This window comes from Papaver somniferum, unplaced genomic scaffold (assembly GCF_003573695.1).
Source record: "Papaver somniferum cultivar HN1 unplaced genomic scaffold, ASM357369v1 unplaced-scaffold_10, whole genome shotgun sequence".
NCBI lineage: Eukaryota > Viridiplantae > Streptophyta > Magnoliopsida > Ranunculales > Papaveraceae > Papaver > Papaver somniferum.
The window spans coordinates 8,431,117-8,503,205 of record NW_020618825.1 but is presented as its reverse complement, the minus strand read 5'-3'; the positions used below and the strand labels follow the sequence as shown (position 1 = coordinate 8,503,205).

The 72,089-nt window shown below is 37.0% G+C and overlaps 3 protein-coding genes and 2 pseudogenes across 3 annotated transcripts; 1 reads left to right on the top strand and 4 right to left on the bottom strand.

Moving 5' to 3' along the window:
* Positions 1 to 604: 604 nt before the first annotated feature.
* Positions 605 to 958, bottom strand: LOC113326276. Its single transcript, XM_026574034.1, has one exon. It carries the CDS (start codon positions 956 to 958, stop codon positions 605 to 607), a length of 354 nt encoding a protein of 117 aa, XP_026429819.1.
* A 5,339-nt stretch (positions 959 to 6,297) lies between these two features.
* LOC113326275 lies at positions 6,298 to 10,380 on the top strand. Its single transcript, XM_026574033.1, has 5 exons — positions 6,298 to 8,534; positions 9,175 to 9,239; positions 9,287 to 9,461; positions 9,637 to 9,700; positions 9,799 to 10,380. The coding sequence occupies exons 1-5, from the start codon at positions 6,298 to 6,300 to the stop codon at positions 10,378 to 10,380; spliced, it is 3,123 nt and encodes a 1,040-aa protein (XP_026429818.1).
* An 8,942-nt stretch (positions 10,381 to 19,322) lies between these two features.
* LOC113326274 lies at positions 19,323 to 47,148 on the bottom strand (annotated as a pseudogene).
* A 1,023-nt stretch (positions 47,149 to 48,171) lies between these two features.
* Positions 48,172 to 50,553, bottom strand: LOC113327030 (annotated as a pseudogene).
* A 3,549-nt stretch (positions 50,554 to 54,102) lies between these two features.
* LOC113326021 (UPF0481 protein At3g47200-like) lies at positions 54,103 to 55,729 on the bottom strand. Its single transcript, XM_026573834.1, has 2 exons — positions 55,115 to 55,729; positions 54,103 to 54,995 (listed from the first exon to the last, which is right to left on the bottom strand). Exons 1-2 carry the CDS (start codon positions 55,646 to 55,648, stop codon positions 54,144 to 54,146), a joined length of 1,386 nt encoding a protein of 461 aa, XP_026429619.1. The 5' UTR covers positions 55,649 to 55,729; the 3' UTR covers positions 54,103 to 54,143.
* Between the last annotated feature and the right edge of the window lie 16,360 nt (positions 55,730 to 72,089).

Here is a 72,089-nt window from a genome sequence, read left to right as displayed (position 1 = left end):
GTATCACTTCATTTAGTTGCGAATCGTAACAGATTTAAATAGTTGCGATTTTTGTAACATGGAATAAGTGTTGCAAATATTTTCCAACTGAAATTCGCAACTGAAAATTCGCAACAGTGGCAAAGCTGTTGCGAAATCTAGTTACTAATCAAGGAAAATGGTGTAGTGAGATATAATCGACCAACTCTACGGCCTATCCCGACTAGCTTCCATTTTTTGAGATCATGGATAGCACAACCAATAGGAGAGAAAAAACGATGTTAAAACCTTGATCGCACAATTGTCCAATGGAGATAAGATTTATTGTAATCTTAGGAATAAGTAAAACATCGGGCACACATATGTTATTTGATACTTTTATCACACCAATATGACTTGTCGTAACAACTGAACCATCAGCAGTATGTATCTAAGGATCTATAATAGGATGAAAATTATCGAAGACCTTTCAGTCATAAGTCATGTGATTTGATGCTACAGAGTCTAGATACCAACCAGTTGAGAAAATACTCGATGAAGATGAGAAAACAGATGCAACTGCAGAATTGTTACTGACCAAAAGAGCTTGTTTAATCATCTCCTATATATCAGTAAAACTAGGAGATTATTTATCAACTGAAGTTGTTGATTGAGGTGGTGCAGATGGTAACAATTCAACATATGAAGCTGGTGCAGCAGAAAATCTAGTTGGGCCATTAAATCTTGTTGCACCATTGGCATTCAATATCCGCATATTCTTGGAGGTTTGAGATGTGCAATTTCTAGTTGAGTGTCCAAGTTCTTTGCAGTAATGACACTGAGTGGTAGGAGTATCTTGTGGTATTGCAGCAGGTGGCATGGTACAATTCTTTGCTATGTGACCAGCTTTCTTGCAGTTATGACAAGTGGCTTGTGAAGAATCATGCTGTGTTGATAATCTATTCATCTGGTTGTTGAAGTTTGGAAGAGACACAGGCATATCAAACACTCCTGAGATCTCTGGCTTGATGTGTTTGCGTGTTTCTTCAGTAATCAACTCAGATAAGGCAGTTTCAACAGATGGAAGAGGTGATGGGGTTTCAAAGTTGTTGTAGTAAAAAGGTTCGTTGAGACTTGTGAAGGAAGATTTTTTTAGACTTAATTTTTGTAAATAAAAATAATATAACAAACTCGAATAAAAAGTGTTGTGAGAATTATGGAGAGACTGGGGATAGGATTCCGCTATTTACCAATTCCAAAGTGATACTAATTATAATCATGCAATTTCACACGTTCAAGTTGATTCTTAACTATTGCAAAAGTAGATTTTTAGAAAAGACAAATGTTAATCCAAAGCATGAGACATCAAAACCCTAGGCTAAGCATGTTCCATCAAAAGAAAATACAATTGTTTAACAAAAACCATAAAATCTATTTTCAACCTAGGAAAATAATCATAAATAAAAATTGCACAAATTAAATAATTAAGAATTACCACTTTTTCATTAGAAAGATAACATCCTCCGTCGCCCCAAGGATTGGGTTTAGCTCATCATTGTGGAAACGCGCTCAAAAGTTGATTTCATTGCTCAAAGTGTTTACAAATGACGAATTGGTAAAAAACTATTAAAAATCGGGTGTTTGCAATGTTTTTAATTGTTGCAAAACACTGTTACATAAAACGATAAAAGCGAACTGTCGCTGTTGAGATTCTACAACCCCCGCCTCTGTGTCGTTATCACTGTTGATGAACGACTGTCTTCGTGAGTCTGTTCTTCAGTTCTGCAGCAGCAGAAATGGTGTTCTCTGCAACTCGATTTTTCGGCTCTGTGATGCTCTGTAACTCTCCCAAACTCTCTATCTCCCTTCTACGCTACCCTAGAGTTGTATTTATAATCAACAGGGCCAAGGATAACTCCTCATTACTCCACGAAATCTCCCATTACTCGACAGTGAAGAAAAATATTCTCGGAATATTTTCTTCCCTGATTTTCCTTCTCACGCGTCTGCAGCTTCCTAACTCCATTCAATACGCTGAATAGTGAAAATAAAATGATCCATACACACTCCAGGCTCGTGCCAACCATAGAATAACTCGGGAAAGAGAATATCAACCCTCGTGAAAATAAGAATACCAAAGTTTTCCCTCACTCGTGTTTTGCTTCCACACGATTCTTCGGCCAAATCTAATCGATTCCAAGGACGTTACCAGCCCTGTTTAGTACCTAGCAACAAACCCATTTGATTTCAGCCATTGAATCTCCCTAAAACGCCTTCAAATCACGAACCTTAATTTTGGTGTTTTGATAATAGATTTTCCCGCAAATTCCAAATTCAAATGGAGAAGATGACCTGCCTCTAATCATGTACGGGTGTCCCTTTAGAACTTGCCTTATGGGGTGTGAATAGTAAGGAAGGAGCCCCTTATCCGTTGAGGTGCCCCTTAGTAATTGAGTGCCCCTTATCTAACAGTGCGAGTCCGAATAACATGTGTCCTCCGGGTGCTTTAGACAACTTTTCGAGCCGATTTTTGCAATAATGTTTATTTCCCAAAAATTCCTACAAACACATAAAATACCATAATAAGTACAAAAATCGAGTACCAAAAATACATGAAATTAAGGACAACGTAGACACAAAAATATGTCTATCAAATACCCTAAAACTTATTATTTGCTAGTCCTCGAGCAAATCTAATCTAGGAAAATAAAATGACTACACTTAGCACGTGCAACAAGTCGTTAAACCGCTAGGTGGCCCTAGCGGCGGAGTGTTGTCTACGGAGGGTTTACCAGAGGTGTACCCACAAAAACTTTACTCCAGACCCTAGCTATCTACGCAGAACCTTGAAGGAACTAAAGAATCTCCTTGGTTGGCATACTCTCATTGACTACAGGAGGAAGTACCCTGATGCGGAATTCCAATTGTTGTACACGAGTTTGCACTCAGCATACTAAAATTTATATATAAGTGACAGAGCTCTACTCAGATAGTTTCTGTACATCATAACCGGAGTCAACCAATCACATGTAAAGATTAAGAAGATGGATAAAGAGATGGTTAAAAGTGAACAGTGTTTCCCATATCTGTCTGAAGGCCTCTGCCAAGGTGAACCTATCCTAATGGACTAAGATACCGGTATGACTAATATCAACACAACTGGCGTATACAAGGGGACCAGTGGTCGATAAACCTAACTCTAGGTCAACACAACTGGCATATACAAGGACACCAGTGGTCGACTTTATTTAATTTATTCCGATTGGTCTAATGGTCTGGTTTCTTTTTTTTTTCTTTTTTTTTTTTCTTTTTTTTTTGGTATCTCAATCACTCTATTCCACCCTAGAAAAGGGAACAACTTGAATCGTGTTCCCCACCAAATCACTTAAAAAATAAAAACAAAAGGATTAGGATTCAACGAGATATGGCGAAACTACCATTTTTTTTTAATTCTAACACCTGAGCTCTATGCTTTTATGAATAGACTCTTTAAATGTTTCCATCTAATCAGATTGGTTCCTCAACTCCTACAACCAAGATATTCCCATCCACTTAGATTGGTTAGTGCCAACCTTAATAAGCATAAATTTCTAGGATCTGGAGTTTATCTGTTGCAGCTAAGAGCTAACAAAAAGTTTCTTCACCACCCCCAAACTTAAATCTAACATTGTCCTCAATGTTCTAAAGATGAAATGAACAATAAAAAACTATAACCACTTGATGGATGGAAAAATAAACAAGGAAGGATATTACCGTAAGCATGAGTACGTCCCAGGAAATGCTAAATTTAATGTCTTTAGCTAGACATCAAATACCTCAAAAAGAATTGTCACCTTCCAAAGTCATATATCAATAGTCGAAACAATTGTGGGTACATAAGACCAAATAGAGCTGACACCAGTATGAGACAACTGCAGTGATTCAGAAAAATGAAAAGAAAGAGCACGTCCTCATCTAAGGTTTCTGTCAAGACAACTGGGTTTATATGCGACGCGTAATTGAACTTCATATGTGTGTCTCAATAAATAGATTCATCCGAAAAACGGGTCTCTAATACCTGGGTTACCTCTTGGACAGTATCAGGATGATCGGGTTGCGGAGTCTGAAAAGACTCAAGTAATATCTCAAATGTACAAGGCTCGAGTCCCAAGTTAGGGACTTTAATTAGGGGATACGATACAATCACAAGAACCATCACCACCCTTGAACTTAGGGTTCACAGACAAACCTCTAACTATTTCTTGAATTTTTGGATCTTCAGAGTCCTTAAAATACTCAAGAGATTCTTCTAGTTCTCTACCCCCAAACTTAGGGTTATCATTATTCTCAGAAAAACCTAAAACTATTGCCTGAATTTCTGGGTCCATAGAATCTTTAAAATACTCAAGAGGTTCTTATAAAGATTTATCACATATCCGATCTAAGAGAATGGTTTCCTCAAAATCATCTAAAGAATCTACCAGTAAAGTGTCAAGCCAATTATCCTGAACCAAATCCTGAACTAAAGTGGTAATCATATTCACTTCTTCTAAATCATCATTCTCAGAAGGTTGTCTAGTAACATTAAAGACATTTAGTTCAGTGGTCATATTACCAAAGGATATGTTCATAAGCCCAGTCCTACAGTTGATGACAGCATTAGATGTGGCTAAAATGGGCGACCTAAAATCACTGGGATTTGACGACTTGGGTCCTGAACAGGCTGGGTGTCTAGAACAACGAAATCCACAGGATAAATAAACTTATCAACCTCAATCAGAACATCCTCTATGACACCACGAGGGACTTTGATAGATCTATCAACTAATTGTAGTGTCATTTTAGTTGGTTTCAACTTACCAAGACTTAGTTGGGTGTATACATGATACGGGAGTAAGTTAACACTAGATCCTAAGTCAAGTAAAGCTTTATCGACCATGTGATCACCAATCGCACAAGATATGGTGGGGCATCCAGGATCCTTATACTTAGGGGGTGTTTGGTTCAGATTAATGGAACTTACCTGACCAGCTAAAAAAGCTTTCTTATAGACATTAAGCTTACGCTTTCGTGTACAAAGATCTTTAAGGAACTTGGCATAAGCAGGCATCTGCCTAATTGCTTCTAATAGAGGAATGTTGATGTTCACCTGCTTAAATCACTACACCATTTTCCCCGAATTGCAACTAAATTTTGTAACGGCCCAGCAGCCGTTACAAACTTTTATGTTACAAATGGCCGTTACAGCCTAGACGTAACAGGGAGGAGCCGTTACGAAATTTTTTCCAGATTCGTAACAGGGGGAAACTGTTACGAATAGTAACATGCTAATTTTTTACGTGTGTCAGTCACACGCTTGGTGACACTAGAGCCGGTAACAGATACTATTGTGCGTGTGCCGTTCAGCCGTGTGCCCCCTTTTTCCACCCAAGTTCACTAAGCTAGCGTATTATTCCTCCCCTGAAGATATGAGCTCGTGAAGAGATAAGGGTTTCATCGAGTACACTCATTTCATTTTTTTCACTTTCTCTTTCTCTCTTCGTTTCTCATCTCGTTCCGCAGAAGATACCAGAAATTTATCAAAGACATTTTTCGATTTGTTATTTCAATCGTAAGTTTCAAATCAGTTAGTATTCAAATTTCTCGATCTGTTATTTCAATCGTAAGTTTTTTTTTTTTATTCATTCAATCATCGTCTGTTTTTTTCATTGGGGTTTTTAATTTTAGGGTTTTTCCATCTAATAAATCTATTGTGATTTCTATTTCTGATTTCGTTTTAGGTTTACTTTTATCTGATATAAATCTGATACGATTTCTTTCTCTTATTTCAGGGTTTTATCTGTGGAAGAGCTGAAGAACTTTGAAGGTATTTGCTTTATCATCTGTTAAATCAAGTTTTAGGATTTGAAGGATATATACTAACTGATATTCTGATTTCATGTCAGGGTTTGAAAGACTGAAGAACTTTGAAAAACTCCAAAGAGCTGAAGTTGAAGGTATAAGAATTGATTTGTTTAATTTCAATTAGTATGAATTGATTTTTTTTACTTTTATTTTTAGGTTTTCAATTAGTATGAATTGATTTGTTTAATTTCAGTTTTAGGGTTTCAATTAGTATGAATTAATTTTTTACTTTTAAAAAAATGTGATGTGAGTCAGTTAATTGAGACAATGTTACAAAACTTGCATACCATATGTATGAACTATGTTTTCTTTGTAATCTGTTTTCTATGAACTACTTGTAAATCATCCTCTCCTCGTTGAGAGGATGTTTCTGTCGTTTTCATGAGGGCTTCGGCAAACCCACCACTAGGACTAAGTACTTGGTTTGATCCTATAAAGTCTATTTTGAAGGGTAATATGTCATCTGATGAGAACAAGAAATGGATGAAGTGTGACCGTAAGTCTGGTGAATACATACAAGGTGTGAGGTCATTTATACAGTTTCCCAAGAATAATGGTGGTGGGAGGGTTTTATTTTCATGTCCTTGTCGAAATTGTATGAATGGTAAAGGTTCAGTTTCACTTAGTGAGATATCATTGCATTTGCTCAAATATGGTATTTGTTTGACGTATACAACATGGCGTCATCATGGTGAAAGTTCAGTAGAAGCATGGTCAAGACATAGGGATAAGACTACAGCAGGTATGGATGGGAATGTTACAATAGATGTGGATGTGGATGGGAATGTTACATCTGCTATGGATATGGATGTGAATGTCACAGAAGGAGTTGATGTGGATGAGAATGTTACAGCAGGTGTGGATGTGGATGAGAATGTTACAACAAATATGGATGTGGATGAGAATGTTGGGACCAAGGGGTGTTGTAAGAAAAAGTTATCAGCGGCCGAGCGAGCAAGAGTACCATTGTATCCTTCGTGTCCTAAAGGAAAGTCGACGTTCTATGTAGCGATAATGGTGAACAACATAAAGACTCAGTATGCGATTTCAGATAATGGTATGACTGCAATGTTAGAATTGATAAAAGAGTTGCTTCCCAAAGAAAACACCCTGCCAAGTAAGTTTCCATATGTCAAGAAGATAATTCAAGAGTTGGGGATGGATTATGTAACCTACGATGCTTGCGTGAATGATTGTATACTCTATTGGAAGGATAAAAGTTCATTGCTGAAGTGCCCTGTATGTCAAGAACCGCGGTATGTAAGAGTTTTCAATGATGAGAGAAAACTTACTCAAGTTGCGCAGAAGACGTTGAGACACTTTCCAATAATTGCAAGGCTGAAAAGATTTTATAGTATACCATGGATAGCAGAGGCGATGCTTTGGCATTTTAGAGCACAGAAAGATATCAATGTAATGCGTCATCCCGTTGATTCTTCAGCTTGGCATTGTGCGGATAGTTTTTGTCCAGAGTTTGCTAAGGAAGCACGGAATGTTACTCTTGGTATAGCAACTGACGGCTTCAACCCCAATGGATGCCTTGGACTCAATTACAGCTGTTGGCCAGTAATTCTCTGTCCGTATAATCTTCCTCCTTCTATGTGTATGAAGAGGGATTTTTCTATGTTATGTTTGTTGATATCAGGCCCGAGAGCACCAGGTAAAGATATCGATGTTTACTTACAACCATTGATTGAAGAGTTGAAAGAGTTATGGAATGATGGTGTTATGACTTTCGACAGCTTCACCGGTTCTGAATTTCTGATGAGAGCTAAGTTGTTATGGGCAATTCATGATTTTCCAGCATTAGGGACTCTTTATGGATGTGTAACTCATGGGTATTTTGCTTGTCCAAGTTGTGGAGAAGAAACAGATGCTGAGTGGCTGCCATATAGTAAGAAGTTGTGTTATATGGGACATCGAAGATGGCTGCCAACGAAACACAAGTTTAGAGATGATAAAACAAACTTCAGTGGAGGAGTTGAGCATGGTAAAGCTCCATGGCCACTAACAGGATTGCAAGTTCAAGAGATGGTAGCTAATTTGAAAAGCAAACAGGGTAAAGGAAAACCACCATCAAAGAAACGTAAAAGAGGGACTGAAGGGTATGCTGATGAAGAAATTTCCGATCACTATTTATTTTCTCGAAGGTCTATTCTTTATGATTTTCCGTATTGGGGAGAGAACAAAGTTCATCACTGTACATATGTGATGCATACCGAGAAGAATATAACTGAGCACATTGTTAATACTGTATTGGGAAATAGCAAGTCAAAAGATGGTCTTAATGCACGTCAAGATATGGAAGCTATGGGGATTAAAAAGCGGTTATGGTTGAAAGAGGATGACAACACGGGAAAGACAACAATGGAAGATGGGTCTTTTGCCTTAACAAAGGATGAAAAAGTTGCTTTCTGTACAGTTTTGAAGAATTTAAGGGTGCCTTCAAATTTCTGTTCCAATCTTCGCAACACCGTTGGTATAAATCCACCGGAGTTGAAGAATTTAAAGTCTCATGTTTACCATGTTATGATGCAGTCTTTGTTTCCACTGCTTGGTCATACTGCAACTTCATTTTCTAAAGATCTGCGAGTTGCTCTTCTCCGGATTAGTTTATTTTTCAATATCTTATGTGCGAAGGTTATTAACAGAGAGCATCTTTTACAAGCTAAATCTAGTTTGGTGGAGGCAATGTGTTTTCTAGAAAAATACTTTCCTCCATCCTTCTTTGTCATTAGTATCCACCTGATGATTCATCTAGAAGATGAAGCTTTAAGCTGCGGTCCGGTCAGATTTAGGTGGATGTACCCCTTTGAGAGGTCAATTTCCCACTTGACTATTTCCCCTGTTTAGCAATTTTGTTTATTGTGCTGTCATGATTAATTTCTTTTATGCTAGAGGATGACTTTATTTCGTGAATATACTATTTGCGAATCCGTAATGTCCTTATTAGAAATTGCTAGTGTTGTAATTATTTAGTGGAACTCAGTTGTTAAATGCATGATTGGACTAACACAGTAGTGTAAAAATCCAATGGTAACCATAAAAAGGAGTGGAACTGTTAGTTCTCATTATTGAAAGGTTGTGTCTTTTAACATCTTACTATGTGTGTTATGCTAGTGATGATATAGAGGGTACAAACCCTTGCTTTATAGATTAAATTGAATTTGAGAATGTTATATGGAATGTCAGGTGCTGAGTGTAAGATACTTTGATTAAGAAAGTTTATATTTGAAGTTTTTTTCTTCTGAAATTTTATGAAGTTGACAACTTAGTATAAGAATCATGCTTGATAAGGCCTTGACAGCTTCTACACTTTACTATTCTTTGTAGGTTAATGAAAGGCTTTAAAGGGTTGGTGCGCAATAAAAGGTACATGAGGGATGCATTGCGAGAGGGTATTCGTTGCGAGAAGCTAGCTTACTTTTTATGGATGGCATGTCAGATGATGGTGATGGTACTCATAAACATACTCGACGGGATTTTTTAGATGATGACTATGAGTTTGCAGATGAGATGCCTCTAAGTACTGGAAAGAGTATGACTTTAACTCAAGTACAATTTGAACAATGCCGCAGCTGGATCCTATCTAAGTATTTTGAGATAGATGACTGGCGAAGGTAAACATTATTGCTTCAATGTGAATTTTAAATTGTTGTGTAGTATGCTAGAGTTATGCTATTTGTTTGTTCTTTGAAGTATCAATGTCTATGTATTTGGTTTTATTTGAGATAGCAGTTTCATTGATGCATTAAGATGTTTTCATTATTTGATACTATTTTTATGTGGTTGCAGGAAGTATGATTCCTATGTTAGCGGCAACACGTCTAATGGTCAGCAGACCTCAAAGAGTTTTCATGTATGGTTGCGCGACTAGGTAACATGATATCTTAAATCTTTCATCCCAACTTGTTATGTTTTTGGTTGTGATACTAACTCCAACATGAACTTTTATAGTTGATAGAAGCCAAAGAGACTGATTCAATACTTTGGAGACTCGTGCAAGGACCCCTCTTCAAGGCAATATCCTACAGGAAATACCAAGTCAATGGCTTTACTTTTAGCACACTAGGTTGTGAGGCGAAGAATATATCGCAAAACAGTGGCGTATCAATGAAATATTTTACAAGACTGAAAGCGAAGTCGGCCGAGGAAGCAAAAATAACTTATTACAGAGTTATTAAGGAGATTATCGTCTTGAATTACATGGAGTTTGAAGAAACTGTTTTCTGTAGTGATTGGTTTAGTGTTGGAGATAAGAATGCGTGTAAGTTTGATGCAGTTTCAAAGGTTATAAAGGTCAACTTATCCAAGATGAAAAACAAAGTTAGAGTGTCCGATGAGCCGTTTATCCTTGCATCTGAAGCGACTCATGTGTTCTACTCGAAGGATATTACAGATGAGGGATGGTCCGTGGTGTTGCACTCACATCAGGGATTAACTTGTTCAGTAGATAAATTTGAAGTTCCTACAGCTTATCAATCAGTTCTTACTGACAATGAGAATTTCAAAAAGTTGCTTTCAATTGGTTCTATTTGAAATGAAACTGGTGCCACCTTTGCAATGTGTTGCGCTTCAAGAATATCTATAAAAAGAACGACTGCCTTTGTTTTGCTTTTGTTTTGTTTTATTTGATCGCTTATTATTTGAGAGGTGTTATTTGTTTTATTCGCTTGTTCTGTGATCTGGCAGCAGTAGTCGTTTTTTTTATAGATAATCGCTTGTTCGCTTGTTCTCTTGTGCAATATTTTCTTTCATGATGTTTTTTTTTTCAGGATATGGCAGCAGTAGTCGTCAATGAGTATGGACAACCAGTTTCCAGGAACTGCACGACAGCTGGTCACCGGAAGGGCTCATTGGTTCGTACACATGTGCCTGTTTCATACAAAAACTGGAAGCTTGTGCCTCAGAATCATAAGGATGATGTTTGGAATACCCTTAAGGTACAAAACTTACCTTAATGAGGGTTGTATCCTCAGTTGTTGTTCACTCCTTTAACTTCTTTTATAGTGGTTGTATCCTCAGTAAGCCATTAATGAGATCTGACTTTACAGGACGAATTTAATATCCCTGAAACATCGAATGATATTGTTCAGAAGTCCATGGCTGGTCCATGGAGGAGATTTAAAACTGAGTTACGTACCGATCATTATGATTTGTACCCTACTCATGAAGAAAGGATTCTACATGTTCCACCAACTGTAAGAGAAGAGGATTGGATAAAATTTTGTGAGAATGAAAAAGAAGAAAAGGCAGCGCAAAGTAGAATTGACCATAAGCGGAAAAGACAACAATATGGATACACACATTGTTCCGGTCGAAAACCTCATTGTTTGGTCAGAGCTGAATTGGTACGTAAGTTTTCTCGATCTCTTCTACATTCACAATTTTCCCCATCTCTGTTGTATTTCAATAATGCCTCAAACTCTGATATATTCACAACTTGTCTCGATCTCTGTAAATGTAGGAGGCCGAGAATCCTGATGTAGAGATCATTCCTGAGGATGTGTGGCTTAAAGCTCATACACAAGAGAATGGCTCAATCTTACCTAGCACCCAGCCATATGATGTGAGTCAGTTCACTTTTCAGTTATTTCAAGTCTTCTCATTGTTTTTAGTTAAACATATTATAATTTTCTCGATTGTTATGCTTGGCACAACAGAATAAGCTGAAGAAGGCGCAAGAAGAGATCAAAGAAAAACTGGATGTAGGTCTTCCAGTAGAGGAACTTTGTGCACTTGCTGCGGCTTTTGGAAAGGATACTAGAGGACGGGCTCGTTCTCTTGGTCTTGTATCTCGTACACAAGTCCAACTTTCTGCTCCTGCGCGTCACAAGGTCAATGAGTTGAAACAGAAGGAGGGTGGTGTTACTCAAATGGTGGAAGAACTAGGTGGAAAGGTGGGGGTTCTAATCGAAGGACTTGGCAAATTATGCCACATAGTTCAAGATATCCAATCTGCAATGCCAGCATCAGTTGGCTCAAACTTGGCCAGCACCTCAAAAGCTCCATCTCCACAGGGTGTTTCTACTTCACCTCTATCATCTCCACAGGGTGTTCTGCTTCACCTCTATCATCTCCACAAGCTGCGACGAGTTCACCAGCTGCATCAGGAGTACATGGCATGCCGTGTTGTTCATTACTGAACTTCGAGGGTGAAGTGGTTGCAACTGGTAACATCTATACTGGTGGTTTAGGAGAAATAATTCACGGAGATCCTGTACCCTTACATCTTGCCAAGGTGTGTATCGATACTATTTCCAAGCTAGATGCAATAACTGTGAGTGCCAACAAGTATGCAGCTACCTTCAGAGACGTTGTAATTGGAGGATATGTGCTTCATCAAAAGATGTGCCTCTCAAGTTACGACACACCATCTCTTTCTTTTTGATGTGTCAACCTTTTTGAGCATCGCGTAGTATCTGCCTCAACTCATATGGTTCTTTTTGGTTTTTTTATGCAGTTCAAACTTTTTTACGTATGCTCTTATGCAGTGGTGCATAACAAGTTTTTAGGCTTATTTTCCCCTTTTTTTCCAGTTCACACTTTTGTATGTATGCTGACTGATACGCATTCTCTTATGCAGTTGTGCATAAGAATAGATTTACTTGAAGAAACTTCTGCAGTGCTACATAACAAGTATTTAGGCTTATTTTCCTTTTTTTTTGCAGTTCACACTTTTGTATGTATGATGACTCATACGCATACTCTTATGCAGTTGTGTACAAGAATAGCTTTACTTGAAGCAACTTTTTTTGTTCGATGTAACTTTTTCCTGAATTATGTGAACACAAACCGGCTTATGAATGGATATGCACTTTCAGTTCATCATTTATTTGTATATGTGTGGGTGGCTTTTGTTCTGTTATATGTGAATGCACATGGGACTTCTCGCAAGGTCAGCTGAAGCAGCAGCAGCCAGCCGGGGAAATATCAATCCCTGGTAAGTACTTCACTTGGTTATATTTGTACTATAAAGTTTAAGAGGCGTGGTTTCTGACCTTCAATTTATACTTGCGAGGTATTATGCTGGTGGGAAGTGAACTACAGCTGGATTGGCATCAACTTTTGTACCTGCTAGAATACCGGGTAAGTACTTAACTTGTATATTTCTAGATTCCATGTTTCTTACGGTACTCTTGTTTTTTGCGCGTGCGAGAGATCTTATGGACTTTGGTTTGTTTCAGGACCAATTGCAATGATGGCCTGGATCAGTGGTTGCATTTTCAGTTGAAGCTCTTGATGACTAAATCATGGGCTTGTTCTTATTACAAAACCACAATAAGTATTTCTCATTGTTCTTCTCCCCAATTTATATTTTTTTGAAGTTTTTTATGCTTTTAACATAGGTTGGTATATATGCTTAGGAAGTTTAAACTTAGCAGATACTTTTCATCTATAACTTTATGCATGGATTTCGAACTTGAAGTCTCAGCTTCAAGTTGGTTTATCAGCTCTAGCTGTGAACATAGAAAATTTGCAGTAAGTTTCTATGTACAGTCTAAGTTATATAAATTTGTGAACATAGGAATTTCTATGAACTGATACTTATGGGAATTTGTATACATTCCCCTACTATTTGATACTTAGAATAATTTAAGTTCTATTTTGTATGAATCCTTTATATGAATCCATTTGAATGTGATTAGAATTGATTGAATGGACATGAATTTGATTGAAACAAAATAATGTTGATTGTGAAGGAGAAATGAACGATCCTGAACAGGTGGTTATTTTGAATTCCGGCGTATTCCGGCCGAGAATGAGCTGCCGGTCAACCTTGACCTGGTCAAAATTGGTCATTGCTGACTGATTTTGACCAGGTCAAGGTTGACCGACAATAATTTTTTTATTGTTGCAAAAAATTCGTAACGGCTTCAGCTTGTTACAACGTTCTGTTACTAAATAAATTCGTAACGGCTCTAGCATGTTACGACAGTGCCACGTAGTAACGGCTCTTCGTTGTTACAAGAGCAGTTACAAAAAAAATCGTAACGGCTGCTGGGCCGTTACAAAAAATTTGTAGCACCCCTTTTCGTAACGGTCCTGAACAGTTACAACCCCGATTCGTAACGCTCAATAACCGTTTCGAATCGAAAAAAATGGTGTAGTGAATGTTTCCATTATCTCGTTGAAAGTCGACTCCTTCTTTGTTGGGGCTAACAAGTGTGGATATGGGGATCTAGGCACAAAGGTAGACCTATCAGGAATTTCTTGGGAATCCTTAGAGATTGTTTCAGTTTCCTCGTCTACGGGCTCCTCTTGGGAAGTAGAAGGTGGAACTACAGTATGTCCACTAGGCATGGCTACCTTATTGTCTACTGTTTTACCACTCCTAAGGGTTGTTATCGAGTTCACATGGTTTGATGATTTCTCACCAGCTAAAGATATTTGATGGACTCCCCTAGATTTGGGTTGTGGTTGACTAGGAAACTTTCTTTTCTCTCTCAATGTCTCATTTATCTGACTAACCTGGATTTTCAACTCTGAAATATCCTGAGAGTTAGCTTGTACCATCTTTTTATTTTCATTTAATCCTTGTGCAACCGATTGATGAAATTATAAAGTGTTCCGAGTTAACAAGGTAAGAGACTCTTCTAAACTCATGATTTTCTTATCTGAAGGGATCTGAAACTGTGCCGGAGCTGAAGGATTCTTAGTATAGCCAAAACCTGGGGGAACCTGAGCATTACTAGACTGACCTTGATTCTGGCCCTTGGACCAATAAAGGTTTGGATGGTTTCTCCATCCAGGGTTATAGGTTTCTGAATATGGGTCAAACTTTTGTCGGTTATCATACCTAGTGTTGTTATAAAGAGCATTGGCTTGCTCTTCAACAACATGGCCTTCCCAAAAAGGCTCATTTCTTCCACTACTACCACTATAATGACATAATTCTAAGGATTCTAACCTTTTGGCTATAGCTGCTATTTTGGCATCTGACTCATAAGATCCTTCTACCCTATTAACATTTCCTCTACTTAGAAGAATTGTTTTCTGGGGTTCCCTACTATTTTCCCATTGTTGGGTCTTATCGGCGATTTCATTCAAAAATGTCATCGCTTTCATCAACAGTTTTATTCTCAAACCCACCTGTGCATAAGGACTCAACCATGGTTGTTGTTGAATAATCTAAACCCTCGTAGAGGATCTGAACTAACCTAACCTTCTCCAAACCATGATGAGGACATTGAGATATCAAGTCATTGAACCTTTCTAAGTACCTATATAAAGATTATCCCTCTTTTTGGGCAAAAGTACATAGTTGTGTCCTAATAGACGATGTTTTATGCCTTGGTAAAAACTTATGTATAAAGACAGAAGTAAGTTGGTCATAGGTTTCAATTGACTCAGAGTCCAAACTATACAACCAAGATTTGGCTTTATCTTTTAAGGAAAAGGGGAATAACCTAAGTTTCAACGCATCATCACTTAGGTTTTTAATTTTCAGAGTACTACAAACTTCCTAAAATTCCCTAACATGAAAATAGGGGTTCTCATTCTCCTTCTCTAAAAAATTAGGAGCATCTGTAAAGTCCCAGGTTTCAGTTCATAATTTTCCTCGGTTTCAGCTAACTTGATAAAAGACGGGCGATAGGTCCTAGTTGGGTTTAGCAATGCTTTCAAAGTTGCCATTTCTGGCACTACCAAAGGACTAGGAGTACTAGGGGTACTTTCCTCACGAAGAGACAGATTCTCAAAACTGAAGTTTCCAAAAACGGGGCTCTCAAAAGAAGAGTCTTCGAGCTCCCCGCCTTCACAAGAAGAACTACTAGGTTTGTCACTAATCAAACGACCTAGAGTGTTTCTTTTCCAAGCCCGTTTAAAAACTTCGGGCATACACTAGAAAAAACAAAATCAAAAAGAAAAGTCCTAAAAAGGAAGGGATGTTCTATGCAAACACAAACAAGGATGACTCCACCACAGCAAACCTACTGATTTCTAGCAAACAAAAAGCATGATGGCTCCACTTAGATTTTTTCTAGACCAGCTTCTAATCCTTCGAACAGGAATTCGTTACAATTTAAGAAAACCCCTCTGGAATCAATCCGAGTTAAAGTAAGTTGAATAGAAGCGAGGGAAGCTCGGTGGAGCTTTGATACCCAAGGCCTCACCGGTATTACAAGCTGGCGCAGTCACGCATTCAACTTACAGAAACCGTCAAGAACTTCGAAGTATGCTTAAAAGAGTAACCAATATTTTTCGAATGACTTTCCTGTTAATCTCGTTACCCTATCGGTCTCGTTCTAGTCAAAAGTTTAGGCTTAGGTTCGCGTTTGGTGTCGTTTTCCTAAGGCGGGCAAGAAGAGAACGGTGATGAAATCCGAACCCTTATCTTGTATGGACAGTCCTTGCCCTTTACTAGGAAGTTAAAGCATCCGTTTTCAAGTCCTCAACATATATGCATACGAAGGAAGACAGTAACTCGCTGACAGGGGATTCCCGAGTGTTTCGACAAAGTTACCTCCCGTACCAGACGGGGGATGAACCTTTTTAGTAGACTCGGGACACGACTCCTATGTCATGTACGAACCCGAGGGGCCGAGGTGATATCGTAATCACCGTCCTTCTCTGCAAACAATTTATAAACTACCCTTCCGTAGGGTTAAAAAAAAATAATGTCCCAAAATTTAAAGTCCAAAGTCCAAAAATATAAAGTGCAAAAGAAAAAGAAAGTCTAAAAAGAATAAAAATCTACAAGAATAAAAATGTCTCTCTTTTTTTTTTCTCTTTTTTTATATAAAAAAAAATCTTCTTCTTTCGCTCCTTTCGCTTTGCCTTTTACTCCGGTCTTTAAGTATTCACCAAAAGCTTTGGCAAAATTTTCTTTCACTCCAAATTCCAAAATCTGAAAGAAAAAGACAAAAACCCAAAAACGTAAAGAAGAACAAACAAAAATAAAAACCTAAAAAAAAATCTAAAAACTCTAGCCTAAAGACAAGTCCCCGTCGGCGGCGCCAAAAATTTGATGGGGTTTCAAAGTTATTGTAGTAAAAAGGTTCGTTGAGACTTGTGAATGAAGATTTTTTTAGACTTAATTTTTATAAATAAAAAAAATATAACAAACTCGAATAAAAAGTGTTGTGAGAATTATGGAGAGACTGGGGATAGGATTCCGCTATTTATCAATTCCAAAGTGATACTAATTATAATCATGCAATTTCACACGTTCAAATTGATTCTCAACTATTGCAACAGTAGATTTTTAGAAACAACAAATGTTAACCCAAAGCATGAGACATCAAAACCCTAGGCTAAGCATGTTCCATCAAAAGAAAATACAATTGTTTAACAAAAACCATAAAATCTATTTTCAATCGAGGCAAATAATCATAAATAAAAATTGCACAAATTAAATAATTAAGAATTACCACTTTTTCAATGGAAAGATAGCATCCTCCGTCGCCCCAAGGATTGGGTTTAGCTCATCATTGTGGAAACGCGCTCAAAAGTTGATTTCATTGCTCAAAGTGTTTACAAATAATGAATCGGAGAAAAACTATCAAAAATATGGTGTTTGCAACGTTTTTAATTGTTGCAAAACACTGTTACATAAAACGATAAAAGCCAACTGTCGCTGTTCAGCTTCTACGACCCCCGCCTCTGTGTCGTTATCACTGTGGATTGACGACTGTCTTCGTGAGTCTGTTCTTCATGTTCTTCAGTTCAGCAGCAGCAGAAATGGTGTTCTCTGCAACTCGATTTTTCGGCTCTGTGATGCTCTGTAACTCTCCCAAACTCTCTATCTCCCTTCTACGCTACCCCAGAGTTGTATTTATAATCAACAGGGCCAAGGATAACTCCTAATTACTCCACGAAATCTTCCATTACTCGACAGTGAAGAAAAGTATTCTTCTATGATTTTCTTTCTCACGCGTCTGCAGCTTCCTAACTCCATTCAACACGCTGAATATTGAAAATAAAATGATCCATACACACTCCAGGCTCGTGCCAACCATAGAATAACTACGGAAAGAGAATATCAACCCTCCTGAAAGTAAGAATACCAAAGTTTTCCCTCACTCGTGTTTTGCTTCCACACGATTCTTCGGCCAAATCTAATCGATTCCAAGGACCTTACCATCCCTGTTTAGTCCCTAGCAACAAACCCATTTGATTTCAGCCATTGAATCTCCCTAAAACGCCTTCAAATCACGAACCCTAATTTTGGTGTTTTGATAATAGCTTTTCCCGCCAAATTCCAAATTCAAATGGAGAAGATGACCTCCCCTTAATCCAGTACGGGTGTCCCTTTATCACTTGCCTTATGGGGTGTGAATAGTAAGGAAGGAGCCCCTTATCTGTTGAGGTGCCCCTTAGTAATTGAGTGCCCCTTATCTAACAATGCGAGTCCGAATAACATTTGTCCTCTGGGTGCTTGAGACAACTTTTCGAGCCGATTTTTCCAATAATGTTTATTTCCCAAAAATGCCTACAAACACATAAAATACCATAATAAGTACAAAAATCGAGTACCAACAATACATGAAATTAAGGACAACGTAGACAAAAAAATGTGTCTATCAAGAGGTGAGCCATGCAGAATAACACCTTTGACTGATTCAAACTCTTCTCGTAGATCCATCAAGAGTTGTACTAGTCTTGTCTCTTCTCTATACTTTTCCCATAGTGCCAAGTCAGTTGTCCATTTAGGCTCTATAAGTGCACGTTGATTCCAAATCACAGACATCTCAGAATGAAAGTCAGAAATCTATTGATCTAGTAGTTTTTTCATAGAACGAATATCTTGTTCAAGTTTATATCTTTGAGCAAATTTTATCTGTGTGTACCTTTTTGCAAGAAAATCCCAAGCATCTTTAGCTATTTCAAAGCTGGTAAGCTGCATGCTGATTGAAGTGATCACTGTGTTGCCGATCCATGTTAGAATCTTGTGATTATTTATCTCCCAAGTCTCAACATCACTTACTTATGTGTCCTTGTCATTCTCTTTGATGGTAGATGTAGATGCTTTAGGTTGTTTTTCTGTCCCACCTATGTATTTCTACATGCTTTTTCCTTTGAGAAAACTTTTCATAAGAAAAGACCAGTGAGTATAATTAGTTCCATCTAGTTTTGCAGTAATGGGTTGAAAATCTTCGCGTGACATGATTGACAGGAGGCTAAAAGATGAAAAACTGGATTAGGGCTTAGAGACTAAGGATGAAAGACTAAGACACAATGGCGAAAGATTCTTGAGATTGTTTTGACTGCTTGTTTGCAGCGGAAGTTTGGACTTTCAGATCTTACCTATCTCTGATTCCATGATAAACATGAGCATCATAGGAGAAAGCTAAGGGTTGTGAGAAAACTCAATTCTCATTGAAAGACGATGGGAAAAAACACCCAACTTATAAGGATTACAACAGATAAAATAGGAAGGAAATATACAAGGATATATGATCATAACTGATCGTACAACACCTAAATAACAAGAATATATACTCTATAACTGCATACATACACACAAGGCTGTCAAGATATTATAGTATCTTAACAAGTGTATCTGTGGCTGTGAGACCAACCAACGACGGAGTGTCAGGCACACATGGTGCTGTTGGAGGAGATGCTGGAATAGCCGGTAATTCATGTGGATGTTTAGGCAATGGAGACTCAAATTTGAGAACATTAAAAACTTGAGTGGCTGAAGGCCTTAGTTTATAATCAGGATGAGCACAACATAATCTTAAAACCATCAAGAGTTCCATTTCCAACTCATTGAATTCCATTTTTAACCTTTCATCCGCAGCTTCAGTGATCTTTGCTCTCCCGTAAAGGTCCCAAACCCACTCTACTAAGACTTCCCAATTGCTTGGTCAGGTTTTCTCCCACAATCAATTTCAAGTAAATCTAATCCAAAACTGTAAATATCGGATTATTTACTCGATTTACCAGTCTTAAAACATTCAGGTGCTAAGTAACCCCTCGTTACAGCGAGGACAGTCGTTTTAGAACCTCGGTCATCATCCACAAGCGTTGACAAACCAAAATCACCGAGTTTAGCATTAAAACTTGAATCTAACATTATATTATTTAATTTGGTATCTTTGTGAAGTACACATTCTTCCCACGCTTCATGCAGATACTGTAGATACAGAATACCGCACACTAATAACGCATGCGAAATACTGATTATCAAGACCAAGCAAAGACAACCGCGTACAACTCATCCAGAATGACGCATTTAGTGACGTCAGCCTAATCACGAGTAAAGTGTGAAGATCATGCGATGTTATAGAACATGTGCGAGAAGACTTGGTGTAAGCGTACGTTAATGACGCATGCCAGATCCGAAAATAAGGGCTTTGTTAACTGTCATCCACTATGTAAATCCCTATATAAGAGACCGAGCGACCATGTATTGGGAGAGATCTTTTTGAGAGCTTAGACAAGTAATTTAGGAGAGAGAAAGATTGTTTGTTCTCCAAGTTAGAGCTCTCTTATAATTTTGTATCCAAATTAAAGATCTAATGAATGTTCTTATGAGTTTTATGATGATTACTTGAGTTGTTCTATAGATTTCAATAAGGATGTGGTTGTAGGATTTCCTGCAACTACATTTTGGCGCTAGAAAACAGCTCGGAGTGATATACCCTGTTGGTGGAGTTTCTTGAAAACAAGTTAGAAGATCTTCGTAATCTTGGAAAAGTTTGAAAGTTTAGATCTAAAAGATTTCGTGAACAATCTTTGTTGTTTCAGAAGAAAAAAAAATCATCGTTAGTAAATTGTTACAGACAACAAAGATGGTGAGACAAGCAATTGCAGCAGAACTAGCAGTAGCAATTAGAAGGAGTAGAAGAATCGCTGGTAGAAGAAGGAGCGAAATCGCAGAATCGTCAAGGATGGAAGAAAGAAACAACATAAGAAATCAATTCCAAACTCATATTCAAAACTGACCAATGCAGAATAGAATTATCGATTACGATAGAGTAAGCGTTCATACTTCACAAATAGATTCAACAGAAGAAGAAGAAGAAGAAGAACAACAAAGGACTGCGGAGGAAGGACTTATAGAAGGAAATGAAGAGAACATGACAATCGAAGAACTTCGACAGAGACTGGTTGCAGAAAGGAGGAGAAAAGATGAAGAGCGTGCGAATCTAACGCGCCAGAATAATGAGTTAAGAGAAGAGAACCTAAGATTACAAGAGCAAAGATCAAGAAGCACCACACACTCAAGGTCAAGGTCAAGTAGGAGTACATCAAGACATAGAAGATCTAGTACGAGAGGTATTACACAAGAACCACCTTTGGATAACATTTCCGAGAACTTTCAAATAAATGATTATTTATACGATCCACGCGGTGAATATCACCTAGAACAACAACAGATTGATGATCAGTACGAACAACATGGCGATGAGAACTGCAAGCAAGAGAGTAATAGAGGTAATAGACATGAACAACAAGGCAAGCGGTATCGCGTACGTCATAATCAAGATGATGTGAGTGACTCAGAATAAGGGAGAATGATACTGCACAGAAGGGAAATGATAAGACATCAACGTGATCGCGCAGATGTAGATGAAAGACATAACACCACACATATTTATGCAAGAGACGAAAGAGAAAGGCGTAGGAGACGAAGAGAAGAAGCCGAAGAACAAGAACCACAAGAGGCGGTACGTCAGAACAGACGTGAAAATAGAGAAAGGAAAGCAAGGTTGAAAAGGCCAATGCAACAAGACCAAGTGGTGAATGAAAAGATCTTAAAAGAGTTAGCATAGGTAAGAGAAATGATGACAACAAGAAGAGAGGGAGGAAGACGACAATTGGATGAGGCAGATACAAATGACGGGAATACCACCTAAGTGCAATTTACCCGTGTTCACTAATATTTTCGATGGAACCATCTATGCTATACAGCACATAAAAGCTTATGTGATATCTTTATTACAGTGGGAAGATCATGATGCGGTTTTATGCAAATATTTTCCATCCGGCTTATCAGGAGAAGCTATGAAGTGGTTCGAGGGCTTAGCCACGGGAACAATAAGGTCATTTAACTATCTACAGTAAATATTCCTAGGAGCATATATCAGTAATAATGTATTACGCCCATGCATAGAGGAGGTGTTTGGTCTTCGAAGAAGGAAAAATGAGGGCCTGCGAAGCTTAACCATGCAGTGGAGAACTATGTGTAGTAACATGGCAGGTAGATTAGATGAGAGAAACCTCATACTAGCATTCATTAATGCACTCTTCGCAACAAACTTGCTATACACGTTGTTAGAGCATTGCTCGGTCGAACTCGCATGCGTTTCTATCTCAAGCATTTTTGTCAATGTTAGTGGTCATAACTATAAGTCTTGATTTCTAGTCTATTATAGCTAAGTCTCAGACTAGGATAGAAAGTGCAGTTGAGTGATGAACACGCAAGTGTGACGCATTTTCACCCATAACTATATTCTCTATGACTAATTTAATCACTAATAATCTTGTTTTAAGTATTTTCAATGAAATAAGTTATTTTGGAAAAATAGCTCGAAAAAGTGTTAAAGGCAACCAGAGGAACTGATAAAGGCACCCATCATTTCAGATACGGGCACCTAACAAATGGATACAGGCACCCTCTTCTTCTTCATTTGAAACAGATTCACATAATTTATGGGAGATCTTAAAGATTTAAAGAAAAGATATCTTCTTTCCTATTATACAGGAAGTTTTCATATCTTGAAGTTAAAGATGAGTTTGTTTTTATTGAAAAGGAGAAACAAAATCTGTGGTTTTATTTATAAATAAAAAAAGATAATATCCCCAGAATTTTATTATAGCAAATAGAGGAAGATTTGCGATAAATGGAGAAAGAAATTATTCCTGAGATATATTTCATTAAAGAGAAGATCTGGTGGAGTTCTGGAAGAATATTTTAAAATATGGTTGAGTAATGGGTTGTTGTGTATAAATAGGGTGCTAATAGGACCAAACAGGTATCCGGAGAGGGGGGAGTTTTGGAAGAGAAAAATAGTTGCGTTTAATTTTTCTTCATTTTTCACCATTGTAAACACTTTTCGAGCAATAAAATAATCTTTTAAGAGAATCTACAACATGATGAGCTAGACCTCTACACTGGGTCGACGGAGGAATCCGAATTTCATACATGGGTAAATTTATTTTATTTTCTATATGACTTTGGCACTAATTAAAATAGAATTATGATTTGAATTAATTAGTTATTATTTTATTTGATGGGTCATGCTTGCTTAAATGTTTGATGTCCCATGCTTATGATTTATAACTAATATTTTGAGAATCTACTTTGGAAAAATAAGAGTCAATGTTATTTTTATTAAGCGATAATTGTTGAGAATGAATAATTGAGCCTTATGATATGAATTCGGTGGAATCCTAGTCCCAGTAGCTCTCTTTTATTATTTTCGTTAAACCTTTAAATTTAGTCTTCACAAATCTTAGAGTTCGAACCTTTACAACAAAAATTAAAAATCTGATCATTTTGGCGGCGCCGATGCGGATTTGTTTTTAGATTAATTTTTAGGTTTATTTTTTTTTTATTTTGTAAAGTATTTTCAATTTTATTTATATTTTTTTTTCTTTTTTATGTGTTTCTTTTTGTATTTCTTTTTAGGGAAATTGTGAGGATGATGATTTCTTCTGGGGATACGTCATCTAAGATGACGCTGGCGGAATATAAGCGTAGAAAGTCAAATATCAGGAAACCTCGTCTGAGATGACGCTTGCTGAATATAAGCGTAGGCAACGGTATGGAGTTTTTGATCCACATGTGGTAAGTGAAGAATCTCCTCGAGAGATATATGAGAAGTATTATAAACACACACCACTTAGTTTGGACTTAAGATTGAGAATTCTGGAATGTAAAAAATTATATGGTGATAATGATCAGTCTTGTAGTAACTCTCTGGTCGAGACAGAATTTGTAGATGACCCTGTGAATGATTGTGTACATGATTTGTCTAATTTATTAGGGGAATCTATCTCGCAAGATCTTTCATCCGACTTAGAGGTTGTTTCTAGTCCCCTAGACTTCCAAAAGTTACCTAATTTAGGGTTAGAATTATGTGCTTCAAAAATTTTGTTGGAATACTTTGCATCCAAATACCCAGAGGACGTCCCTGTTTCTGATACCGTGCATGAGCCTATTGACAATTTCCCTGTCCCAATAGTATCCCCATATTATGTGCGATACTCACTTCCATGTGAAGTAAAAATTAGGTTTGAGGGTAATCCTCTATTTCACACAGTTTCAATGTCACCATATTTTTATAGCATAATTGTGAAGCTGTCGTTTGTAAATACTATATTTTGGGTTGATCCCCAAATTTTCAGGATGTTAATCTTTGAGAATCCATTTTTGTACATTCCAGTAGGTATATTTATTTTATTTTTATTTTGGTTTACTTTTTGCATTTCCCATCTTAATATTTGCGTTGAATGACTCAATTACATTGAGGAAAATGTAATGTTTAAGTGTGGGGGAGATGTTAACTTTTTACTTTATTTTTTCAGGAAATTCTTTGCAAATTATGACCAGCTGTGTAGCGGGTCTAAAAAAAAAATTATTAGGATTCTTAGGGTTATGACCAGCTGTGTAGCGGGTCTTTTTCTTTTTTCTTGCATGTTATGACCAGCTGTTTAGTGGGTCTAAAAAAAAGTTGATATAACCAGCTGTGTAGCGGGTCTCTTTCTCTCTATCTTGTTATATGACCAGCTGTGTAGAGGGTCAATTTTCTGTTTTAATCGAGGACTAGCAAAATGTAAGTGTAGGGGAATTTGATGAGCACGCAAGTGTGACACATTTTCACTCAGAACTACATTCGCTATAACTAATTTAATCACTAATAATCTTGTTTTAAGTCTTTTCAAGGAAATAAGCTATTTTGGAAAAATAGCTCGAAAAAGTGTTAAAGGAAACCAGAGGAACTGATAAAGGCACCCATCGTTTCAGATACGGGCACCCAACAAATGGATAGAGGCACCCTCTTCTTCTTCGTTTGAAACAGATTCACATAATTTATCCGAGATCTCAAAGATTTAAGAAAAAGATATCTTCTTGCCTATTATACAGGAAGTTTTCATATCTTGAAGTTAAAAGAGATAATATATTGATGAGTTTGTTTTTATTGAAAAGTAGAAAGAAAGTCTGTGGTTTTATTTATAAATAAAAAAAGATAATATCCCCAGAATTTTATTCTAGAAAATAGAGGAAGATGTGTGATAAATGGAGAAAGAAATTATTCCTGAGATATCTTTCATTAAAGAGAAGATCTGATGGAGTTATGGAAGAATATTTTAAAATATGTTTGAGTAATGGGTTGTTGTGTATAAATAGGGTGCTAATATGACCAAACAGGTATCCGGAGAGGGGGGAGTTTTGGAAGAGAAAAATAGTTGCGTTTAATTTTTCTTCATTTTTCACCATTGTAAACACTTTTCGATCAATAAAATAATATTTTAAGAGAATCTACAACATGATGAGCTAGACCTCTACACTGGGTCTACGGAGGAATCCGAATTTCATACATGGGTAAATTTATTTTATTTTCCATATGACTTTTGCACTAATTAAAATAGAATTATGATTTGAATTAATTAGTTATTATTTTATTTGATGGGTCATGCTTGCTTAAATGTTTGATGTCCCATGCTTACGATTAATAACTAATATTTTGAGAATCTACTTTGGAAAAATAAGAGTCAATGTTATTTTTATTAAGCGATAATTGTTGAGAATGAATAATTGAGCCTTATGATATGAATTCGGTGGAATCCTAGTCCCATTAGCTCTTTTTTATTATTTTTGTTAAACCTTTAAATTTAGTCTTCACAAATATTAAAGTTCGAACCTTATATTACAACAAAAATTAAAAATCTGATCATTTTGGCGGCGCCGACGCGGATTTTTTATTAGATTAATTTTTAGGTTTTTTTATTTTTTTATTTTGTAAAGTATTTTCAATTTTTTTATATTTTTTTTCTTTTTTATGCGTTTCTTTTTGTATTTCTTTTCAGGGACATTCTGAGGATGATGACTTCTTCTGGGGATACGTCATCTAAGATGACGCTGGCGGAATATATGCGTAGAAAGTCAAATATCAGGAAACCTCGTCTGAGATGACGCTTGCTGAATATAAGCATAGGCAACGGTATGGTGTTTTTGATCCACATGTGGTAAGTGAAGAATCTCCTCGAGATATATATGAGAAGTATTATAAACACACACCACTTAGTTTGGACTTAAGATTGAGAATTCTAGAATGTAAAAAATTATATGGTGATAATGATCAGTCTTGTAGTAACTCTCTGGTCGAGACAGAATTTGTAGATGACCCTGTGAATGATTGTGTACATGATTTGTCTAATTTATTAGGGGAATCTATCTCGCAAGATCTTTCACCCGACTTAGAGGTTGTTTCTAGTCCCCTAGACTTCCAAAAGTTACCTAATATAGGGTTAGAATTATGTGCTTCAAAAAATTTGTTGGAATACTTTGCATCCAAATATCCAGATGACGTTCCTGTTTCTGATACCGTGCATGAGCCTATTGACAATTTCCCTGTCCCAATAGTATCCTCATATTATGTGTTATACTCACTTCCATGTGAAGTAAAAATTAGGTTTGAGGGTAATCCTCTATTTCACACAGTTTCAATGTCACCATATTTTCATAGCATAATTGTGAAGTTGTCGTTTGTAAATACTATATTTTGGGTTGATCCCCAAATTTTCAGGCTGTTAATCTTTGAGGATCCATTTCTGTACATTCCAGTAGGTATATTTATTTTATTTTTATTTTGGTTTACTTTTTGCATTTCCCATCTTAATATTTGCGTTGGATGACTCAATTACATTGAGGACAATGTAATGTTTAAGTGTGGGGGAGAGGTTAACTTTTTACTTTATTTTTTCAGGAAATTCTTTGCAAATTATGAACAGCTATGTAGCGGGTCTAAAAAAAAAAATTATTGTTATGATTCTTAGGGTTATGACCAGCTGTGTAGCGGGTCTTTTTTTTTTTTTCTTGCATGTTATGACCAGCTATGTAGCGGGTCTCTTTCTCTCTGTCTTACTATATGACCAGCTGTGTAGCGGATCAATTTTCTGTTTTGCTCGAGGACTAGTAAAATGTGAGTGTAGGGGAATTTGATGAGCATGCAAGTGTGACGCATTTTCACCCATAACTACATTCGCTATGACTAATTTAATCACTAATAATCTTGTTTTAAGTCTTTTCAAGGAAATAAGCTATTTTGGAAAAATAGCTCGAAAAAGTGTTAAAGGCAACCAGGGGAACTGATAAAGGCACCCATAATTTCAGATATGGGCACCCAACAAATGGATAGTGGCACCCTCTTCTTCTTCATTTGAAACAGATTCACATAATTTATGGGAGATCTCAAAGATTTAAGGAAAAGATATCTTCTTGCCTATTATACATGAAGTTTTCATATCTTGAAGTTAAAAGAGATAATATATTGATGAGTTTGTTTTTATTGAAAAGGAGAAAGAAAATCTGTGGTTTTATTTATAAATAAAAAAAAAAGATAATATCCCCAGGATTTTATTCTAGCAAATAGAGGAAGATGTGTGATAAATGGAGAAAGAAATTATTCCTGAGACATCTTTCATTAAAGAGAAGATCTGGTGAAGTTATGGAAGAATATTTTGAAAAGATGTTTGAGTAATGGGTTGTTGTGTATAAATAGGGTGTTAATAGGACCAAACAGGTATCCGTAGAGGGGGGAGTTTTGGAAGAGCAAAATAGTTGCGTTTTATTTTTCTTCATTTTCACCATTGTAAACACTTTTCGAGCAATAAAATAATCTTTTAAGAGTATCTACAATATGATGAGCTAGACCCCTACACTGGGTTGACGGAGGAATCCGAATTTCATACATGGGTAAATTTATTTTATTTTCTATATGACTTTTGCACTAATTAAAATAGAATTATGATTTAAATTAATTAGTTATTATTTTATTTGATGGGTCATGCTTGCTTAAATGTTTGATGTCCCATGCTTACGATTTTAACTAATATTGAGAATCTACTTTGGCAAAATAAGAGTCGATGTTATTTTTATTGAGCGATAATTGTTGAGAATGAATAATTGAGCCTTATGATATGAATTCGGTGGAATCCTAGTCTCAGTAGCTCTCTTTTATTATTTTCATTAAACCTTTAAATTTAGTCAACACAAATCTTAGAGTTCGAATCTTATATTACAACAACAATTAAAAATATGATCATTGAGCTCAAGGATTTCATGACGATTCATCATACAAGTAGAAGAACTACTCAAGGAACCGGTGGAACTTCTCGACAAAAAGGTATGTGAAGACTTGAACTTATCGGTCACTCAAAAGTCTATCTACTCTATCTCCTACTCTTTGAGACAAGAAGTCGTATGCTATATATATAGACTTTGATTATACACATTTGGTATTTCTAGCCGAGTATACCTCGCCTATCTATATCTCGAAATATGTGTTCGTAAGCTTTTCGCTTCGATCAAGTTTATCTTTACCATGTGACGAAAGTAATGATATGTTTCAATCATCTTGAAAATTGCTTTGACCAGAAATGGTGTAACAACTGTATAACGTCCTCTAAGAATGTTTCAATGATTGAAATGAGAGTTTAGATTACATAACCAATGGTGGACATAAGCATTGTTGTGGAAACACATTTATGTATAAGTCTTATTCCTTGAACCAAAGATTGCGAACTTTGATGATCAAGAGAACCGGAAGAATGGCGTGATCCAAGTCCACGAACTCAGTCCGCGAACTGTCGAAGTTCTCAAACCCGAGAATTTCTTCTGGAGTTAATAAATTACTTGCGTGAAGCTAAGTCCGCGAACTCAGTCCGCGAACCCAGTCCACGAACCGGCGAAGTTCTCAAACCCTAGAATTTCTGCTGGAGTTTGTAAACTCTGCCCGGTAACTTAAGTCCGCGAACCTAGTCTGCGAACTTGAGAAGGTTATATATCTGAAGATGATTTCTGAACTTAAACTTAAAAAGACTAAGGAATGCAGTTTACAAACCGTGGCTATAAAAGTTCATGAACCGATTCAAGTGAATCAAATCATCTTTGCTTCAATTGTGTCTTGTGTAGTACATAAGATTTCCTTGCAATTGAAAAACTCTCTAACTAGTTCATTTGAATTCATTTGAACTAGTTATGGTGAAGAAGAACATGGTTGATATGGAATGCTCATATGCCTAACCATTTGGTTAACTATTGTTGAACCAACAAGTGCATACGTTTGGGTACAGTTAACAAACCTAGAAACGTGCATTGTCAAGTGTGTGTAACAAGCTAAGTTTTCGATCTAACGGTTGAGAAATATTAACTTGAATCTAAATCAAGTTTTCATCTAACGGTGAATATTGAATACTTTGCTACTAAGCTAACATTGATTGCAAACCCTGATTTGAAAGACTATATAAAGGAGACATCTAGTTTTGTGCAAAACTAATCCTCACACCTTACGTGTGATACTTGTTTGTGTGCTAGAGTCGTTTCTACTTTAACCTTTGGCTTTATTCTTCTAAAACCAGGTTAACGACTTAAAGACTTCATTGGTATTGTGAAGCCAGACCGATACTACTTTTATCATAGCTGTGTGATCTAATCTTGCATCTTCTATCGTACGAGTACAATCAGATTGATTTTCTTGAGATTGATATCTACGATAGGACACATATAAAAAGTAATCACAAACATCTTCGTCTCATTAATTGTGATTCCGGAACATCTTGTTTCGCTACTATATGATTAGGATTGTTGTGAGGTGATTCATAACTCTAGGCTGTTCTTCGGGAATATAAGACCGTATTATCAATTGGTTCCTGTTCACCTTGATTATTATCAAAAGACGGAACAAAGTCTTTAGGGTTTATCTATGGGAGACAAATTGATCTTTTGGTAGACTTGTCTGTGTGAGACAAATTTGTTTATTGTCAAAGCCTGCTGATGAGTGCTAAAAAGTGCATATTTCTATATATTTTTCTTGGCATTTAACTCATCTTTTGTGCATTAATTCTACATTTTATCCCATATTCTGTGTTTTCGTTGTTTTCAAGAATAAATACTTTTCTTAATTAATTTTGCATTTTTAGGTACTAAATAAAGCCTGGTTAACTCACGGAGCGAAAAGAGCAAAGGAACGGCAAAAGACTCTCGCTAGGAGGAAGGGAAGAATGATGTTTGCAAGAGCCGGATCAACGAGAAGTGGGCTTGAAGAGGAAGAATTGTTCTTAAAGAAGATATGGGCTTGGAATAACCAAGGCCCAAAACCCTCACCCAAATCCATTTCCTATATCCATACCCGTTTCCCTTTCTAGCCGTCAGATTGGATCATCTCAGCATCCTACGGTCGCAGCATCGCCGTACATCAAAGTCTGAAACTCCTGTCTAACACTACAGCACCTAACTCCATCTGGAGCCGTCAGCTTCGTTGTATCACTTAATCCAACGGTCGCTCAGAGCCTTCTTCTATCTTGCCGTCCGATTCATTTCATCATCTCATCATCCTACCGCTGAGCTTCGCAAATCATCAAAATGGATGCGCCCGCTCAACACCTAAGCATCAAACCCATCGACCCAAAACAAACACCCACTCTCTTCTTCCCCAAATACACTTCCCCCAAATTTCTCCTCTTCCCCCGACCATGGCAGACACTGCCATGTCTGCTCCGCCGTCTCCATCTCCACCACGACCACAAGGACACCACCACCATCACCTACCTCTTCCCTTGTCGTGTCTGTCTTGTTCTTAGCATTGATTTTTGATGCTACCAAGAAGACAAACATAACCAGGGTTTCACCACAGTGAAGAGAAGACAAAATTTGGGAGAAATTCGAGTAGAGGATTAGCAGAGGAGGAGAAGTACAAGCATGGGTCGAGTCTATTTGCATCAGAGGGTGAGTTAATTTTATTTATCTAAACCCTAATCCTGCTGATTTGGGGATTTTCAAATTAGGGTTTGTAGAAATTTAGGGTTTTGTAAAAACTATAAATAGGAACTGATGTAGGATGTTAAAAGGGTTCTTGGGTCATCCGAGAAACCCCCTAATTGGGTTAAATTCATATTCAGTTTCAATTTAATCTCATGTTTAGTTTAATTCCATGTTTATCTGTATCTTCATGTTAAGTATGTTCTAAATCACTGGTGCTAAGGTTGAGATGAAATTTAATTCCTGTTAGGTGGTAAAATATTAGGAAGGAATTCTTGTAGTGATCAGTTGCCTAGGGAAGTGATGAACTTAGTATGTAATATCACCTGTGATTGAGTGTGCCTTAAACAGACACTCAATGCTAGGGGTGATTGAGTAACTTAGCTCATTAACTTTCCACAAATGCATACCCTGGACTAAGGAAGGCATGAACCTCCCCCTTTTTCCATTAGGGACAAGAATATGAACTAGAATTGCTACTATCTAGCTAGGTATAAGATGGATTCAAGACCTTAGTGTTTTACTTCTTTGTCACTGTTTTACTTAGAGAACTCACTGCTCATTTCTCACTGCCTTAGGCTCATTGCCTTTGATTCTTTGCCACTGTCAATCTTTGCATCTTTGGCTCACTGCCACTGTCACTTACTGTCACTGCTTAGCTTAGGAAACTTCAACTACACACACAAGTCTCTGTGGATCGACCCGTATTTGCACATTAGCTTCAATCGACACCGTGCACTTGCGGTTATCATTTGTAGGATTTTTAGAAGCCTACCAAGTTTTTGGCGCCGCTGCCGGGGACTTGGCGCTGTGTGTTGATTTGTTCTTTGCTGTTTTGTTGCATTCACTTCCAACTTCAACTACACACACAAGTCTCTATGGATCGACCCGTATTTGCACATTAGCTTCAATCGACACCGTGCACTTGAGGTTATCATTGTAGGATTTTTAGAAGCCTACCAAGTTTTTGGCGCCGCTGCCGGGGACTTGGCATTGTGTGGTTGCTGTTTTTCCTTGCTTTCTTTTGCTTCTATTCACTTGCATATCTTGCATTTAGTATAATCATTTAGTGTAAGCATTTAGTGCATCATAACTTGCATTTTTCATCTTTGCATCATTTTCCCTTGCTGTTCTTGCTGTTCTTGACAGCTTCTGTTGAGCCAACAGGTGTTGCTGCTGCTTCCTGTTGCTGCTGCAAGCCTCTGCAGCTGTGCTGCTGCTGCTGAGCTTGCCACTTGCTGTTGCTGGTGCTCTTGTGCTGCTGTGGTGCTCCTGATGGTGCCAGGCCAAGACTCCTGTGAGCTGCTGGGCTTGTTGCTGTGCTGCTAAGGCTGAAACTTGCTGAACCAAAGCTGCAGCTAGAAAGAACCCAAGCCCTGAACTGGTGAAGCTGCTGAGCCTTGATTGCTACTGGTCTGCTCCTGCTGCTAAGCCTTGATTGCTGCTGCTGGTGCCAGAACTGCTGCCTGAAGCCTACCTGTGCTGCCTGGTGCTGCTGCTGTTTCCTGCCAGGCCAAGCCTGTTGATGTTGCTGAGTTGATCTGGTGTTGTTGTCTGCTGCTGCTGCTGTAGCTAGACCAAAACACAACTGGGCTACACAAGCCAAAGAAAATTGAACCAAAGCCCAACTGGGCCTTGAGTGTTGAAGCCAATGCTTAGGATGATCCAAAGCCCAACTGGGCTTTTGCAACCAAACTGAGCAGCTGGGCTGTGCTTAAGCAAATGTAAGCCTAAACCCATTAAGAGAACCCAACCTGTGGGCTTCCATTTTTTATTTGTGGGCTTGTAATAATTTCTTCCATTTTCTATTGGGTTTGTAATTTGAACTGAACTGTGGGCTTGACCCAGCAAAAATTTGAAAAACGTTTTTAGGCCCAAGTGGGCCTCGCACTTTGGCTCTCTGAGAGCCCAAAAATCAAATACCCAGATGGGCCTCGTGCATTCATGGGCTTGGTTCCCTGAACTCGTTAGTTGGGCCTTGTACTCAAATCTCTAGGCCGTTCGCTGGGCTTTTCTCACAGAAAATTTGAACCAGTTAGCTGGGCCTTTTATCCCATAAAACCAAAGTTTTCAAAACCCAATAAACCAAAGTGTTTTCTTTTCCCATTAGGTCCAAATTTTCTAAAACCCATTAAAAACCAAATTTCTTTTTCAAACCCGACAAAACCAAATGTTACCCATAAAAACCAAATTTTTCCCAAAAATCCGAACCCATAAAAACCAAATTTTGGGCTTTGTAACATAGTTACTTAGCTTTTGAGCCCAATCATGTCTAGATCTTGGTCTACAGTTGGGGAATACAACAAATCCCTTAGAGAACTTGCGTATGGACATACTCCACGTTATGAGCCTCCCATAGACCATGATGTCAATAGTTATAGGAATTATTATGGACATTTTCAAAGTCCCGAGCCTCAATACATGAATCCTAATAACTATTCGCACATGCATCATTCACCACAACGTGAAAATGAACATTTTGCTAGTGCCTCGCTCACACAATCATCACTGATCGATCAATTAGAAGCTCGAGTCACAGCTTTAGAAATGCAATCACATGAGGAATCTGTCACATCTAATTTTCTTAGGCAACCTGAAATCTATGCATGTCCCGCATGTGGTAGTTTAGACCACCCTGTTGAGAATTGTCATATTTTGCATAATTTTAGGCAATCTAGAGAAAATCCAAGGTATGAAATGCCCATAAATTGTGAGAATGGTAGTCATTGGGACCATAATCAATCCTTTGAGGGTTGCGATCAATATTTTGTAAACCCTAATGACCATGCACACATGTACCATTCACCACAATTTGAACATGAAGAATTTTGTACTCCCATGAATTTAGACTCCACCACAGAAGCTTTAAGACTCAGTAAGCAAAACTTTGATAGATCTACATCACGAATTCATGCATATTTAGATCAGATTTTGCTTCACCTACAAAAGGAGGAAATTCATGAGGAAATGTATGTTGTCCCTAATGAAGTGTCTAGTCCCATTCATGTAAATGATGTTGAATATGAACCTAATTTAGAGGAACATGAATCGACTAATGACACCACCACTGTTAATGAGGACCAATATGCATGCTACCATGATGATGATTATGATGATTATGATGATATGTTAGAAGAACATGAAAATATTGTGGAACCTGTTGGTTCAATAACATATGGCTTATCGCCCTCGACCTTCATGAATGTTGTTTTTTCTAATACTCATTGTAATTCATATGATTTTGATATTGACATGGGATTCGTACAATTATTCTGCGAAGATGAGCATGACATAGGAATAGTTGAATCTTCTGTAGACACTAATGCTAATATGCATGAAAATATATTTGATGTGTCTGATTCTCTACCTAGGTCACATTGTGATATTTCTCCTGATTTGCCAATGCATGAGAATAAATTTGTTGATGATGTTGATGACTCTGATTGTGATCTTGCCAATTTGTTTGATGATTGTGAGCATGTTGTGACACGTGTATAAGACTTAGGAGATGTTGATGTGATTAGTAATGATGTGCCTATCGTCCTACATAAGTCACAATCTGATGGCCTTCCACCCAACCTAGATTTGGTTTGTACCCATATTGTCAAACCGACTTTTCTGAGAGTCCCTAATCTAGGTTTGGAACTGTGTGCTTCCCAAGTCCTTTTGGACTATTTTGCATCTAAGTATAATATCTTTGAGGAGCCATAGTTGGAATTAGCATGTTTTCCCGTCCCTAGCACAGTTCACTTTGAGTTAGACCTTGTACATGATGAACCCCCAAAACTGCGAGATTTTGTTTCCAAAATTTTATCCATTGAAAAATCCAGGTTTGGGGGTAGCTCATTTTGTTTCACATCTTCACTTTCATGCCTATCATGTTATAATTGTGTGAAGCTGTTGAAACCTCTACACTTTTTCTTTTGGGTTGATCCTCAACTCTTTAGATTGTTAGTGTATGGTGAATTTTTGTATATAATCCAGTAGATAAAATTTCTTAAAAACCTCTTTGTTCCTTTTGTACATATTTTGCTAATCCAATATGATCTCGGCTGACATATGTTGGATTCTTGCCTTGAATAACGGAGTTCTAATATTGCTTTCGCCGAAATCGGGTATTCTCTTTCCTTTTTCTCTACTCAACATGATCCTCTTCATATGTTGTATTATAATTTTGTTCATATTTTGAAACATTGAGGACAATGTTTAGTTTAGGTTTGGGGGTGAAAAGTAGATACTTTGATAATATGCCATAATTGAAAACAAGAACTCCTTCTTTTTGAAAAAAATGAAAATGAAAATAAAAAATAAAAATTGAAAAAAAAAAAAAAAACATAAAAAAACATAAAAATGGAGCTCATTTACCTTGAAATGTTGACTCTTGTGCAAATATGTAATTATTAGGAGTCTTAGTCTAGATATTTAGGCACCCTGATTCTAGCACAATTCACATAGTGATAAGAAATTTGCACGCGCACGATCTACCAATACATGTATAGCCTCGATCTTCAAGGTGTTTGATAGGAAGTCACGATTGCCAATCACTTTAGAATACTGAAAAACTTGACTAGCTTGTTCTTTGGTTGGTTGGGATAGAAGGTGGAGGTTACATTAAGAAAACAACCATCGAATTTAACTGGGTGCATCAAAAAGGCTACCTCTTGCAAAGTGTCATGTAATCTTTTGTTTCCTTTTGTATATGTATCAAAAGTGTTTCTTTATCAAAAAAAAAAAAAAAAAAAAAAAGTGTATATATTCAGAAAAAAAATCAGAAAAAAAAATACAAAAAAATCAAGTATTTATCAATTCCATCCTCTCTTGTTCCAAAAATAAAAGAGAGTAGTCAATGTAAATAAGAGTCATGTAAAGAGTCATTTTGTTTTTCATTGTAATAAGCAAGGAAGGGTGTATGCCATTGATGTACAACGCGAGTAATTGTGAAATACCTCCAACTCATTCACAATTCTCGTAAAGTCCGGACAGCTAGCTAGATTTCGACCTTGGTTCTTAGCCTGAGAAACTATCTCTTGGTGATTAGTAGTCATAACATCCGATCTTTCTTTACACATGTGTAGATACACTTTACACTCTTATCACATGTCTTTATTTGTTATCAGTGCTAGGATTGTGCCTTTGATAGCTAGATTGACATCTCCATTTTGCTGTGAGCTTAAACTGACTTGCACATGTCACATTTGATGGAATCTGAGCTTATATTTTGACCTAGAACTTTGTAGGTACGTTCTAAGCAAACCTTCACGAGACTCAACTCGTCCACTAGGGACACTTAGTGGTTTAAAAGGCTTAGTGCATACGCTAAATGCATTCGAGAGACCAGCGACAGTGGTATAAGTAGGATTTCCTTAGTTTTGTTTTACTTGAGGACAAGTAAAATTCAGGTTTGGGGGTATTTGATGAGTGCTAAAAAGTGCATATTTCTATATATTTTTCTTGGCATTTAACTCATCTTTTGTGCATTAATTCTACATTTTATCCCATATTCTGTGTTTTCGTTGTTTTCAAGAATAAATACTTTTCTTAATTAATTTTGCATTTTTAGGTACTAAATAAAGCCTGGTTAACTCACGGAGCGAAAAGAGCAAAGGAACGGCAAAAGACTCTCGCTAGGAGGAAGGGAAGAATGATGTTTGCAAGAGCCGGATCAACGAGAAGTGGGATTGAAGAGGAAGAATTGTTCTTAAAGAAGATATGGGCTTGGAATAACCAAGGCCCAAAACCCTCACCCAAATCCATTTCCTATATCCATACCCGTTTCCCTTTCTAGCCGTCAGATTGGATCATCTCAGCATCCTACGGTCGCAGCATCGCCGTACATCAAAGTCTGAAACTCCTGTCTAACACTACAGCACCTAACTCCATCTGGAGCCGTCAGCTTCGTTGTATCACTTAATCCAACGGTCGCTCAGAGCCTTCTTCTATCTTGCCGTCCGATTCATTTCATCATCTCATCATCCTACCGCTGAGCTTCGCAAATCATCAAAATGGATGCGCCCGCTCAACACCTAAGCATCAAACCCATCGACCCAAAACAAACACCCACTCTCTTCTTCCCCAAATACACTTCCCCCAAATTTCTCCTCTTCCCCCGACCATGGCAGACACTGCCATGTCTGCTCCGCCGTCTCCATCTCCACCACGACCACAAGGACACCACCACCATCACCTACCTCTTCCCTTGTCGTGTCTGTCTTGTTCTTAGCATTGATTTTTGATGCTACCAAGAAGACAAACATAACCAGGGTTTCACCACAGTGAAGAGAAGACAAAATTTGGGAGAAATTCGAGTAGAGGATTAGCAGAGGAGGAGAAGTACAAGCATGGGTCGAGTCTATTTGCATCAGAGGGTGAGTTAATTTTATTTATCTAAACCCTAATCCTGCTGATTTGGGGATTTTCAAATTAGGGTTTGTAGAAATTTAGGGTTTTGTAAAAACTATAAATAGGAACTGATGTAGGATGTTAAAAGGGTTCTTGGGTCATCCGAGAAACCCCCTAATTGGGTTAAATTCATATTCAGTTTCAATTTAATCTCATGTTTAGTTTAATTCCATGTTTATCTGTATCTTCATGTTATGTATGTTCTAAATCACTGGTGCTAAGGTTGAGATGAAATTTAATTCCTGTTAGGTGGTAAAATATTAGGAAGGAATTCTTGTAGTGATCAGTTGCCTAGGGAAGTGATGAACTTAGTATGTAATATCACCTGTGATTGAGTGTGCCTTAAACAGACACTCAATGCTAGGGGTGATTGAGTAACTTAGCTCATTAACTTTCCACAAATGCATACCCTGGACTAAGGAAGGCATGAACCTCCCCCTTTTTCCATTAGGGACAAGAATATGAACTAGAATTGCTACTATCTAGCTAGGTATAAGATGGATTCAAGACCTTAGTGTTTTACTTCTTTGTCACTGTTTTACTTAGAGAACTCACTGCTCATTTCTCACTGCCTTAGGCTCATTGCCTTTGATTCTTTGCCATTGTCAATCTTTGCATCTTTGGCTCACTGCCACTGTCACTTACTGTCACTGCTTAGCTTAGGAAACTTCAACTACACACACAAGTCTCTGTGGATCGACCCGTATTTGCACATTAGCTTCAATCGACACCGTGCACTTGCGGTTATCATTTGTAGGATTTTTAGAAGCCTACCACCTGCGATTTTCGGTCGTAGCAACTCTTAGTTGTGGGTGAGATCAGCTAAGGGAATCAAATGCGCAGTATCCTGCTGGGATCATAGGAATAGGGAGTACAACTGTACCTTGGATCAGTGGGACACTGATTGGGGTTCAACTACAGTCCAGTCCGAAGTTATCTTGGAGTAGGCTAGTGTCTGTAGCGTCTTAATACAATGTGTGTTCAATCTGGACTAGGTCCCGAGGTTTTTCTGCATTTGCGGTTTCCTCGTTAAAAAAATTTCTGGTGTCTTTGTTATTTCTATTTCCACATTATATTTGTTTATATAATTGAAATAATACAGGTTGTGCTTTTGAATCAATAAATTGGAAATCCGACCTTCGGTTGTTGATTAATATTGATTGATCCTTGGATATTGTATTTGTTACCATCCAAGTTATACCTTGTATTTGATTAGAATTCGCAGTCCTTGCTTGAGTAAATCAAATCAAGAGTAGAGATATAAACTCGTTTATATACTTTTAATTGATTGAGTCTTGTTGATTCTCTTAAAAGTATATTCGAGTTTGTCCATACGGATTTCTAAGCGAAATATTGGTTGGTGTCGTTAGACCCACGCTTTTTCACACACATATATTCAGAATCAAAAATACCATATCAATGACAGAACTACGCGAGTACCAGGAGGAATACATCGCTCTTGAAGAAAAAAAGAAATAAATGGAGTCTTATCCTGTTGTGAACGCATGAACAAAAGCAGGGAATGCAAGTCTACTCCCAAAAATAACAAACACAGTTGCAAGCACATCTCAAGGAAGAAAAGAAAAAACGATGGTTGAAGATCAACAGAAGCTAGTATCTATAGGTAGTCGGGATCAAGAAGAATTTGAAAGAGAAAGACAATTCAATATTCGTGGAGGAAATGATAAGATTCAAAGACTTGATAACCATCCAGAAGGATATGGAGGTCAAAAACAATATTATAATCAAGGTAAAGGAAGTAATAAAGTAGTATGGGAGCACATAAAGATGCCACATATAAATACTGCAATAGACAAAATATGGGAAGCCATTATCTCAATGGAAGAAATACCAGCACCATCAAATATGGGAAATGAACCACCACCAGGGAGGAGAAGTAGAGAACTCTGTGTTTATCATCGCTTCCATGGTCACACAACAAACAACTGCAGGAATGTGAAAGAAAATCATACTAAGAATGATTGATCAGGGGAAGTTAAATCACTTTCTGGTACAACAACCGCAGAATTTACCACCACCACCAGAAGGTCGTGCACCAGGTGCGGAGACAGAAAGGAATACATATTTGATTGAAGTAGGTGCGAAGGCAAAGAATCTATATTGTAATTCCATAATACATCTATTCAAGAGCATAGAAGATTTCCATGATAATGTCTTGAGCCGAGTTTATGCAAGTGACAGTGATGGAAGAGAGATACTGAACCTTGCGAAGATATCACCCTTGAAGGAATGGAAAAAGCAACCTATTTCCTTTAACGCAGAATAAGTACCAGGAGGTGGAGAACCTCACGATAACCCGCTGGTGGTCAAGCTAGAAATAAATTCAAAAGCGAAAGATGATGACGATGGAGAGGAGAACGCAGAAACATGGGCCATCAATAGGATATTAATTGATCCTGACAGTTCAGTTGATATTCTGTTTTTCACACATACAATACTACGGGTGGTAGAGATGAGGAACTAATCCCATCAACTTATAAGATTTATGGTTTCAACGGAACAACCAACAAGCCAAAGGGGGAGATAACGATGCGAATTCCTCTAAGGTGCTTATCAACAGAAATCATATTCTGCATCGTTGATATAAAATCACCTTATAATGCTCTGATAGGAAGACCATGGTTACATAGTATTCTAGGAGTGACATCCACTTTCCACCAATGCATCAAGTTTCCTATACCTCAAGGTGTTGGAGTAATCAGAGGAGATCCGAACGAAAGTAAAACATGTCATGAGATTGATGTTGAAAACAGTGAAGAACGTGCAAGCAAGCAGAGAAATTTGAAGAAGCAGATACAGGAAAGCCAGAAAAGAGAGCGATTAATGGTAGATGTTGTAAGTAAGGAAAGTGAAATAAGAAGGATTTCTATAAAGGCGACAACATCCGCACAAGAACACCAAAGAAAATTTCAAAAAGGAGATTTATTATTGAGGCAGAAACCGCCATATCAGAAAAATAATAAAAGAAGCATGGATAACATATGGGAAGGACCATACATAATCAGAAAGATAGTTGGGGATGGAAAGTATGAGTTGGCAAATGATAAGAAAGGAGAATCATCTAATGAGCTATGGAGTCAGATGTATCTGAAGAGATACGGTCTTTACGGCAGTTCTCGCACACCAGAAGAAATGGAACTCATGCGAATCAATGTATTGGATAACATAAGCGAACTTAAGGAAGCACAGAAGGAGAAAGAAGCAAGCAAGAAATCTCAGATGTAAAATTTTCTAGAAAACAATCATCAATCATGCGAATAAGAAAAGAAAAGAAGATCGCAAAATTGTATTAATCATAAATATTATGAATGTGATAAAAACCTTTTCATTATGATGATATTACACCAGAAAAACGCAAAAATAAGACCTTATAATAAGACCTTAATAGAAGGCATCAGAAGTAAAGACTCCAATTAGGGAGGCTAGGTATCCAACCGTAGCGTGCACCCTAGTTCGCATACAGCAAGAGGCAATAATAAGACCTAACGCGCGTCACAATTGGAAAAACTTAGTTAGCATGGATAAAGTGAAAGCTACATCGACCCTGGATCTTGAGTCATGGAGATTTGGGGTGAAATAAAAGCACATCCAGGAGAGGCACCTAAATTGAAAAATTAAGGTGACAAGGTCTCTCCTAAGGAATGCAGAAACTCGATCAAGGCGCCGAGGCACACGGTTGAGTCAAGAGTGTCTGGGGCATCTGAAGCGTACCTGGACGATCTTGACAAGTCTTGACTATGATGTACTCAGTCCGAAGAAACCCAGTTAGGGTGCGGTCTTGTAACCATAAGCCATATAGGAAGAGGGATAAGAGACCGCGAAAAAAATTGGTTGTTGCATCACTGGATGGGAGGATCCCACCCTAACCCGATAGGGGTAAGCCTCCTTGAAGGGGAAATCAGGGGGAATATGAGGACGACACCCTCCATTAGGAAGCTGAATTGTGTCAAAAGACGCAAATATCATGAGTGTTTTTACTCATGGGAGTATTAAGGCTTGTCGTATTTGCGCGTCAGTAAAACTTGAAGAGGTAATAATACTAAAATATGATAAGGCGAGATCAACGGGCCGTTACACGAACATGTAAAGGCCTCCTGTGATATCGTCGCACAGAAACAAAGTCATATACTAGGCAAAATAAGACCTTTAATTAGGAAGGCAAAATAAGACCTCATGAGAAAAATAAAACAGAAGTTAATAATCATTGTTTTGCAGGATATACTAATGAGAGAAACTAAGCTTGCGAATTTAATCGCATACGGAAAGGGCATTTCCCACAAGAAGAAATCAACAGATACATAGATGACAAACAATAAAACAGAACATAGCTGAGGAAACAAAATAAGGTACACTCGTAAGATGAGGTAAAACAAAGTAATTGAGACAAATAGATACATAATAGATCATCGCACAAGTTAGACACACACATATATGATAACAAATAATCTTTTATAACTCGATCCTTGCTTAGTTCAATCATTTGATGGCCACTAACAGAGGAAGGTATTGGAATGCAAGCATATAAAGGAGTGTTATTCGCCCCCAAATGATAGACTTACACATAGGTTATTTGTCTTCATAAGTAAATATTATTATATATGTTATTATTGCCAAGTCAACTCCAACTGTTACAAAGAACAATTTTTTATAGATGCAGATATATCACAAGGAGAATTTACAATAAGAGACCTTAAATAGTTTTCATTGAAAAAAGTAGTTTCAAAAGTTAGGAAATATTTAATGTACAAAGAACTGACAAAGGATTTACAATCGTGACAAGATACAAAGGATCTGCAACAACAAAGAGCTACTTCTCGCCTATGTTATCTTCATCAGTTTAAGAACCACTATCTTCTTCATCAATCTCCTCATACTCCTCATCTTCTCCTTCTCTATCGGAGATATCAGAACTTTCTTTGTTAGAAGGAACATCAGCAAGATTATACTGTGAAAGAGGAATGCCATTATCGGCACAGACTTTCTTAATAGTCGCATCACGGACGCGAATAACATCCTTACTATTATTGGAAACAGTGATAACCAACTGCTTCTTAAGCCTGCGATATTTGGAGTCACGAGCGGTAAGCTTCGCCTCAAGACCCTCATAAGCGGCAAGCTTTGCCTCCAGATCCTTAATTTGTTCACGGAATTCCTTCTCAGCCTCTGCGAAAGAAGATCAAATGGTTAACTTCGCTTAAGAATATTTTTCGAGAAATGACAAATAAATAAGTATGATAAACAACCTTCTTTATTAGAAATAATATCCCTAACCAAGGAAGTATGATCCGATTCAAGGCTAACATTTATAGACAAATCATTCCTAGCATTATCCAAGACCTTAGCAGCCCATTCAAATTCAGTATCACTCTCTATAAGAAGTCGGGAGCGGATCAAATTCCCTCGCTCAACAAGTGCGTCTTTTTCGCTTATAGCATGATCTCGCTCTATTTGAACTTGAAGGATGGTTTCTTGAAATTCCTTCAAAGCTTTAGCACATTTGAGAGCAATCTGATCCTTCTCATTAATAAGGGTGTTAATTATTACTTCTAAAACCTTAATCCTTTCTTTGGATTCCAAGAACCGACGTTTAAAACCATTACTTGTAGACAAAGCACTCATGTGATCAGTCTTAAGAAGTTGGTACTTAGCCTTGAGCTCCTCCCAGGAAAGGGTTTTTATTTTGTCATCAGTAAGGTTATTTAGAGAAGCATTAAGATGATCAAGGAGAGTATCATCATTGACATGATGATTTAGGGAGCGAAATAAAGATGATGCCTCATCAGTAAGGATGTAAATCTCTGCAAGAATATACAATTACAAGGCGAGCAAAAGATACGAACAAACAGATTGGCAGAAGAAATAAATAGTTACGCACCAACTAGATGATCGTTTCTCTTGTGAAGATCGGATATATGGTTCTTATAAGAAGAAACGTAAGTCTCTAATTGACTGTTGTTCTTGCGAAGATCAGATGCATCATTCTCATGAGTGGAAACTTCGATTTTGAGTTTAATATTTTTAGCCTCGATCTTACTAAGTCTCATGTGATAGTCTGATGAAACAGCATAAGACATGCGGGCCATCTGCGAAGACATGGGGTGAGTATTAAACATCATCCTCATCAAAGACATCAAAACATCATCTGAGAAAATGTGAAAGCATAAAGATCACCAAAGAGCCAAGTGAATACTGGAAGCTTGGGCTCAATTCCGAGGCAACTCCACTAAGAGATTCATCCTCCAAGGTGTGGGCATCACATATCTTTGCAACCGTTTCACACGCGCGAGTTAATGGCTCATTTCTAATTTCTGACATGGAGTCAAAAAACATGCTGGATAACTGCTCCATAGAAGAAATGACTGAAGGGTATTCAGTGAGAAGGATATCATCATCATCGCTAGAGTGAGAACTTGAAGAATATGGAAAAGGTGCTTTCCTCTTCTTTGAAGGATTCTTGGAAGAGGGTTTAGAAGAAGTCTTCTTTCCGCGAACTACACCCTTAACTTTAACACCTACAGCTTCGCCAGAACCACCAACCTCTCTAGCTTCAACCTTCGCACATAGGTGAAGATAAGAAACAGAGGCAACAATATTTTTAAAGTATGAGAGAAGGTATTTCTTACTTCGTCAGTGATCGAACGTAGCGCTTCCAACGTGCTATGTCTCCCATAAGTCCTTAGATCCTTCTTCAACTTGGTAATCTGAAATTCCTTAAAGATTACCAGAGCAAAAAATAGGGTGAATAATGAAAAGTAAACAAGCGAAGTCATGAATAACATACCACAGTCTGTATATCTATCAACCTGAACTCCCAAGGGTTGTAAACAGGAAACCCTCAGGAGAGGATTAATTGATCCATCAACATTAACACCAGAAATGTAAGGTCCTTTTAGGATGATGGGGAAGACATTCCAGCGATCATCCTTTGAATGTCGTGTGGAATTGTTGGTTTTGTCATGGAAATCAACATCTCGCATGATTTTATTCTCTTTTGCAATACCATCCTTCCTTTGCAAGCGAACGCCCCAACGAAATGACTCATGCTTTACGATAAGAATATCATAGTGAGCGAAGAAATTCTCTACCATATACTCTTCAGGATTGATATCTAAGTCCGCATACTCCGCTTTCCTAGCCTTTTTGGGGTAGAGGGATTCTACTCCAGCCGCACGACGAGCGTACTCTACCATAATTCTGATGCAATCACCGCTCAGTTGATATACTGCATGTGAGAATCTCGTATCAGAAAGGATCCTATAAAATTAAGGAATCTGAGGATTATAGAGAGGAATGGGAAGCCCAGCGAGGATTTTCCCAACTGAAATGATGATCTTTTGGTCATTCCAGCGATCGAGCGAGAACCACCTGTGGTTAAGAGTAGAAGTGGATTTTGAATTGGGAGGAACAGATAATGCAAAATCCCTATTTTTGAACTCCTCTTGAATCCTATCGAATTCTCCATTGTTCTTTCAACCAACTTGAGGCATTTTTTTGGTATGGGAATGAGGGATAATGAAAAAACGATATTCAAAGATGATCAAATAGATCAAAAAGTAGGGTGATGATCAAAACACGAGAAGTAAAACACGAAGATGAAAAGATAAGAAGAAAAGGGTAAAAACAGGGTAAGATGGTGATCTATTTTAAAAGGTTAAATCAGAAGAACCACAACGGAATCATGAGAACAGTAACAGAAGAAAACAATAGTTACAGAGAGAAAAGGAAGAGAATAAAAAAAAAAAAAAAAAGAAGACAGTCGAGAGTAAATAAGAGATTTACTCCCGATTTCCAAGATATTTACCCCATTAGTGCGATGATTGAAAGTGAAAGGATAAGAAGAGGCGGTTACAAGAAACGTGTCAGATAATGGATGGTTGAAAGGACACGCGTAAGTTAACATGCCTAAATTAGGGAAATTTGTCGTCAAAAGAGAATATGAAAAGATAAACGGGTGTGACAGAATAAATTAAGGTTTCTCATATCGCTCTCTTTATCAAAAGAATGACATGAGAAGAGGCAAAATGTAGATACAAGAATACCGCACACTAATAACGCATGCGTAGTACTAATTATCAAGACCAATCGAAGACAACCGCGTACAACTCACTCAGAATGACGCATTTAGTGACGTAAGCCTAATCACGAGTAAAGTGTGAAGATTATGCGATGTTATAGAATATGTGCGAGAAGAATCAGTGTAAGCGTGCGTTAATGACGCACGCCAGATCCGAAAATAAGGGCTTTATTAGCTGTCATCCACTATATAAATTCCTATATAAGGGACCGAGCGACCTTGTATTGGGAGAGATCTTTTTAAGAGCTTAGACAAGGAATTTAGAAGAGAGAAAGATTGTTTGTTTTCCAAGTTAGAGCTCTCTTATAATTTTGTATCCAAATTAAAGATCTAATGAATGTTCTTATGAGTTTTATGATGATTAATTGAGTTGTTATATAGATTTCAATAAGGATGTGGTTGTACGATTTCCTGCAACTGCAACTACAGATATAGCACTGAAGAAGCTAAACAAAGTGTTATTTTGTACCTAACATCCCAACTGAGACCGTTCTCCCCTTGAAATAGATGCTTATCCAGGCTCCGGTTTGGCATGAACTCATAAACTAGAAGCAAGTCATTTCGTTCGTGGCACCATCCTATGAGTTGGACCAAATTTCTGTGTCTTAACTTGCTAATAATCTATACTTCTGATGATATTCTTTTATTCCTTGTTTCGATCCTCTCGAAACCCTCTTAACAGCAACATTCAAGCTTAAATTGCTTAAAAATCCCTTGTAAACTCCCCCGGATCCTCCCTCCCCAATTTTTCTACTTTCATCAAAGTTATTCGTTGCATAAACCAGGTCGCTATATGAGAACTTCTTTGGTCCCGTACCTTTCTCAAATTCATTGTCCATATTGGAATTCTCTTTATCGTCATCAAAGTTCTTTGAGCCCACCAGAAAACCAAAGCTAAACAGAACCCACAACCAAAAACACCCAAACCAACCACAAGACCCACTACCAATCCAATTTTGCTACCACTTCTTCGTTCGTCATCTTTACTACCATTTCCTCTATAAATATCTGAAAGGTTTTCCTTATTGGTTTTTCCTTCATTGATTTCTAAAGTGGAACTGAATTGCCAAGAAAGGATTCTCTGAGTTTCAGCCGTCCAGCCAGCAGACCCTGAAAACCCAACCATAATCCTTTGGGGTAGAACCTTGCTTAGATCAACAATATGATACAAAATTGATTTCCCACCAAAAACAGGATAATCATCATAAGCTAGAAAAACACTTAGATTTTTCGTAGTCGAGTTATAACTTACCTGAGCATTAGCTGTTCTTCCATCCTTCATACTACTATTCCACGACACATTAGCCACAGATACAATCGAGTTAACGTTGATACCAACGTGGTCAGGACTTGGATCCCATGCGTTCTGAAATGTGTCAAACTCAACTGCAACAACTCGATTCTTCCGCGGGTCATCAGCCCTCTCAGAAACGAATAAAGCAAGCGATCCAACAGAGGATCTAGGAGGAACTTTTGATCCGAATGGAGCCAAAAAGAAAGTGATACCATCACCATTACCTTTAGCTTCTATACTTCCTATGATAAATGAGAAGTGTGTATCAAAATCTGTAAGACTTCCCGTTGCTGCATCCCAAAGTTGTATAGTTTCTGAATAAGTAGCCCAGCCAACACTCTCTAACCGATTAGGAGTACTATCTATATCCTTGGTTAGTTCGATGGCGTTGTTTTTCTCCCAAAACGTATCGTTTTGGAATTGTATATGAGAATCATTTGGTGTGAAATGTGGGAAATCAAATGAGATTGAATTTGTAATACTTGGATGAATCAATAATATTTTGATAATTAAAACATAAAATATTGAAGAATAAAGATGAGAATTTGTTGATGGGTTATAGTAGAAAGCCGTTGATGACGATGATTGAGTTTATTCAGTATAAGATAAAGATTAGAATTTTCTGTGATCATGGTTCATTCTTTATCCGTTATCATAAGTCAATAATTCCTTGATTAGTCAAACTCTTACCAAGCGTGTTGACTATATTTCACTTTCATGACAACCTGATAATAATGCAATACAAAACTAGTCATAAAAATTCAAGGTGACTAAACTTGTGTTACAAAAACCCCACTCAAATATTGGGATCCATTGAAACTTCAATGTAAACAAAACAAATTTTTAAAAACTGATACAAAAACCCCAAATTTTTAAAAATTGATACAAAAACCCCAAATTTAAATTTTGGTTTCATCAAATTTTATTTTGGTTTCATCATATTTATGATGAAACCAACATTTAAATTTGGGGTTTTTGTGTTAATTTTGTTTTGATGGGGTTTTTGTGTTACTTTTGTTTTAATGGGTTTTTTGTGGAAGGATGGTGACACCTCTGGAGTTATGGACCGAATGCAATATTGCATGAATTCTCCCTCTTTTTTTTTTTGACCATTAATAAACCGGTGGTGGTAGTTATGGTGCTGGACCAAGGTGGTTGTGGCCCAGATGAGGACGAAGAACAGACGAGTCAGCTATGGAACTAGTCGTAGAACTTGTTTGTTTGCAACTGTCTCGGCATCTGAATCTGAGTCAACCCCTGACTCGGACCGAGTCAGCAGTCAGACCGTTTGTTTTCCATTTTGAGTCAGATCTAACTCGACCTCTGACTCAGACATAACCCCTGACTCGGACTCATTTGAGTCAGGTAACAAAATACCCCTGACTCATGGGACCAACCCACTGACTCACTTATTTCCGAGTCAGATGAGTCAGATCTGACTCAAAACAAACATATCGACTCAGATTCAGATGAGTCAGGTGATTTCACTCAGATCCAGATGATTCAGATCCAGACGACTCAAATGAGTTAGGAGTAAACAAACATGGTGTAGTTTGCTAGGAGTCCTACATTGGCCCTAGTATTAAAGTCACGTGGCCCTGTATTAAGATCCTTGGATTTTATTTATCAATTTGATTAATTAAAAACCGAAAGAATACACAAAAAAAATAGAAATTCAAGCATATTACATACACAATTGTTTCAAAAAAAAAAAAAGAAAAAAAAATTCATACACAATTCAATTATCTCTAATTTACATGTCTGAAAATCCAAGGCCCTCCTCTTCAAGTAGTACTGGAGTTATATTCGTAGAAACTCTGTTTATATCTGTACAAACTCTAGCACTTGTAAAAAGCCGACCCGGTCGACAAACGTACCCCTTTTGCGGTGCACAGTGAATATCTGCAGAGCAAATACAAAGTCCTTCCAGGGCACAACCATCCTTAACAATGGTCACACCACTTTGATCTAAACCAAGGATTTGGTTAGTCCATTTACTGGAAAATACTCCAGAAGGATCATAACTCTCTTTCACTTTCAAAAACTCGTCGGCATGTTTATACTTATTGATTGCGCCAATAAACCCAACGTTGCGATTTTTACCCCAATGCGGTATTCCTCCATACTTGAATACTGCAATTTGTTCAATTTCTTCCAATATGTCCTCAAAAAGTCTAGGCGTTGAGCCGTCTTTACTTCTATAATAAGTAAAGTCGAAATCCATGGAATCTTCGTCCGTGCCTAAGTAAACATTTGAACCTTTTATGTATCTCATCCAGATTCCACTTGAAAGCTCTAAGCCACAAAAGGCTTCGGGTATTAAATCCCGTAGTGTTTGCAAGTCCTCGATGAAGTTCTTCACTTTTGATAATGGTAGATTGAGAGTAGTTTCGTGATAAAATTGGCCTTTAATTCTGGGATCCCATGGACAAGATGTGATTAGAGCATCCGGGGAGCCATCTATACAGCTTCCTGAGGCTTGTAAGAGATTTTGGAATCCTACTATCGGGTAACCTGTAAACAAATTACCATCATTTGTGAATCCGAATACGCTAATCCTTAATGCAAATGTGGTTACCCTTGCGCTGATGCATTTTCCATTCGCATCACCTGTGGCTTCTTGAGTCTCCTCTATTTAATTAGCCAAAAAGCAACGACATACTCTTTTAGTAAAATTAGACAAAGAGGGATAATCGACAACACTTATATAACTATTAGAAACGGATGATCTGTCTACCTGAAGATCTTACAACTGCCAAAGCTAGTGTTAATGTAGAACGAAAACCTGTAAAGTCATAGAGACCATTTCCGGATATATTCGACGACACTCTGCCATCAAGTCGATAAAGTGCTCAACGTTGATAAGGATACCAAGTTATGTCTGCAAATTCATACTCTCTACCGAAGGTAGTTGCCCGAGTCGCTAAATCGTTGTCGTTTTCTCTAACAACTGTTATGGAACGTTTGAAAAGTGGCTGGAGTTTAAGAGTTATCTGATAAACAAAAGTCAACATCCACATCAATCACAAAACTGCTAGTCAAGTTACAAAAGGATGGATGAAATGAGGTGTATGAAAAAAAGAATGGACATAGGAGCGTTCTTAAATCGGAACTGAAATGACCTGTGAAATAACACCAAGAACTCCAAGAGATAACTTGGCCGCTTTAATGTCAGGGTGATTAATATCAAGAACTCTCACTTTGGCATAACCTTCGTCAGGGCTAGCTGGTGTGACAATCTGCAGCCCTATAACATAGTCATGAACATAACTTCCGTTACCCCACAAAGTACTTCCATGGGCTCCTGTAGAAATCATACCGCCAACGGTTAATCCCCACCAATAAGGACTAGCCGGAAGTGCCAATCCAAATTTCGCCGCTTGCGACATCACATCCCGCAGTAACACACCGGGTTCAACTGTCATGATCCTCGTGGAGTTATCGATACTTAATGTGTGGTTGAGGTACATAGTGCTTATGATTAAGTTACCGTTGGGACTCTCGTCTGGGCAAACCAACTTGGTTAGACTGTGAGAGTACCTAGTTGCAACTTTCACCTTGATTTGGTTCTTGGAAGCCATAGCTACTGCTGCAATAAGTTCTTGTTCCGTTCTCGGGTAAATAGCATTTGATACTCTACATATTGTTCTGTCTGAAAATTCACCTATAGAATTCGTAACCGTGCAGTTACTATTACCCGGTGAAGAACATTTTATGGGATTTTCTGGTGGGGAAGAACGAATCATGCCAATTTGTAAAAATAAATGACATGTTAAAACAAAGCTAAGAAACTGAGAAACACTTTTGGATTTTACCAAGTAGCTTGACATTTTTGGATAAAATGATATGACTACTCTTTTGTTGTTATACTCTTATCTCTGATCGATCTCTCGCTATATATATATACACATTGATGGAGAAAATTGAAAGTGATATACATGAGAGGGAGGACGCCGAAGAGAGATTCAAAGAAGCAACCCAATGATAATGCGAATAGCCACCACCAAGTCCTCGACAGTAACAGGGTTTTCAATATTTGAATAGTGTGTGTTGAATGATTCCATGCAGATATATACAAACTTAATACGTGGTTCCACCAAACATTTTTGTTTTGAACAACGAAAGGTTTTGTTTGATCACATGGATGGCTAACCATGAGCTAATTTTCTATAATTAATTCATTTATAATCGAACTTATTCCATCATTACTATCAAAAAAATAAAATAAATAAATAAATAAAATCGGTTTCTGTTCCAGTTTCTGTGGTAGCTAGCTGAGCGGAACCTGACCTGTTGACATCCCTATGTTAAGTTTAACTATCTACGACTATATAAACTAATTTGGTTTAGTTTTTCATCTACCTCGAATCTTGCTTCTAATTAAGATGCTATAATTGTTGTTGTAATATAAAACTATAACCACTCTACATAGTTCGACAAAATCCTTGGACACTTCACACTCGTGGAATTGATGATGGGCAGCTCGTTTTCCTCCAAGTTTCCAACTCCCTCTGGCATTGCAGTTGAACCCTTCCATTGGATCGGCTCCTTTGTCATCATATTATCGGGCTGTCACGTGCCCAGCATTGTTAAGATCTAATCTTTCAATAAGATCTAAAATGTTTGTTTATGCTTGGCCATGCCAATACATATATATATATATATATACAGATATACAAGTATTAGGTGAGATTTCTATTGTTTCGAGTTTAATATACGTAATGTTTTTTCTTATATATAAAGGAAAGCCAGATTAGGTGAGATCTGAGATTTATATACCCAGGACAAACAACAAGTCGACATGTAGAAAATATTTAGGTTTTCTGCAAAAGCGACAAGGATATGGGTATAGGTTTTTCTTTCTACTGCAGGTTGCTAATCTTGCTTCACGGCTTTTTCTTAGCGTCTTTGACTTCAATTAGCAGGGTAACCACATGAGTTTGTACATAGGCCAAATGGCGAAATGCAGTGATTAATAATCCAATGGAAAACAAGGTAGATTAAATTTGCTAATGATAACAAAATGATTGGTGAAGTGATAAAGAGATTTATTTTAAAATATAAATATAATTTTTTATTTTTATATAATTATACGTAACTTTTGTTTTTATTTATTAGAGCATCATTGGAAGAGTCCAAAAGTATCTCCACAATTTGAAATTAGGTTGAATAATTTGTATTCACTTGAATATTGAATTTGATTATTGTTCATATGAGTTAGTCAGAAGTCAGAATAATCATGCTTCCATACGAAGTCCTAGAAAATCAAAGATTGGGGTCTTGGCAAATTTCCAGAGGATCAACTAATTTCAACGGTTCAACCCATTTTATCAGTTATTAATTAATTTATTTTTCATTGCAATTTCTTAGTTTTGATTTTCACGCAAGGGAAAATTCTAAATAGTTTCTGCGAATGAGACACTAGGATATGGGATGTTTTTTCTTCCCATGTTTTTATTTTATGCAAAGCACAAGAATTATTAACCTCTGAAGAATGGAATAGTGTTGAATCATCCTTTTCTTTCCAATCGGCTTGAATCATCTAGTAACTACCTAAAATTAGTGTTAGTGGTCTATCTGGCCAGTCCCCAGAAGTATTAAATCTTTTACTATATTTTCCCAGCTTAATTAATTATCAGACGGTTTATTGAAGTTTCTCAACGATATCAGTACGAAACTCTGAGCTCTGATACCATATGTTGTTGATATTTCCATGTTTTCTTCTAACAGTTTAGTAACACAAATTGAGAAAGTAAAAATTGACTTCACAAACCGATGTAACAAATGAGCAATGCAGTTAATTGAAAACGTATTACCAAAAATCATGTAGTTCCAACGTTGAACCAGTGATGAGTGGGCTAGTAAAACGACTTAAGTTAGGTAAACTGCCATGTATAACTCTGGTATCTTGATATGTGTGGCACCACCTATATGTATACAAAACAAAGTTCGGTATAAATGTTGAACCCCAACTTGACAATCTTGAGTTTAATGCCACTATCTAATTACAATACCGGAAAATGGGTCATTTGTCCAACTATTTTTAAAACATGGTTCAAATGGACGAGTAAAAATTATTATGGGTGAAATGGACACCAAAAAAATAGCAAGGATGAAACTAGATTCATCCTGACTTAAACTTAAAAATAGCAAAGATGAAACTGGATGCATCCTGAGGTAAATTAAAAATAAGAAAAAGTTTTAAAAATGTGGAGGATGAAACTATTTACATCCTGACTATTTTTATATTTTTGTCCATTTAAACAGTATCAAAATCTAAATGTTCTTTTCACACAAGAATTGTTGGTTTTGGTCTTTTTAACCAGTTTTGTAACTAGGAAAATATTAGGTGGCATGTATCAATTTCCACGATTATAAATATATACTCCTATTGTCTAAGAAGGCGGCCAAAAGATTCCTTAAAATATTTTGATTAGAACAGAGGAATCAACGAAAAAAAATTAATAAAACATAAATCGGTATACTCATCGTGTTGCTCACATTCCTTAGACTTTTCGAGTTTGGTCTTTCATATGCTTAGTTTAATTATAAAGAAAAATGAAATATACAAAGCTTTTACACTGATTAATAAATTATATTCCTTAATAAAATGGCAGTATTATTACAGTAGTTGTTCTTGGAAAAATACCACATGTATAGTAATCGATTTTAAACTAGTTGATTGAAACTGTTTGAGGATAATCATTGACCAAACTACTTGAACTCATTTTTGTTTCCAAAATGCTTGACGAACCAGGAAAGTGAAAACAATGCTTTCACAGACAGCCCAAAAACGGACCCCCTGTTGTTCTTTTTGGGGTGGGGCCCATGTGTTTTGTCTCTAACAGGTTTTACGTGGTTTATTTTCCGGATTCGATTCGTTCGATAAAGTAAACATTCACATCGGAGAAAAATGGTAACCATGTCGTTATAATTAGACCCCATCCTTCATGCCATCACGCAATAAATGGTAGTAAATAAAATCTAGAAGATGAAATCTGCTAGCTAACTGCGGGAGGGTTAGGATATTTTATATACACAAAATTGGTTAAAATGATTAAAATCAATAATTTTTGGGTGAAACGGACATCTAAAATTTGATACTGTTTAAATGGACGAAAATGTAAAAATAGCCAGGATATAAACAATTTCATTTTACCAATTTTCAAATGTTTTTTCTTATTTTTAATTTATATCAGGATGCATCCAGTTTCATCCTCCCTCTTTTTTAAGTTTAAGTCAGGATGAATCTAGTTTTATTCTTCCTATTTTTTTTTCTGTGCATTTCACTCATACTAATTTTTACTCGTCCATTTGAACCATGTTTTAAAAATATTTGAACAAATGATCCATTTTCCGTTTTATATATCGCTAGCTAACGTGGGACGCATCTCTGGCCTTGAGCACCTACATGTTCTAAATCTTGGCAAATGCAGTAGTAAGTAAATGACATTAACAAGTAGCACGACTGAAAATACATTATTCTCTTATTTTAGCACAAAACTCAAAAGAAGTTGAAGATGCAATACAGGGGGCAACCGGAAAAGACTAGAAAAATCGAAATAATGAAGTACGTACTATTTTCCACTGGGCCTGTAGTAGGGATAAATGGTATAGAAAGTCTGACATATGGTGAGAGCCAAGAGAAAGACTGCAGCCAACAGTGAGATAAGAGCCCATGGGCTCTTGAAGTAGGTGTGGCTGAGGTTAGCACGCCACTCGTGCCACTTGCTCTTGCAGTATTCATCCAACTGCTTCTGCACTATTTTCTCTAGTCTGCTTTCTGGGTCGGGAGTTACGTCCTTGGTCATCTCGTTAAACAACTTCGCCACTGCCTTGTCACTCCCTATTGCATTGTGCAAAACCCCAGCGGACCTCAAGATTTTAACATCATCCGAGGAATCAATGATATTGTCCATGAAGCACACGTATGATGTGATATCGTTCCCTACTCCTACGTGGAACCTCTCGAATGCCATCAGGTTGAGTAACGTTGATTCTGTAATGTCGTCAATGACCATCACCGGAAGTTTCAGTATGTTACCTTTGAACGATATGTCAGTCAGGTTATCCGTACTTTTCTCAAACTTGATTCCAGAGTCATGAAGATTCATTGCCGACCTTATGATATCTTCACCGGTGCCATCGCTACCAGCAGCACTATTTTTCTGGTCTGCACTCGCCGGCTGACCAGAAAATATAGTAGTAGGACCTTTCGCCTTACTGCGGCCCCAACAGAAATGATCACCGGAGTTCTTATTTTCAGGGGCGGAGCCTGCCGGTGGTTCATCTGGCAAAATATTAGATAACAAACTCTTCCTGTAGAGGTCTAATACGTGCAAACATGAACCCGTATTTCGATTTCTATAACTTGAATTTCCTCTACAAAAGTTGGATGCAATCGTGTTCAAATGCTCTTCTATATCCTCCTGCATGTATCATGTGTATAGTATATAATTAAATTCTACGATGAACACACTCTAAGAAACATGTCAGTGGTTACGTAAAATAATCAGAAAAGATACAAAATGTAATATTGATCATGCACCTTCTGTTGAGTGGGTAGAACGGCACCGAGCAAAGTCTTAAGAAGAAGCATAGGGAGTTGGTTTTCCAGCATCAAAATGTCTCTTCTTATGTAAGACATAACATATAACTTCCCGTGAAGACTGAATATAGGGTCATTGTCAGCATAGAAGTAGTCATCAATTGAGCCGACCAAGGATGTGGCTGCTGTAACTGATCCAGATGAAAATGCTTTATGATAGTCAGATACGGACCACCACTGTAAAATTTCAAGCATGAAACATCCGTCAAGTATCATTAGCTTCAAGAACCCATCTCGATCATGGAGCCACTCATCATCTAAGGAGTCATACGAATCCTCTAGATGCTGCAGTACAGGTAATACCTCCTCCTGAACATGTATAGGTAACGCTTTTGGATCAGTACTGGGCTCGTCAACATGATCTACCTGTTGCCATCTGCAGCTGGTGGTGGTGAGTGAGTCCACAAGTTTTTGGAGATTTATTTTGTATCTTCTAAGGAAATGAGCGAGGACACGGTGCTTATGGGGATCCATCTTCTTCAGATGGTCACCCTTGTGGTGATGGTAAGGACCAAAGGAGACGGTGTAAGGAAGGTAAGCAGCGGACTTTTTGTTGTTATCGTTATGTTGGAACTGCTACCACCTGTGCTAGGTGCCGGAAACTTGTAAATAGAAGGCTTATTCCATCGCGCCTTCTGGGTATCTTTATTTAAAACATCAACATCGATCGCCCAATATTTCATCAACAGTGATTGCTTCTCTTCTTCCATATCCCTTTATGTGTGTGTGCAACTATATCTATCTAATGCTGTTGTTAACTATGTTGAGAAAATCAGTCCTTTCATGGCCTCTTATATACATTATAGACACATTTAAAAAAGTAAAGTTCTTCATCTGTTTTTTCTCTTTTTGTTCTTCTTTTATTATTCCTGTCAGAGGCATATATATCTAATTACCAAAGGGTTTATAACTTATATCCAATTTTTTGTTCTGCATTAGGATAGTGCACGAATTATGATTATATTAATATCTGAAGTAAGTTTTATAATTAATAATATCCACTGGTGGAGCAAGGATGGAAAGGAAAATATTTCCCTTGCTAGTCGAGCAATTTTAATCTAGAAACAGTACAAATATAATTATCAGGAAATATGTACGGCATTAACCAATTGAATTAATTTGGACAAATTTTCATTTATCAAGTGTTTTTGAAAGTACCACGTACAAAATGATCTCTTGTGGTGCTATTAGATCAAAACTGTTCGAAAACACGCAAGACAAAAACTTCAATCAAAATAAAAGGGAACAAAAAAAATATAATACTTTGTGTTTCTAAACGCCAGGTAACAAATCACTTGCTCTTATCTGGCTCAGCTAAGCCTAGTACTATGTTACACATTGTGAGTTTTTATCTATGCTTAAATGATTAAAAGTTGCACTAGGAAGTAGGAGACGGGTTTGAAATTTGAATGTAGTTCCTTGCTTGGTATGTTAGCAACTACTTTGTGTCAGATGATAAGAGAAACCGGAATATATAAAGCAAAAACAATTCCTGGCAAAAGCTAAAAGAAACAAACGCAAGAAAAATATCCTACGGAGAGAGATGCCAATTGACAGATGTGGGAACTTGTAGGGTTTCCCTGCTTTTTTGGAGCATCGACATGTCCCTCCTTATCAGCTGATGTCAGTGTCCTTCCAATAAAGTCGTGGTTCTCATGTTGTATATGTCATCCTCAAGAAAGTTTCTTGACAACTACCTTCTCCGAACTATGTTCTTAGTCTTCTAATTTGTGTATCTCAGGCTTGCAAACTAGAGAATTTGGGTCTACTGTCTAAGAAAATTTAAAGTCGGGTTTTAAAAGACGAGTGTTTCTTGACAGACCGTGCGGGCAAACTACACGAAAACCGAATTCCAATTTTATGTCACTGATTTTTTTGGTGTTGACCAGGTGGGCCTTGCGGAGGATAACAGGGTATGAGAACTTTCAGACGGTTTTTTTTGACGGTCTGTCAAGTTTTTTCATTAAAAGACATGTAAAAGTTATGGTAAGGTGAAATGGGAACTAAATCTCTAGGCACCTGTGTTCTTTACTTTTTATTTTTTACTCTTCTTTATCGATTTCTCTTTCTTTTTCACCAAAAAAATCATAACTTCTAAAATAAAAGTCCATCTTTAACAAAATTTATATGTTTTTTACATTCAAAAAATAACTAAGATGAAACCGGTTACATTCAGTGTTATTCTTGGAAGTAATTTGATTTACATATAAGTAAAGTCGGTGTTTCAACCACTTGTTCCATATAAAAAAGAAGAAAAAAAAAACAAAAGATCTAGGATAACCATCGGTACGAAGATTTTAAACAGCCACAAACACCGTATTACTTCCACCACAGCCTTCAATAGTAACAAACACCTCGACATAAAAATAAATATCAAAATATATGCAGGATGAAACTAGATAAATCCTGAAAAAAGTGTATGTATTTGTTAGGATATGTACGATTAAATTATATACCTCATGACGAAAATATTTTTTGTATAACCATATGCAGGATGAAACCAGTTTTTATCTAGGTTTAAAGTAAGATGAAACTGGTTCAATCTAGAAATCTGTGATGATAATTAACTCTAAGTATCCATGTTGTTGTTGTTGTGGCATTTTTACGAATAGGTGGTGTGTGAACTGATGTAAGCTGGTGGTCGACCAAGCACCTGAAACTAGAGGTGTAAACTGGGACGACCAGCACGTTTATGGCACAACATGTTAAAATTCGAGCACAACACGACACAACATGTGACTGGCCCAACACAGGCACAACACATTTGTTTAGTGTGCTGTGTTGTGCCAGACAAATAGACCACATCAACACGCGGCATAGCAAAGCACACCACGTCATGCCTAAAATACATCACATTTGATGCATATTTCACAAAATATAATCATTGTTTTACCTAATTTTTCACATTTTATTTTCGTTATGCTAATTTATTTCTATAAAAATACATGTACTAACTAAAATATCTCAAAAAATATTTATTTTAGAAAACATAAATAAGTATGCTAGCACAGCACAGCACGCACAACACGTTTATTATTCTGACACATCACAGCACAGCACGCCATTTAGCACAACACAACACGTCTGAATTTCTGGAACATCCCAGCACATCACGCTAAGCACTTGACTTCGTGGGCTGGGCTGTGCCATGCCGATACATTTTACACCTCTACCTGAAACTATGTGTCTAATTTAGCTGGTCCCCTGCATTTGTTCAACCAATTAAAACATACCCATGTGCAAATCTAATTAAAAAAAATCTAGCAGGATAAATAACCGAGTTCCTGTAAACCCAAGCAAAATCTTCTTTTTGGGGATAATTTAAATACCAAGTATCATATCGATCCAACCGTTTCACCGTAGTAGTCGAAACACATTTTTCAGGATAAGGATTTTTCCATTCAAAATCATCAAATTTGAATTCCTTTTAGGTTGACACAAATGGTATTATTTTCGGATTTGTTTTATCAAGTCCACCTGTTGTTGCCCAATCATCAACATTCTATACACTTGAAAATAAGTATATGTTGATTTCTCATTTCAGAAGAAATCCTTTGGTCTTTGTTGTTCTTATATGCAATGGATGATTAAAACCAAAAATTTGGTCCACAAACCTATTACAGTGGGACGGAATAAAAATTAAAACTTGATTATAACCAAACATCAGAGTATTTTTGGTCTGAAACCCAGACCAAAACTATATTCGGTTGAGCGGAGGTTAAATGTTCCCTCGATACAGGCACAAATTAAAAGTTCGTTTGGAGCGGGACGGATGTATAAACTACACACTTAATCCAGGCGCAGTTTAAAAGTCCGTTTGATGATGGGGCAGATATTACACATATGCTTCAATCATGGTCTATAAAGAGGGGCGTGCTTATAATGTTCGCTTGATAACAAGCAAAAGTTTAAACTACGTTTGAACCAGGCAGCGGTATAATGTTCGATCGACCAAAATTTGCTCGTGCACCGCGTAGCGTCGCATCACAGAGTAAACCATTTTTTTTTTTTGCTTTTTGCTCTTTGGTTATCGCACCACTGCAATTACACTAGGATAATATCTAAAATATTCTTCGATATTATAAAAGTTTCCTTTTTTTTACTCGTCCTTCTGACCAGAAATAAGAGTCAAAGGTTATTAGACCAATTAAATGTGCAAACCAACCAATAAATCTTTTCCTTATTTGTATGACCAAAGTATATATCGAATGTATGTTTTCAGACGTTTTTATGAGTCTATTATCCTCAACAAAAGACACTCCTTCTGTCCCAAATTAGATGAGCTAGTTGTAGTTTGCGCAATTCTTAAGACAAATAAAAAAGGGGAGTATGTATAAGTATATTTTACAATTTTACCCTTATGGATAATAACTAGTAAAACTTATGGATGATTTATCCCTTACACCATACCATGGGTTTTCGTAAACTTTATACCGTTAAAAAGCATTTTAAAAAGCCTATGTAAACATGGCTATCAAATTGTACATATTTCTTACAATAATAATAATCAATTAAAAGGATAATTATAGAAATATCCCCTTCACTAGTAAGATAACTCATCTATGTATGCGAAAAACTTTAAAAACAACTAGCTCATCTAATTTGTGACTCAAGGAGTATAAAATACCTTTTGCACCTATATCAAAGAATCTCGCTAACGAAGGAACACCTGAAGGTGTTGGAGGAATTTCATCTTAACTCGTACTCACCCAGCAATTGATTGTCATAGTTAGTAGGTAAGTTTCCTTGCTGCATCTTTGTGGGAATAACGTTGTTTCTTGTATCAACGCATTCATAACATCTCTACGTGTCTCAATGGTAACATAAAGAGGGATGACATCCATGATACCAGGTCCAGATCTTGCACCTTCTCATCATGAGCCACAACCTTGTCGCCGCCCTTCCTATCAAAGAAATCTTGCATGTAGCTTCAGGAAATCCTGCAACTACACCTTTAGGATAATAAGTAAAATATTCAAGACATAATATATGGAATTGAAACTCACAAATTTATTATGAGGAAGACGATATTACAATTGTTCTAAGTATAAACCCTAGCTCAGATTTCACAAACTTATCTCTCAAGATAATACTCGGACCCTCAAAATCTCATCCCATTTACAATGCCCTCCTGATCCTTATATATGTGTTTAGATAGTGGATGACAACTAATTTACATAATGAATGACATCTAATAAACTCTTATGTGATACTATCACGCTTACATTAAAAATTAAACTTCTTATCGCACTTGGTATATATCACGCCTCCCATGTGAACCTTACCTTTGCTATATGTATTACACTTTCTACGTGAACCTTATCTTCACACTTACTCCAATATCGCATGGCTGATTATGACCTCATTTCTTGCTTGAGTACTGACTTAGAAGGATAGCGCATTCACATTCGCTCTGACCTTCATATCGCATTGTTATACACCTTTGATACATTTTACTCGAACAATGCGATATTCTCGTATCAACATTTTTCCTCTTCTAGCACTGATCTCGTGAAGAGAGATTACTGAGAAAATTTCATTCATGTGAATAGTGAGAGAATTTCATTATTTGACACAGTGTTTTGAAACCTAGCCCGGACCGGCCGGTCCAACTAGTAAACCTGTGACCCAATAATTTTTCAGGGATGGCTCAATATCGACCCAACAAACTTTATTTCCTGAAAACCCGAAGCTTTACCTTAAAAGACTCGAACATGCAACCCCTTCGTTTTTACTAGAAAATCAGAAAAAAAAAAACAAAAACTTTACCTTAAAAGACCTGAGCATCCAACCCCTCGTTCGAAAATAAAGCACGTAACCATTTTTGCAATTGATGTTACTTGTTAAGTCGTTTGACATTTTTAATATTTCAGTATATTCTCCATTATGTTTAACAGTATCCTCTCTAATTTGTACTCATTTTTAATCGGTATATTCGAACACCCATATTTAGTGAAAATTTCATGAATCAAGCTCAAAAGAGATATCACATTTGCAAAAACACAATCTTTGTATATATTTTCAGTTGAGCAAATATATTTCATGAATTCAAATTACTTACATCTAATCAAAAATTAAATTCATCAACCCAGTGGTGGAACCTGATTGTCCCAACCCAGTGATTTTACTGAGTCGATGTCTGGTCTAGTTTTCAAAACACTGATTTCACATTGGTCGTGTTTTTTCATACTCTCTGTTATTACCGATATAATCCGGATTTTGTGCGTGACCGTCTACACGTGCTGATAATTACTCCCTTTGACTGACAAGCCTTTATTTTCATCCCCCTTTGACTGATAACCGTCTACGCCAGTTCACATACCCTAATAAATGTGAGTTATCCTCTTCCTCAATTCTTTAAAAAATTCATCTCTTAAATTTTCTCTGCAACTTTCTTTCTTTCTGTCTCCTGTTTATTCCAAAAAAAAAAAAAAAAAGAATTGTGTTGATCTTTATGTCTAACCAGCAAGATATTCTCCCCACTGTTGAATCTTCATCAAGGTTAGTTTTTTTTCTTGAACCAATTTTCTTTGGTGTTTTGCTTTTATTTTTTTCTAGTTATTGTTATTCGTTTTGAATTTTTCAAATTTTTTCTTCTACTGTTGCTATTGTTCATCTGCTACTCTAACTTTGAAATCTGAAGATAATCCCATACTGTGTTTGTGTTGTTTTTAGCCAAATCACACCGACATCCCCCAGGAAATCTTGGACTAGAATTCCAATCAGAATTAAAATCGAAGGGAATTACGCTTTATATTCCAGCAGGTTCTTCACCTTTTACCTGTCCAGATTATGACTGAATACATAGGAAAGAGTGGACTTCGAACAGAGTTATTGTCACATTAGAGAAGCTTCGCGCAGGTTTACCTGTTTCTCTTTTCAGTCCAGAATGTCCTTTATTCTATCAAATCCTGTCACATAAAACCTTCGCGGAGTATTTCAGCTATGGGGTGATGCCATTCGCATCCTCCGTGAGTTTTCAATTCGTACGACGGGTAAAGGGCTTTCCACTCTTCCTGACCTGCGAGATGATTACAATCCTGCGGATTATACTGTAGAGTCCTTCTTCATCAATACATTGTTCATCTTGTCGCTTGAGCGGGTGCGCGTTGGGGTATTGAATTCAACCGAGCCAAAATTGATTCTTAAAAGAATCTTATGAGCGATGTCCATTTTTGGGATAAACCTTTTAGTTGTATTATTAAAATTCAGATCATAGAAATTTTTCCGAATAAGGACATCATTTAGTCTAAGTGGATGGAAGCATCTTGGTTGTAGGAGCTGAGGAACTCAACAATATAGTTTATACATAAAAACACAGAGTTTAGGGGTTAGAAATAAAATGGTAGTTTCGCTGTATGTCGGAGTCGTCACCATATCACTTTCTGTTTTTTATTTTATCTTTTGAAAACTTGTATGTTTCTCTAACTGTTTTGGTGGAGCACACACATCGAATTGTTACTACTGTTGGGATGAAATAAAATGATTGTGTTACTAAAAATAACTAAATGAAGTCCAATCCAACGGAAATCTCCGGTTGAATCTTCCTATAACTCTCAAATCATTGCCAGAAAGTTATTATGATGGAAACTAATTTTTTCCACCAAATCTCTTGTTTAAACCGTAAAGAAAGGGGTAGCCCTTATTCAATTGTTGGCTGATATGTTGGCTGCCATATCAGTGGGGTGTAAATAATAAATAGCACGCCTTATCCATTTGGAGTTGTGGAAAGCAATTAAATATAAATTTTCTGGGGTGTTGCCAACATACTTCGGGGTGGATGTCGTATGTCTTCTGAGTGTCTTTAGTAATTTTCTTCCAGGACCACTTTTCTAGCCAATTTCTCTAGCAAAAGCTTATTTCTTCAAAAGTACCTATAAGGACATAAAACACCAAAATAAATGCAAAAATGGGTACTATCAATATAGAATATCGAGATCAAAATAAACACATAAATGTGTCTATCAATTTTCATGGCAAAAAGAATAATTGTGTTCGCTTTTCAAGCGATTCAAATAGGATGAATTATTCTTTGATTCTTGAGGGTGCTTTTGTCTGGGGAGTAGATGCTGATGGATCAACTCGCTCGGGTCCTGTTGAGGGTCATCAATTTGAGGAGTATACCCCTGGCCTTTTAATTGGCCTGAGAAATCTAAAATGGTATTCTATTTTAGATGTGCATTCTTTTTTATTTATCTTCGCGTTTGCCTTTTCACAATGAATTTTGCTAACTTTAGGAGGAAAAGGATTATCGCAGCAGGAAGTCTCCGCGCTCTAAGAAAGTAAGAAATACTAACTTTCACCTTTTTAAACAACATTGTTGCCTTTATTTCTTATCTATCTTGGTGTGTGAAGGGTGGATCTGTGGAGAATAAGTCTGAAGATAACGAAGAGGAAGCTACTGTCCCTCCTAAGTCCAAGAATACTCGTGGAGGTTCTAAGAGTAAACCGAAGGTTCAGTTGCATAGATCTGAAGTTCCCAATCCTCCAGCCAATTAAGGGCAGCGTTCTTCTAACACTACAAGAAAAACCGGATTAAGCGACCAGGCACTTTAAGTTGCAAAAGCCTATATTGAGTCGCTCTAACCCTTATAGCGATTTAATGTGGCACTCGCTCTAGAGTTGGTAAAGGTGGGATTTCTATAAGTCTAGAGCAGCTAGGAAATCGCTTTAGTAATCAACCAACTATCATGTAGCGTCTCTTCCGTTAATTGCTCCACATCTAGACCGACCACCCTAGAGCAAGTAAGACACCAATCACTTAATGGCTAGACCAAGTCCCTGTGAGCAATTAAATACCTTGTCGGTATATACATCGAACAACTTGGGCTGAAGTGGGTTGTTTAAGTTTTCAAGCTACCAAATTTATTCAGATTGCTTCATCACTAGACCTGCCAACCAAGGAGCAATTAAGTATCTTCTTCATAGATACATGGAACGACTTGGCCTGAGCTTAATTTTTTAGGCAATCAAATTTCTGTATCCGAAAATGTAATTACAATATACAAATTAATACTGGACGTAATTACTAATTAAGATTCTATAATTATAAATAATCCACCTCTTAATTATAAAAACCTTCATTACATGTGGTATGTACTTCAATATTCCCACCCATGCAAAATACATTAACTTGTTACAAAAAGAAACCATCAAGTTAACGTACTGGTTTGCAATCCATCCCAAAAAAGACAAAAAAAAAACATGTCTAAAGAACAAAAAGCATACAAGTCCAAACAAAAAAATTGGACCTATATGTTTACCAAAATAACTGCACATTCAACATTCAGAGGTAAGAAAAAGAGCCGATGGAAGGCACTGGACCTGTAAGTTCACCAAAAAAAACTGCACATTCAGCATTCAGACTAATCATCCTCTCTAGAGGATTCATTCTCCTGATGATCATCAGCACATCCATCCTGCAAATCATCATCATCCCCAGCATAATCATTATCATCTTCTTGCAAATCATCCCAAGTAAATCCATTATCTTCAGGTCCACGTTCATCTTGGGACTCATCTTCTATATCATCTGGCACAGGTTGACAACCAAGGGTCGTCAAAGCCTCATTCAAGTACTCCCTGAGATTACGCTCCCTCCTTTGAAGCTTTGAGATTTCTTTGTCTTGCTTAGCAACTTTCTTCTTTTCAGAGTCCAGCTGTTCTTGGAGAGCAGCCAACTGTGCTTCATTTTTCTCATATAAACTGAAGCGGGCAGCAACTTTCGACTTACGAGCACCCTTAGCCCCAATACGGCGTGGATCAACAACCATTGCATATATTTCCTCGGGAGTGTAATTGACTTCCCCTCGACGAACCTGCTCACTAATCAGGTTCATTTCTTCCTGTATACCCATTGTAAAAACAAGCAACTAAGTCAAAATTCAAGTTTATGTAGCTACTATGAAGAAAAGACAAAACAACACAACAGTTATAGAACTATCCTTGTCTTTTAAGCAGAACTTTCATTCAAAATGCAGTAACTATAGTTAAAAAGCAAAAGATAGATTGATCAAATACTATCCTAAAACTACACTTAAACAAGTATGGTTCTATAAGTTCTTATGTATGATCAAAGAACCCAAAATCTGCAACAAAAAAATAGTTCATAACAAATCATATTTTGACAGCATAAAAGCATGCAGACAATTAAAATATCAACAAACAAAGTATTAATGGATCTTAAACATGGAAAACTATGCGCGATCATCATATTTTATATCATAGTATCATACCAACAGTAAGAAATGCATAGTCAAAAATATAAACAAATTTGAACAACACATTGATATTATACCAACAGAAACAAATAACACATGTTGCGTATCTCGACCTTGTAGCTTGGGATGTTTAGTTCACATTTACACCAACAGTAAGTTGCAAGCATTATTAAATCTATTACTAGTGAGGAAATTTTTACCTGCCAATCTGCACACAGTTTACCAAGCTTACTAGCTTTGTGAGTTTCCATGAACATACTGAGTGGATCAATCGGGAGATTTTTGCGTTCCTAATTAAATTGAACTTGTAAGCTTACCACAATTTAAAATTTATTAAGACATGAAGAACAGGGATAAGACATCAATGAACAATTTAAGGCTTACCCTATCATACGCTTTTCTGGCGAAACTCTGTGTACCATTGGTATGGTTCAGAGCTAGTGCCTTTCGCGCAGCCCTTGCTTTTTCGGACGCAGCCTACCATTAAATATGAAAAATAAAAATGATAAGCACTACCGAATTCACCAATAATATAGATTTTTTTTGTTTCTTATGATAGAGAAACCACAATCGGTTTTATGAGCTCATAGCTGGACACCACTCCATGTTAAAAAGTCAAATCATCAAAGTACATTGCAAAGGGTAAGACCAGAAAAATTATATACCTTAAATTTTACATCAGTGTTAAAGAAGTCACACATATGAGCCCAATCATCAACATTGCGGATTCTTGGGGATGGATTTCGCAGGGCTTCCTCATGACTATCAAACGATCTGTAGTGCGATGCTAACTCAGATCGATATCTAACATAAGCCAGTCTCATCTGTGTTCTTATTGCCTCCTCAGCATTTTCATCATCAGGTACTAAGATATAGTAATCCTAGGAGAAAACTAATTTGTTAAACAATGACCAATGTTTAAAAAACTCAACGAAACTACAAAAAAAATAGAAAAGGTGAATTAAGTATTACCCTGACAAGTTTAGATACTCTTGATATCTTTTCTTCAGGCATGTTTCTAAACAAACGGACAGTCAAAGGGAAGTTGTCACCTTGGCGCACCCACATTCCTATCGCGAGAATACACTCAAGGCTGAATGTACCCACCAAGCTCTTTTCAAAAACTTCTACTTTCAGTTTATCCAAATCAGTATCTCTAATAGCAACTTTAGGAAGAGTGGTGATACCCCTAGTAGTCTCTGTGTAAGAAAGGACAGCAACCAACAAAATAAGTTATTAAGATAACCATGTTAACTATCAACTATGGCAGAAATAGATAATAACAGGTAAAAGACTTCACTTATAGCCGGTGGATTGGCAGAGTTAGATGCCAAAGGAGAATTCGAAGCCTCATGCGAAAAACCTCGACGGCTTAACTCTGGTGATATATCTTCATTATCATCTAACTGATTTTGTTGTCGACGAGACAATCGAGGACTTCTACGAGGTGTTGAATCATGTTCATCACGAGCCAACAAAGTATGCCGTAGAGGGCTCCTACGAGGTGCTGAATCACGTTCATTACGAGCCAACTGAGTTTGTCGTCGAGGAGACGCCCGTGGACAGTTGCGTTGCACAGATGTCGGATGACAAGCTGAAGTAGATCGTTGCCTACTGCAATCTCCAAATTCAACACGCTGTGGAAGAGATAACTGCCTAGAAGTAGAAAGTTGCCTGTGGTCATCTTCAACGTCATTATGTGGTGGAACAGATGATTGCTGCTTTTCTACATCGTCCAACAATAATGATCGCTTTGCTTGAATCAAACTTTGGGGCCTTTGACGACTGGCTGCTTCTAATACTGTATCCATCACGGACTGTCTTCTCTTTAACGGCCTTTCAGGAGTTGTTAGTGCTACAACAGGTCTATTTCTGGACTTTGATACATTTAAAGATGTACCACCTATCTCTTCAGTAAACAATACACGAAACAATTAGATATGAGACAATGAACAAAATAAGGGAGAAACTATGAGAAGGGGAAGGAATATCATTACCGTTTAAAGATCGCATATTAACTGGTGCCCCTTCTCTTGTCGAAGGAGAAGAACAGTACTGCGGAGTGGTCATGGGATCCCCGCGGGGAAGTTGTTTTACACGACCACCTCTACTTCTAGCCATTTCTGAAAATTTTTTATCAGGAAAACAAAATCAATCACTGAACAAGATAAACAGCACAAGGTTACCAACACCCAAAACCACAACAAGGCTATAATGAACTTCACCAAAAAAAATACATAAAAATATGACTATTTACAACTACTAAATTACATCAAAACAAGAAAATAATGATTAGCAGAAAATATTAAGTAAACATACATCAAATCTCTTTACCATAAACAAAGTTTAAAGGGTTTTTCTTAATCTTAGAAAAAAAGATCTATTAAAAAAAAACATCTGAGAAAAAAGAGATCTTTAAAAAGGAAGACTGTTAAAGGACAAACTTATAGAGAAACCAAAAAAAATTACATCTGCCATGGAAGATTCCATCGCAACCACTTTAAAAAAGAAAGAATTTTATGGGATAAAATTACAGAGAAACAAAATTTTTTTTACAGGGCATGAAAGATTGCATCCCAACCAAAAACGATTTTAAAAGAGAATCAAACAAAGCTTAAAGTGGTGAAAAAACAAAATCAAAAGAGAGAAAAAAATTAATTTTAATGAATCCCCATATTGAACCCTAGAAACTGCATCTAAAAACTTAAAATAAAAAACACAATCAAATCCCTAAGCTACTTTAATCAAAAATTAAAGTAGCAAAAAGAGAACATGGAAGACAAATAGAAAGATTAAACAATTGATGAATCTTAAAATTAAACCTTAAAAACTGGATCTAAATCTTAAATAAAAGACTTGCATGCTCTCAAAGAAAACCCTAAGATTAAAATCAAAGTAATACCCTAAGATTAAAATTAAAGTAATAGATAATTTACCCAAGATTATAGTGTACGATTAAGGATTTTCAGAAATCCCTAAAGATCTTCCTAAACCGCCGCTACTGGACTTGAAAGAGAGTGAAAGAGAGAGAGTGTACTCGGAAGAATGAAGAATTAAAACCCTAGACTTTAGTATCATAAGGGCCCTGCGGGTGGAAACATAATTTATATCACAATTTTTATTTTTCACATGGGGCGGAAACAATGTTAAGTATTGTTTATTTCATTTTAAGAACAAGGAAACGAGTGAGTTGTTGGCTGAAAAAATTCCAGTTACACGAACCAAATGTTATTTGGTCAGTGAGTGAGATGATGGAGGGAAAGTTTCCCGCTAGACGAAACTTAACAAATTTCGAACCAAATATTATTTGGTCTGTGAGTGAGATGATGGAGGGAAAGTTTGCCGCTAGACGAAACTTAACAAATTTCGAACCAAATATTATTTGGTCTGTGAGTGAGATGATGGAGGGAAAGTTTGCCGCTCCCTAAATTACCAAAATTCGAACCTATTATATACCAAAATTCCACTTTTGTTCCCTTAATTTCCTTGTGTACTTCTACTGATTTTGTATAGTTCCCTGTGTACTTTCAATAGTTGTTTCTTCAAGTACTTGAGCTATGCACGAATCAATACACACATAAAAGAACCAACTTAATTTGGTTCTGCGAGTAAGATGGGGCAATTTTCCGCCCTGCAAATTTATTATGATTTGAACAAAATACATTTTTCCATGTGAGTCACATTTTGAAGGAGAATTTAGAACATTACAATAATACATTTTGTAAACAATTCCCTATTGTCAAAATGTGTGCATAAATTGGTTAAATGTGCAAAAATGCGTGTCGGCAAAAAAGTGGGCACAAATCGGATTTTACAATGTGAAATATTTATTGCACTTATTTCTGATAAGAGTGATATGGTCATTTCCAAAATCTGTAAGAACAACCACAGTCATCGACTATAACTAAAAATTTGGTCGAAAACCCAGACGCTACAGAGAGGAGTATCAATCAAATACCAGAGTATAACCAAAAACCAAACTATATTTGGTCGATAGTTTGGTTTTGGTCGGGCGTAATTTAAGACTACGCCCGACATCAGGCGCAAATATTAGTTGCGTTTCGAGCGAGGCGTAATTTTAATTTGCGCTTGGTAGTCAGGCGCAAATAATAGCTTCGTATGTTTCAAACGTAACTTTAATCTACACCCGATAGGACGTAGTTTACATTTGCGCCTGATATCGGGCTGTATGTTTCAATTGCATCTCAACCAGGCGGTATGTTTCAATTGCGCCTCAAATTTACTCCAGCAGCGTAACTTCTCACCCCATATCAGACGAACTCTTATACCTCGCTCCACCAAATTTACTCCAGCAGCGTAACTTCTCACCACGGACTAAAAGCATTCTTTTAGTTTTCATCTGGAATTTAGTCTTTATTAATATCTTTATAATAAAAATAAAACGAAAATTTCAAAACAAATTAATTTACAAATATATTAAGTGATTTTTTTATTTTTTTATTAGTTAACAGTATTATTAGAATAAACTAGTTGAAAGCCTAACAAGCTAAGCTCCAACAGCGCACTACGTACTACATTAATTGAACAAGTTGTCGTGCTAGCATACAAGCGAGTCTCATGGCCAGGAGCGGACTACTATAGGTCTGAAACTTCGTAAGAACGATGAATCACACCATTTACCGGTAAGATTCCATGGGAATATTCTCAGAAACCTTAAACATACACCAATTCGTCAACTTCGAGAAAGAAACTGGCTCCGAGATCGAAACTTAACCATATTTATCTAACACTTCTAGATCAAATATGATTATCAGTCAATCATGAAAGATAATCAGATGAATCTAATTGTGTCTCCAACTTTGCATTAATCCATGGTTTGCAAACTTTCCATTCCTTAGATCAAAAATGTTTTAGTTCATGAGTATGAGAATCATACAATACCGGAGACAAACTCAGGTGCGAAATTTAATTCAGGTGCAAAATCTTTTTATTTTTCAAACTGGGATGTTCAAATCTAACAAATTTCATCTTCAGTTCATCCGAGTGAAAAACTATATTCCAACTATAATAATCTTTGAACCTGGGATGTTTAACTCTGATAAATCTCTACCATCGAAAAGTGATGCATGTGACAATGCATCCATCGAAAAGAAGTTTTCTCTCACCGGGATCTGTTATTTTACTAACCTCAATTTTTGATGTTAAATCTGTAGTTTTTTCGAAACAAGAAGCAACAAGATCAAATTCTTCAATCCATGCAAAAGCAAACCAGTTTTGTAGAAGAACGAAGCAGCTTTAAAGGGAAAATATTTGCGCCTGATGTCGGACGTAGTCTTAAATTACGCCCGACCAAAACCAAACTATCGATCAAATATGGTCTGGTTTTTGGATATAGTCTGGTATTTTTGGGGAAACACAATCTATATGAGCTTATCTGTAGCCATTAGATCAAAGTTTAGACAATCCCATTGGTTTAAGAAGTGCATACGGATTGAGAAATTTAGTTAAACCAAACACAGCTTCAAACCGTTAGATTGGCCATGATTTGATTTCCTTAAATTTGGTTCGTTGGATTAGAAATAATTACCATAAAACCATTGTAACACACAATCTATATGCGTTTTTTCCTCCTCTTTTGATTTCTTCGACTTTCTTCTAACTGTCGAGAGGAAAAAGAAAAACCCTTGGATCTCCTCTTCTATCCTCTCTTAGATTGTTTCTCCAGCACAAACACTTTTAATCTTAAGATCCATCTTCTTATTTTCACAATATCAAGATTCAAGTGAAGATATCGATCTCCACGAAGACGAGATTTAGGGCAGCAAGATTGAAATGAAGAAGTTCTAATCCTGATTAGTTCGTATTTAGCTGTAGTAGAACAAAATTTTGTACGGTAAGAACCCCAATTTTGTTTGGTTTTACCTTAATTTTGCATTTGACACTTCAAACTTATAGATTCAAGCTTAGACATTCTGTAAAAAATAACCCTAGATTTGTTTCTCGTCGGTGATATTTAGGTGTTTCAATTTGATCTGTTTCCAAGTTAAATTCTATTGCTTTCTTCATATTTCTTGTTTCATTTGCAATTTATTTAGCTATATTTTCATACATTCGTAAGGGCATTGTTAATTGTGTTTATTCGTAGTTCAATATTATCCATGTAGTTTTTGTAACTTACATCAGTTTCGGCATTTCAACTTAATTATGCGTGTTTAGTACAGATATTATAGCATCGATGGATAAGAGTTGGATTAAAATGCATAGGAATGAGGAGGCGTTCCGCAAGGGAGTCAAAAGCTTCCTAGACTTTGCGTTTGAGCGTATACAACCTGGGATGGAGTCAATTCGTTGTCCTTGTGTTTACTGCAATAACAATTGCTATTTTTCTCGAGATGAAGTGCATCTACATATATTGCGTCATGGGTTCACGAAAGGATATACTAATTGGATATACCATGGGGAGGCAGAGGGAAGGGAACCTTTGGGTACTGCTAGAATAATTGAAGATGACTTGCCGGAAAACGACGATTGGGATGAGTTGCTAGGTGTTATTGGAGAATCTTCAAACTCCGATCCTGCTAATTTTTACCGGTTGTTGGAGGAGTCCGAGCAACCCCTTTATCCTGATTGTAAGAATTATTCAAGGTTATCCTTTATTGTGCACTTACTTCGTATTAAGACCCGTGGTGGATTGGCTAACAAATGGTTCGACGAGCTGTTGAGTCTTCTGATCA

What these genes read in the sequence shown, in the direction of transcription:
- LOC113326021 (XM_026573834.1), bottom strand. Translation starts at nt 55,648, where the DNA reads ATGGATCCCCATAAGCACCGTGTCCTCGCTCATTTCCTTAGAAGATAC. An exon ending in TTCTACCCACTCAACAGAAG is followed by an intron (nt 54,996 to 55,114) that starts GTGCATGATCAA and finishes TGATACATGCAG; the next exon opens with GAGGATATAGAAGAGCATTT.
- LOC113326275 (XM_026574033.1), top strand. Translation starts at nt 6,298, where the DNA reads ATGTCATCTGATGAGAACAAGAAATGGATGAAGTGTGACCGTAAGTCT. An exon ending in GAGGGATGCATTGCGAGAGG is followed by an intron (nt 9,240 to 9,286) that starts GTATTCGTTGCG and finishes ATGGCATGTCAG; the next exon opens with ATGATGGTGATGGTACTCAT. An exon ending in AGACCTCAAAGAGTTTTCAT is followed by an intron (nt 9,701 to 9,798) that starts GTATGGTTGCGC and finishes GAACTTTTATAG; the next exon opens with TTGATAGAAGCCAAAGAGAC.
- LOC113326276 (XM_026574034.1), bottom strand. Translation starts at nt 958, where the DNA reads ATGCCTGTGTCTCTTCCAAACTTCAACAACCAGATGAATAGATTATCA.